Here is a 72,089-nt window from a genome sequence, read left to right on the forward strand (position 1 = left end):
CTCCAGGGGATCTTCCCAACTCAGAGATTGAACCCAGGTCTCCTGCATTACAGATGGATTCTTTACCAACTGAGCCAACTTTATATTTTGTCAAATTCAAAACCATTTGGCATAGATCAAAAGTGCCTGTGGATCTTTTGAACAGGACCAAATGTCTTATGGACATTTTGAGTAGGACCAAATGTTTGTTAATCTTTCTTACAATTAGTTATCTGTATTTTCTTTTTATTCCAAGTCTGGATTAAAGTTCTTCGAATTCTTTGTTATCTCTAAGTTACTTTATTTATACATATATATGTTATTTATACGTTTAGTCACTCAGTTGAGTCCAACTCTTTGCGACCTTGTGAACTATAGCCCACCAGGCTTCTCTGTCCTTGGGAATTCTCCAGGCAAGAATACTGGAGTGGGTTGCCATGCCCTCCTCCAAGGGATCTTCCCAACCCAGGGATCAAACCCAGGTCTCTTCCGCATTGCAGGTGAATTCTTTATCATCTAAACCACCAGGGAAGGCCTATTTATACATAGGAAGTAGTTAATAAATATTAATGAGCTTTATACTATGATGGGAGAAGGCAATGGCAACCTACTCCAGTACTCTTGCCTGGAAAATCCAATGGACAGAAGAGCCTGGTAGGCTGCAGTCCATGGGGTCGCACAGAGTCAGACACGACTGAAGCAACACAACAATACTATGATGACTCATTATTGATTTTTATCTCTGATAGTAACTAATGAATTATTATTATTACATACTTTGGTAATATATGTTTATTTATTACTTTTAGATTATTAATGTATAAACTATAAGAGTAGAAGACCATGATTAATAAACTATTCAGTAAACACTCTAAGGAAATACACAAAAATGTCATTGATACTTTATTATGCTGATACCATTCTAAGCACACAATGAAGAGAATATAATGCCTTCTTAAGAGGGTATTTTGGGTCTAATCCATCTATCTTGAAGATTTTGTTAAATATCTTCCTTACCAGTCCAACAATGCAGGCCTTAAATTTAAAAAATAAAGTACAATTATAAATTTTTAGACTTAATTTTATTTAGTCTTTAGGAATAATAAAGCATAATAAAAACATTGTAGAAGGTAGTTAAAATAATAAAACAATGTTGATCTTTCATATGCAAACTCTGAAATTCTTTGAATATTCTCTTATAAAACACTAATGTCAGTAAATAGGAAAACATTACACATAACTAAAGCAGCTGGAAAAAGAGCAAGTATTTCTTAGATCTCGGAATGAAATTGCAATGTAGACCCTTTCATTTTCTTTTCATAATCCTCTTCAAATCTTTCATACTGGGCTACAGTAAACTGATTTTTCCAGTCTGCTGAAACACCTAAAAAGAAAGATGAGGTGGTAAATTTTAAACTAATGTTAAAAATTTCTAATATCAATTTTAAGCTTAATTACTAGCTTGTATTTTTAGACCTCTAACTTTATACTGCTATATCTACTCCATAATTCTGTTCTTCACCTCCTACTCCCACTCCCAGACTCTTAGACCTTCCTAATTTTCCAAAAATCTCTGTGGGTTTTTCCAATATCTTATATAAAGAAATAACTTGTTGAATAGCTTCAGGAAATGTCACTGAGAGAAAAATCCAATGTCTCAAAATCTTTACTCTTTGATTTTAAGAGCTTGATTAATAAAGGACCAGAAAGCTTTTCAGACATTTTAAAACTATCTTTTCCAGTGTAAAATGATAAAAAGTTACTAAAGTTATTAAAAGGTTTCTATGATCAAGTAAGATTTAGAAACTACTATATTCAATGTAATTAAATCTATTTCATTATTATTGTATTGTTCTTTCAATCTTCTTGATACTAACCACATCTAAAACCTTAAAGGAAGAAATAGGAAGTAGTATTTATAATGCATATCTAATAGAAATAATGTCATTTTCATAGGGCAATTAAGAAGAAACATTTGGAAGCCCAGTTTTAGAGAAAAAATGAAGAAAACATGCCAAAACAACCATCAATCTGGCCTAGGACTTCTTAACCTTGACATTTTATTTATGTATATCTCCACTGTTGATATTTGAAGTCAGCCAGTTCTTTGCTGGGGAGGATGCGGGGGTTGTCCTGTGCATTGTGGGAGGTTTTAGCACCATCCTTAGCCTCTATACATTGGAAGCCAACAGCGAACCCCTAGTCATGATCACCAGCAATGACTTCAAATGTTGTCAAACATCCCCTGGGAGGCAAAATCATACCTGGCCAAGATCCAGATATTCCCAGCAAGGCTTATCCATTGCACAGTTCCTAACCTCCTAAAAATATCTCTAGAATGTACTGATGCATTATAATTACAATTTCCTTTAATAGTGCCTTTACAGGTTCTCGTCAAAACATCTGTTCCTCCAAAACTGTCTTAGATTATATTAATATTTACTCTCTTCTTCACTGTAAAAAGATTTTACACCTATGTCCATTGTAGTATGTTGTGTGATTCCTCCTTGCCTCATTAACTTTGGGCTTGGATTTTTTGTATGCTTTGGCCAAAGGAATTTGAATGTATGTGGTATATAGCACATCTGAACAGAAACTTTAAAGGGCCTGGCAAGTTTCCAACATCTTTCTTGATCTTTCTCTCTTTTTTGAGGGCATAGCTCACAAAAGGGCAGCTCTTTCAGTCTGGGTTTCAGAAAGAGAAGACACAAGAGGCAGAGCCCATGAGAGTCAAACAAAACTAATCAGAGTCAAAAAGAAATGAACAAAATTGCTGCAGCCACAGTTGGCCAACATACAACAATATTAAACAAAAAACAAGTCCCTAAGCTACTGAGATTCTTGGGGTTGTTTGTTTTAGCAAAAATGACTAATGCATACACAACTAACAGAATTTATCAATCTCATCATAAGGACAAAGACATACACACACATTTTGTTCATTCACTTAGTTGTGTCCAACTACAGCATTCCGGGCTTCCCTGTCCTTCACCATCTTCCAGATTTTGCTCAAATTCGTGTCTGTTGAGTTGGTGATGCCATCCAACCATACACACACACACACACACACTTCAACTCAACATATATTCAGTAAAGGAATATTTTGTGCAAAATGTTGACTACAGTTCAATACTTGAGTATGCAATGATTTATCATAATCATAGAAACAATCTCAAGGAGTTGGATTTTCTTTCATGGTAACCCACTCCAGTACTCTTTCTTGCCTTGAAAATCCCATGGACAGAGGAGCCTGGTAGGCTACAGTCCATGGGGTCACAAAGAGTCGGACACGACTAAACGACTTCACTTTCATTTTTCAGTAATTTATTCCCAGTATTATTTAAGCTAGTTACCAACTATAGCAAAAATTTTAGGGAATATGAAGAATATCTAGATAATTCAGACAAATAACAGTCATCCTTCTGATACATCATTGAATGTCAAAATCTATACTTATCAACACATAGATTCTTGAATAAACGTTTTTTACTAGGAAGCTTGTCTTACATGTTAGACTTACAATAATAATAAATATTTTTGCCATGAATTATTTCCTTTAATAATTTTTTTCATAAAACTTTCTCCCCAACATACTTAATCTCTTCCCATTTACTTTGATATTGTTCTTATCTGCCTACATACAATGTCCATAATATTACTATCAATTTGTATAGAAGCTAATATATAATGTATATAAAGCTACCTTTTCTCATGAAGGGAGACACAGAATGGTCCATACAAAATTTTGGCATAGTCGTATAATTTGCACTAGGATTTTGCTTCATCATATCAAAGGAGCTATGATAGAGGATTTTATCCACAGTTTCTTCTGGAAGGTCTTTATCTAGAAATTTTAATAACTTCTGAATTTCACACTTTGGATCCTAAAAAATATTATAAAGAAACAGGATTATTTCAGGTAGATTTAGTCATGAAGTAAGCAATGCATTTTATAAGGATCCATATATCAATGTGTCAGAGGAAATATTTTTATAGTTTTATATGGCCTTTTCAATTTCCTTTCCCAAGTGTATAATCCTATTCTTGATTATACCAGACAACCATCTGCTAAAAGGAAGAGGTAAGATTTGTTTCAAAAAATGGAAAAAAAAATAGGTCAATATTCAACTTTTAACTTTCAAAAGTAGAATTATCCTGTAGAATAATAGATGGTGATAAAACAAACTTGGGTCTCCTGCATTGTAGGTGGATTCTTTACATACTGAGCCACCAGAGAAGCCCTATGATATTATGGCAAGGTATAATTAAGATAAGATATAATTATGACAAGATGAAATTTTCAAAACCCCTTTATCTTCTTTTTATAGCATATCTAATATTAAGAATAGATTTCCACCAAGCATTTAAAGAAGAATTAATATGAATATTTCTCAAACTCTTCCGAAAAGTAGAAGCTAAGAGAATACTTCCAAACTCATTTTATGAAGCCTGCCTTACCCAGACAACAAAGCTAGACAAGTAGAGTATCAGAAATGAAAATTGCAAGTCAATATCTCTGGTGAATATCAGTGCAAAAAACATGAACAAAATACTGGCAAACTAAATTCAACAGCACATTAAAAGGATCATATGCTATAATCATACCATTTCTGTCCTTTATGGAGCCCATCTTTGCATGAAATGTTCCCTTGGTATATCTAATTTTCTTGAAGAGATCTCTAGTCTTTCCCATTCTGTTGGTTGCCTCATTTCTTTGCATTGATCGCTGAGGAAGGCTTTCTTATCTCTTCTTGCAATTCTTTGGAACTCTGCATTCAGATGCTTATATCTTTCCTTTTCTCCTTTGCTTTTCACTTCTCTTCTTTTCACAGCTATTTGTAAGGCCTCCCCAGACAGCCATTTTGCTTTTTTGCATTTCTTTTCCACAGGGATGATCTTGATCCCTGTCTCCTGTACAGTCACGAACCTCCATCCATAGTTCATCAGGCACTCTATCTATCAGATCTAGTCCCTTAAATCTATTTCTCACTTCCACTGTATAATCATAAGGGATTTGATTTAGGTTATACCTGAATGGTCTAGTGATTTTCCCTACTTTCTTCAATTTAAGTCTGAATTTGGCAATAAGGAGTTCATGATCTGAACACAGTCAGCTCCTGGGCTTGTTTTTGCTGACTGTATAGAGCTTTCCATCTTTGGCTGCAAAGAATATAATCAATCTGATTTCAGTGTTGACCATCTGGTGATTTTCATGTGTAGAGCCAACTCTTGTGTTGTTGGAAGTGGGTTAAGAAGAGGTGGCAAGAATACACAGAAGAACTGTACAAAAAAGATATGCACAACCAAGATAATCATGATGGTGTGATCACTCACCTAGAGCCAGACATCCTGGAATGTGAAGTCAAGTGGGCCTTAGAAAGCTTCACTATGAACAAAGCTAGTGGAAGTGATGGAATTCCAGTTGAGCTATTTCAAATCCTGAAAGATGATGCTGTGAAAGTGCTGCACTCAATATGCCAGCACATTTGGAAAACTCAGCAGTGGCCACAGGACTGGAAAAGGTCAGTTTTCATTCCAATCCCAAAGAAAGGCAATGTCAAAGAATGCTCAAACTACTGCACAATTGCACTCATCTCACACGCTGGTAAAGTAATGCTCAAAATTCTCCAAGCAGGCTTCAGCAATACATGAACCGTGAATTTCCAGATGTTCAAGCTGGTTTTAGAAAAGACAGAGGAACCAGAGATCAAATTGCCAACATCCGCTGGATCATGGAAAAAGTAAGAGAGTTCCAGAAAAACATCTATATCTGCTTTACTGACTATGCCAAAGCCTTTGACTGTGTGGATCACAATAAACTGTGGAAAATTTGGAAAGAGATGGGAATACCAGACCACCTGACTTGCCTCTTGAGAAACCTATATGCAGGTCAGGAAGCAACAGTTAGAACTGGACATGGAACAACAGACTGGTTCCAAATAAGAAAAGGAGTATGTCAAGGCTGTATATTGTCACCCGGCTTATTTAACTTGTATGCAGAGTACATCATGAGAGACGCTGGGCTGGAAGAAGCACAAGCTGGAATGAAGATTGCAGGGAGAAATATCAATAACCTCAGATATGCAGATGACACCACCCTTATGGCAGAAAGTGAAGAGGAACTCAAAAGCCTCTTGATGAAAGTGAAAGTGGAGAGTGAAAAAGTTGGCTTAAAGCTCAACATTCAGAAAACGAAGATCATGGCATCCGGTCCCATCACTTCATGGGAAATAGATGGGGAAACACTGGAAACAGTGTCAGACTTTATTTTTATGGGCTCCGAAATCACTGCAGATGGTGATTGCAGCCATGAAATTAAAAGATGCTTACTCCTTGGAAGGAAAGTTATGACCAACCTAGAGAGCACATTCAAAAACAGAGGCATTACTTTGCCAACAAAGGTCCATCTAGTCAAGGCTATGGTTTTTCCAGTAGTCATGTATGGATGTGAGAGTTGGACTGTGAAGAATTGATACTTTAGAACTGTGGTATTGGAGAAGATTCTTGTGAGTCCCTTGCCCAGAAAGGAGATCCAACCAGTCAATTCTAAAGGAGATCAGTCTTGGGTGTTCTTTGGAAGGAATGATGCTAAAGCTGAAAGTCCTGTTCTTGGCCACCTCATGCAAAGAGTTGACATATTGGAAAAGACTTTGATGCTGGGAGGGATTGGGGGCAGGAGGAAAAGGAGATGACAGAGGATGAGATGGCTGGATGGCATTACCTACTCAATGGATGTGCATTTGAGTGAACTCCAGGAGTTGGTGATGGACAGAGAGGCCTGGCGTGCTGCAGTTCATGGGGTCGCAAAGAGTCGGACACGACAGAGTGACTGAACTGGACTGAACTGATGCTATAATCAAGTGAGATTTATTCTGGGGATGCATAAATGTTTCAACATCTGCAAATCAATCAATGTGATACATCACATTAACAAAATCATGAATATAAATCACATGATCATCTCAATAGATGCAGAAAAAATCATTTGACAAAATTTAATACTGATTTATGATTAAGAACTCCCAACAAAGGGAATAGAGAAGGAACATACATCAGTAAAATTAAGGACACATATAAATCCAGAGCTAACATACTCAAAGGTGAAAAGCTGAAAGTTTTCTAAGGCTAGGAATAATGGTTAACCATACTCAATAATACTCTGTTATAAGTTTTAAAGTTGCAGAGAGAGTATATCTAAAAATTCTCATCACAAGAAAAGATATATATATAACTCTGTGTTGTGATGTATATCAATTAGACTTATTGTGGTGGTTATTTTATACTGTAGACAGATATTGAATCATTCTTTTGTACACCTGAAACTAATATTATATGTCAATTATATCTTGATAAAATAACGAATAGATATACCTCTCAGAGAAATCTCTTATATTAGAAAAAAGATATTCTTTCTACCTCTCACACTTATATAGATATTTTGATAGTCTGAGTATATGAGGACAGTAAAATAAAAACCTGTGCACTTTCCAGCCCAGGGAGTGGTAGGGAAGAGAAAGAGACAATAATGAAGAGGAGAGATCCATTTCATGTATTCCTTGTGACTTTCCTTCTCTATGCATCAGGACTGGACCTAGAAGAGCACGTTAGGTGTAATGAAAGAGTTGCATTCAGATCAAATAGCTTGTGCCCTGCTACCCACTGGGGAAGTGTTCTTCTTGATGCTCTAAACCAGACTGAAACAGAGAGCCATAATTTTAGTGAACTGATGAGATCAGCCAGAAAACAATCTGAGCTTTCACTTTCCTAAGACATCCATCTCAATTCATGGAAACAGAACCAGAAAGTTTCTGTGGTGGCTCTAATAGAATCTATTTCTTATAACTGCATAACTTAACATGGTAGCAATAAGATACACGCCCTAATTCTTCAAGCGGAAGAATTACTATGAAAGTTGAATCCCCAGTTGTGACTAGTCTATCATGTGAAAGGTACGTGGAAGAGTGAGGGGAAAGGGTGGAGAAGGCTTGGAATGGTAATATTTCGGGCAGATCTGATAACAGAGACACTGGAACCCTTGATTAATTTTGAGCTTTTTCTGACAGAAGATGTAGATTCTCCTCCCATATTTGAGAAGATTCAAATTCCTTGGAATAGGAAATGGCAACCCACTCCAGTATTCTTGCCTGGGACATCCCATAGATGGAGTAATCTGGCAGGCTTCAGTCCATGGGGTTGCAAAGAGCCAAACACGACTTAGCGACTAACCAACAAAAACAAAACTTCCTTAGCTCAAAGACCTTATTATGACCTAATGTGGGAACTTCTCTTTCAAGATACTGCTTATCATCTTCAATCTCTATTTGTTGCTTCTTGTCCCATAATTAGGGTAATATACCACACCATAATCCAGAGTGGCAAGTGCAAAGTGGTTTGAACAGGTTGCATGGGAAGCTGAGAATTTGACTAGCAAATCTGCCAGAGAGGATTGCCTTAGGTGGGTAAGGTAGTTTCTTTAGGGGATGTGTGTGGAATAGATTTCCCAAATAAGAGATGAATGAATCATAGTCATCCAAGGGAATTTAGGTGTGGACAGGTTCTCTGAGAGACATTCAGTTTAAGAGATGAGACATATTTCTTAAATGAATTACCTAAATAATCAGGACAGGATAAGTTTTCAATCAAATTGTAGAATGAATTCTTTTCAATGCTAATGATTAAACTGAAGAAGAAAAAATAAAAGTTATATGTTTTAGAGATTACATAATAAAAATTACATTGCTTCCCCAATATCCTTGCCATAATAGTATAGGAGACTAAAAAACCATAAATAAACATATACATAAAATAATTAGAGATGGTTGATACTATGAAAATAACAATAGCAGCAAAAGAGACTTTAGTAGACAAAAGATAAGTTATCTGATCTTGTGAACATGAAAGAGCTCTGTGGAGAGGTAATACCCGCGACATGAAGCATGAGAAGAGGTTAATCTAAAAATAGTAGGAAAAATGTTTCAAGTAAGCTCAATTTTTTGAGAAATGGAAAATGGCATCAGAAAAGATTGGAGAGACAGACAGGGACTAAATAATGTGCAAATCTATAAATTATCTTAATGTTTTATACTTTGGGGCTTCCCTGGTGGCTCATCAAGGCTAAAGAATCCACTTGCCAATGCAGGAGACACAGGTTTCATCCCTGCGTCAGGAAGATACCCTGAAGAAGGAAATGGCAATCCACTCCAGTATTCTTGCCTGGAATATTCAATGGATAGAGGTGCTTGGTGGGCTAAAGTCCGTTGGGTCATAGAGTGTTGGACAAAACTTAGTGACTAAACAACAGCAGCAGAGACAGAAGTCATTGAAAGATTATTAGAAGACAGTGGACATACTTTGATTTAGATTTTAAGAATATCATTCTCTCTGAGTGAATAACAGAAGCAAAATTAGTTCAAATATATCAAGACAGTTGGCTGAACTAGAGTAGGAGACAGTATTAGCATAAAGGAGTAGATTAAGTAAAAGATCAAGTTTCAAGGCTGAATTAATAGAACAGAAGATTAGTCATGAGGACTTGCCAGATGGCACTAGAATTAAACAAACAAACAAACAAATCACCTCCCAGAGCAAGAGACTAAGAGACATCAGTTGGACCCCTGGTTGACAAAGATCCCCTGGAGAAGGAAAATCGCAACTCACTTCATTATCCTTGCCTGGAGAGTCTCATGGACAGAGGAACTTGGTGGGTTCTGGTCCAGCTCAGTTCATTTTAGTCGCTCAGTCATGTCTGACTCTTAGAGACCCCATGGACTGCACCATGCCAGACTTCTCTGTTCATCACCAGCTCCCAGAACCTACTCAAACTCATGTCCATTGAGTTGGTGATGCCATCCAACCAACTCATTCCCTGTCGCCCCCTTCTCCTGCCTTCAATCTTTCCCAGCATCTGGGTCTTTTCCAGTGAGTCAGTTCTTTGCATCAGGTGGCCAAAGTATTGGAGTTTCAGCTTCAGTATCAGTCTTTCCAATGCATATTCAAGATTGATTTTCTTTAGGATGGACTGGTTGGATCTCCTTGCTGTGCAAGGGATGCTCAAGAGTCTCTCCAACACCACAGTTCAAAAGCATCAATTCTTTGGCACTCAGCTTTCCTTATAGTCCAACTCTCACATCCATACATGACTACTGGAAAAACTATAGCTGTGACTAGATGGAACTTTATTGGCAAAGTAATGTCTCTACTTTTTAATATGCTGTCTATATTGGTCATAGCTTTTCTTCCAAGGAGCAAGCATTTTTTAATTTCATGGCTGCAGTCACCATCTGCAGTGATTTTGGAGACCAAGAAAATAAAGTCTCTCACTATTTCCATTGTTTCTCTATTTGCCATGCAGTGATGGGACCAGATGCCATGATCTTAGTTTTCTGAATGCTGAGTTTTAAGCCAACATTTCACTCTCCTCTTTCATCAAGAGGCTCTTTAGTTCTTCTTCACTTTCTTCCATAAATGTGGTATCATCTACATATCTGAGGTTATTGATATTTCTCCCAGCAATCTTGATTAAAGCTTGTGCTTCATCCAGCCTGGCATTTCACATGACATACTCCACATATAAATTAAATAAGCAGGGTGACAAAATATAGCCTTGACGTACTCCTTTCCTGATTTGGAAACAGTCTGTTGTTCCATGTCCAGTTCAAACTGTTGCTTCTTGATCTGCACACAGATTTCTCAGGAAGCAAGTCAGGTGGTCTGGTATTCCCATCTCTTTCAGAATTTTCCACAGTTTGTTGTGATCCACACAGTCAAAGGCTTTGGCATAGTCAATAAAGCAGAATGATTTTCTGGAAACCTGTTGCTTTTTCAGTGATCCAGCAGATGTTGGCAATTTGATCTCTGGTTCCTCTGCCTTTTCTAAAACCAGCTTGAACATCTGGCAGTTCACAGTTCATGAACTGTTGAAGCCTGGCTTGGAGAATTTTGAGCATTACTTTGCTAGCATGTGAGATGAGTGTAATTGTGCAGTAGTTTAAGCATTCTTTGACATTGCCTCTCTTTGGGATTGGAATGAAAACTGACCTTTTCCAGTCCTGTGGCCACTGCTGAGTTTTCCAAATGTGCTGACATATTGAGTGCTGTGCTTTCACAGCATTATCTTTTAGCATTTGAAATAGCTCAACTGGAATTCCATCACCTCCACTAGCTTTGTTTGTGGTGATGCTTCCTAAGGCCCACTTGTCTTCACATTCCAGGATGTCTGGTTCTAGGTGAGTGATCACACCATCATGATTATCTGGATCATGAAGGTCTTTTTTGTATAGTTCTTCTGGGTATTCTTGCTACCTCTTCTTAATATCTTCTGCTTCTGTTAGGTCCCTACCATTTCTGTCCTTTATTATGCCCATCTTTGCATGAAATGTTCCCTTGGTATCTCTAATTTTCTTGAAGAGATCTCTAGTCTTTCCCATTCTATTGTTTTCCTCTATTTCTTTGCACTGATCGCTGAAGAAGGCTTTCTTATCTCTCCTTGCTATTCTTTGGAACTCTGCATTCAAATGGGTATATCTTTCCTTTTCTCCTTTGCCTTTCACTTCTTTTCCTTTCATAGCTATTTGTAAGGCCTACTCAGACAACCATTTTGCCTTTTTTCATTTCTTTTCCATGGTGATGGTTTTGATCACTGCCTCCTGTACAATGTCACGAACCTCCATCCATAGTTCTTCAGGCACTCTATTAGATCTACTCCTTTGAATCTGCTTATCACTTCCACTGTATACTCATAAGGGATTTGATTTAGGTCATACCTGAGTGGTCTAGTTCCTGAATGCTTCTAGTCTATAGGGTTGCAAAGAGTCCGAAAAGAATGAAGTGACTTAGCACACACAGATTACTCATATTTATAGATCAAAAAGAAAAGAAAGTGTGATACAAAGATGAATCTTAAGTTTCCTTAAAAATGAAGAAATAGTAGTTTGCTCTTACCTGTTTCATGTCTTCATAAGACAGATAAAGTATGCGATAATCTTTTTTCTTCTCCCACCAGCCCTTAACATGGTCATACCAAGAACCAAAAGCCACTAAATTGAGACATAAAATGATCACATAATTAAAATATTTACATGAAGTAAAGAATTGTTCAACATTATTCCCAGTCATCCTCACACATCAGTATGATTACTTATTAGTTCAGGAATGAGGGGTGGTAGGATAAGAGAAACATATCAAATAATTCCTGTTCTCACCCAACTTACAATCTTAGAAAGGATGAAATACTTCTGTTACATGATGAATTGTGTCCCCTCAAATTCTTATGTTGAAGTCCCGATCACTAGTACTTCAGACTACAACTGATTTTGGAAATAAACTGAAGAAGTAGTTATTAGGCAAAAAGGAACTAGAAATTGAAGATTTAGAAAATTCTCAGCTTATCCATATTGAAAAAGGATCTGAGAAAGCATACTCTGGAAAAAACACCAAGGATGTGATTGGCAGCATTCATCAAAGAGGTTCAGTGTGTGACTTAAAAATACAATTAGTTATCTCAGTGAAAACACTGCCAGTTTGCACTGAAGGGACAGTGGCAGGATGAAATGTGAGAAGACTGTTAGACTTCTGGGTCCCTACAGGCAAGAAATAAACCAATAGAGCCATGTGGCTGCGAACATGCTTCTTTCTTCAAGGATGACCCTAAAGGAGGTTCAGAGGTCATCAGGAAATAACAACAAACATGTACAATGAGACCATATGAAGATATAGGGAGAAGATGGTCACCTACAAGACAAGAAGAAAAGCCTCAGAAATCAACCCTGAGTACACCTTTATCTTGGACGTCTAACCTTCAGAACTGTGAGAAAATAAATGTGAGTTGTTTAAGCCATTCAGTCTGTGGCACTTTTCTACGACAGGCCTAGCAAAAAAGATACAGCTACAAATAAATAAAACTAAAATTACAAGAGCAAGATGGCAGATACTAAGTAGCACAGAAGGTAAGTGGTATTGAAGTTCATAGGAGAGTGAGAGGGAGAGAAAGACAGGGACTGAGAGGTTAGGAATGGGATGTGGAAGAAGCATAGAGTTACTACCATAGGCATGAATATGTTTCCTAAAAGAGGCTCTGTAGAAGAACAAAGACTTGAATATAAAATTTTCACTCAAGAATTTCCAGTTTATATAATAAAAATGGAGGAATGGTAGAGAAAAGGAAATCCAAAAGAAATGTACAAAATCAAAACAATACAAGGGGAGGGACAGTAAGAAAGTGCTTCTCAGTGATCACTAAGCAGTAACAAAACAGAGACTTAGGATTGATGACTCTGTAAGTCTCATATTCCCCAAAAGTCTTTAAAGGGAAGAGACTATATGTTTTATCTTTTGCTTTGTCTATCTTCTTCATACACTAGTAGAATGTCGGGCACATATTAGGTTTATAATAAATATAAAATTTGTATTTAAACCTTATATCTCCTTGTAAAAAGATTTTTCACAATGGAACTCTATCATTAAAATAAGATTTAGACTCACCCTTTCCAGTCATGAATTTATCTAGGAATTCCTCCCAGGTACCAGGATCTGGATGCATTTTTGCCATTTGGTAAAAATAATAGTAAGACACGGCTACATCTTTAGCATTCCGTGCCACATAGACCATCTGTGGGGAGATAGGGAAAATCATCATTTCATTTATATTCTTTAATCACTTATATTTTTTTGCTTACCCTGGCAGAATGTTTATTTTCCTTTTTTAAATCATAACCTAAGCTTTATATTTATATTCTGACATAGTATATTCATGACTATATATAATACAAAAACTTCTCATATCTCACTTCCCTGATTTGTCTTTAGTCTTTCAAAAGAAGAGCATCTCTTAACATATGGAAAACCAAGTATAATAAGAATTACAGTAAATATTGAATTTTAAGAAAGAACTAACCTTGCTCTTAAATTGAGAATATTTCTCTGTATAACTTGTTAAAACTAATAATGAAAGGAAAAAGCAAGTTTATAAAGCTGAAAAAGCACCTTATCTTTTATTGAAAAGAAACTATTATTTGGGTACATTTAATCAATGTACATAACGATCATTGCTGTTTATAATGATTGACATGGGAGTAAAATTTATGTATTAAGATGCCAAGTATGTTTGAAGGCAGACATTTTGAATACATTTCCTAATAAAAGTGATATTGCTATGCCTTGCTGGAAAATCCTGTGAAGTCCATTAAGCCTACTTAGCCCCTGAAAAAGCACACCTGAAAACAATGAAGCCCTAGCCACTTAATGCAGTAAATATATTTCTAAGTAAAAATGTATTTCAGGAAGAAATCTCCTTTCATCTAGACAGAATCTGAGCTTTCTTCTTCTTTTCCAACTGATGGAGAAAGGAAATGGGAACTTTTATAATCCCATACCACTGGTAGTTCTCGTATTCTGGACAGGCTTAGAAAGAAGAAAGAAGTGACATGAATGGAGAGGGATTTTTCAAAAGTTTAGAGCTTGGACTCTGTTGCTGATACAATTTTTTGAGAAAATACTAAACTTTGCAAATATTCTCAATTGATTTCTGTTTCAATACTGAGAGACCATGGTGGTGAATCAACTGCTTTCTTATCACCCCTTCTATTTCTTTAATGAAGTCTGTGAGATAGAAATGTAGATAAAAGGCTCTCAGAGATATTCCCCAATTCTCCTAATACCAAGGTATTTCTGGGAGTTTCTATGAGTTTTTACTTCAAGATTTAAGATGATAAACTATATCCTTACTTCCTTATCACATTTGTTTTAATTAGATTTTGAATGAAAAACAAAGGTAGACACAAACACACATACAAAGACATTTTGGATAACATAAGTATAATCAATCAATTTTTCAAAAGAAAAACTACAGCTGAAAAACAACAGCTGTTTTGCTCATTCTATTAAAGATGTAGTGATAAAGACATGCTCTAAACACATTTCTCAGATCTACAGGTCTGGTGACTGTCTAGCTTTCCAGATTCATTTTCCAACCACATTAAACCATTTGTGGAATCTGCCTCATGCCTTGCTGTTTCACATGTTAGGCTATGTACATATAGTTTTCTTTTTCTAAACTGACCTCGTTAATCTGAAAATCTCCTACTTTTTCTTTAAGATGTTGATGAAAATTTTCCTTCTTTTATGAGACTTCTTTCAGGACTTCCCTTGTAGTCCAGTGGTTAGGACCCTGTGCTTCCACGGCAGGGGGCATGGGGTTCTATCCCTGGTTTGGGAACTAAGTTGCTGCAAGTTGTGCAGCATAGCCAGAGAGAGAGAGAGACTACTTTGCCCCAAAGAATCTTTACTTCATGTACTGGCACTTACCTTGCTGATATGTAATTATTTTTTCATGTTTATATCTATCTATCTATTTATATATAGATATATATATATATATTATCTATCTATGATATCTAAATCTAAAGCTATGTAAAGTTGCTTGGAATAATTAATCATTAGGGAAATATAAAGTAAAACCACAATGAGATGCCACCAGTTTGCCACCATTTACCAGTATGGCTAAAAGTAAGTATTTTTAGCTATATTTTGGATTGATGAGGACATGGAGAACTTAGACTCATATACTACTGATCAAAGTGTACACTAGTGCATATGCTTGGAAAAGAAATTGGAAAATTTTTTTCTAAAGCTGGACAAATGCATACTTTAAGATGCAGTACTATCCCAAGATATGTAACTAAGAGAAATGTATACATATATGTGCTATTTTATATTTGCATAAGAATGTGCACTGCAGAACTATTTTTATTACTGACAATAAACAACAACACAACTGTCCATCAATTATACCATGAATAAGTAATTTGTGGAATATTCATGTGTACATATTAGAATGCCTAACATCAGTGGTTCTCAAATGTTAATATGAACCAAATATGCTTGGAGGTCTTATTAAAACTCAGATTGCTAGACCCTAAGCCCATAATTTCTGATTCAGTAGGTTGGATTTGGGCCTGAGAATTTGCATCTCTAGTGAGCTACTTTTGCTCATGATACCACAATTTATGATGTAAACAGGTCTATATTAAGGGAACCAAGACAAAAGCAAAATAACAAGTATGGTAAGAATTGATCCCACAGATATTACATTAAATGGAATAAGCTAAAGGTGAAACTCCAGTATTTTGGCCACCTCATTCGAAGAGTTGACTCATTGGAAAAGACTCTGATGCTGTGAGAGATTGAGGGCAGGAGGAGAAGGGGACGACAGAGGATGAGATGGCTGAGTGGCATCACTGACTCGATGAACATGAGTCTGAGTGAACTCCGGGAGTTGATGGACAGGGAGGCCTGGAGTGCTGCAATTCATGGGGTCGCAAAGAAGTTGGACACGACTGAGCGACTGAACTGACTGAACTGAAACATTCAAGAGAATAACTTTACAAGAAAAACAGGCAAATCACTTTATCATGAAAACATTCACAAATAATGATTATCTCTGCAAATGGGGATGGGTTCCTGTCTGGAAATGCACAGGAATAGAGCTTTATCTGGCTCTATTCCTCATTTAATTCCTTGGTCAATTTCTTGTTCTGGGGTCTAATTTCATGGGTATGCTCACTTTATGAAAACTCGTCAATCCATATCCTTAGCATTTATGTACTTTCCACTATAAACATTACATGAATTAAAATACTTATTAAAAAGGTAGCTTGAAACAAATCCATTGTTATTGTTACAACAAGTCCATTGTTGTAAGTCATGTCCAACCCCATAGATTGTAGCCCCCTAGGCTCTTTTGTCCACTGGATTTCCCAGGCAAGAATACTGGAGTGAGTTGCCAGTTCCTTCACCAGGGGATCTTCCTGACCCAGGGATTGAACCAGTGTCTCATATTGGCAGGCAGATTCTTTACCATTGAGCAACCAGTGAAATCCATAATATAGTAGTTAGCTAAACCTGCAACGTAATATTTTGCTGTTGTTTAGTCACTAAGTTATGTCCAGTTCTTTTGCCACCCCTATGGATTGCAGCCCACTAGGCTCCTCTCTCCATGGGATTTCCCCTGCCAAAATACTGGAGTGGGTTGCCATTTCCTCCTCAAGGGAATTTTCTCAACCCAGGGATCCAACCTCCCTTTTCTACTTGGCAGGTGGATTCTTTACCACTGAGCCATCAGGGAAATGTTATAAATTATAATATGCTGTATGTTATAAATTATATATAAGTTCATATTGGTAAATTAAAATTATACTGAGTTAATGAAGGAGTTCTGGATTATCTAAATATCCATTGTTTAAAAGCAATGAGTGAAGGGATTTAGACAAGAAGGCATTTTAGAAACAAGAAAGCCTGAGTGATTCTCAGTGTTTGGGCACTGAGAATAATCCTTTATCTATAGCACTTGTGTCCAGTGGTATTATTTTGATCCTTGGGATATATGGACAAAATTATTATTTTTTCAATGATTTATCCAGGGATTGCAATTTCCCGTCTTAATTTCTGCATAATTAGTCAAAGTAATCACAACATAAAGTTTGCTGTTTAAAAATTTGCTACCTTGCAGTTATTTTTCCAAAATGAAGAAGGGAGAAGTTGGACAGGTAGGTGTTTTTTCACTAATCTAGGAGACTGCATGTCATTCAAGTCCTCAACACCTGCAAGCGTAAAAGTTAAACTACATTTTAAATATGGAATCATAAGGTTAATTAAAATATAACCTAAGACTTTGTAAACATTAATTCCACTATGTGACTTGAAATGGATATATGACTGCATATCCTCATATACTTCTGAGATCCACAATAAAGTAAAAACAGATAAATTCTGGTGAGCTAGGATTTTTTATTTGTAAATAATGGGGCTTATTATCTTTATAAGTGTCTATAAATCCTCAGATAAAAGGCTTGCTGAGGCAGTAAGTCAAGTGCTAGTTGTCCAAGTTTTTCCTTCATTTATCTTCCTCTTTTATTTATTTACAGTATGGGAAAATTTAACTACAGGACTTCAAAATCTCTTTCCAGCTTTTTTATATTCAAATCTTAAAATCAAATTAAGCCATGAGATCCATGACTAATTTTAAATATTTTAATAATACAAAACCACATATTCCCATCATCATTTTATTTGAGTCTGTGAACATCAGCTACATAATAGTAGACACGATTCTATAATGAATCAAACACCGAATTTTCTACATATAATGATCACACATTATTTAAATGTTGAAAGCTTTAATATACTCATTAAAATGTCCTCATATGTAGATATTATCTTTGGGAAGATAATAAGTTGACTATAATAAGGGTATTGGCATAGCCAAATTCTTACTCTTTTATTGTAGACACTTATGATTCAACTGTGCAAGCTCTATTTGTATCATTTTCCATCACAACACTTTCAAACACCACAAAAATAGGGATTTAATCCTATACAGAAAAGGAACATTAAGAGATATAACCATTTGTAAGTCTTGGAATTATTAATTCCATGAATGGCACTCGTTTGTATATTGCATCTCTTTTACATTTCTCCTCATCCCCATTGTTATAGATCAAATCCAATATTTCACTAATCCAGGTTGTTCCTGAGGAAAAAAGAATCAAAGAAACTCAAAACTTCTGTGTTAAAATGTTTGGCAAAACTAATACAATTATGTAAAGTTTAAAAATAAAATAAAATTAGAAAAAAAAAAGTAAATTAAAAAAAAGAAGTAAATACAAGACAATATCTCTAAGCCTGGAGACAGAAAAAAAATGTATATGAGAGGGTTAATAGAGGTAGAGAAGCACTGTAATATATTAAAAAAAAAAAAGTGTTCTTCATTTGCGTTTTGTTTTCCTAGGAGATAGGAAATATCAGTATCTCTTTTCTTAGGCGATATCAGTATCTATCTTGAACATATACATATGTATTGTGTACATATGTATGTATGTGTATCTATATGTCTAAAATCTGATTAAAATAACCATAAGAGTAAGGCAGGCAAAGGACGTAAGCATGACTTTTTAAGAAGACAGAATTTAAATAGCAATAGCATACCCTCCTGGGTGAAATGGATGAGGGAATTAGTCACATTTAGTGAATCTGACCAGAAGCTTGTATATTTCCTATTTAACTAAAAAGATTATTAGTTTGGGGGACAAAAGAGCACTTCAGGTAAAAATGTTCAACATTTGGTGGAATGGTGAACAAGGGAAACAAGACATTGTAAATGCATCCATAGAGACTCACGCGTCATTCATCAACAAAAGACAATGGATTCTGAATGAGCAGGGCAGACCAAGTCACTCTGATCTTCTGAGATTGTGCCTCACTGGTCTTTTGAGAAATGGACCTAAGTGTATGAGAATATAGTCTACCCAATTGTCTACGGCACTCAATGATCAGGGTGTTGAGGCACTGCTAAACAAACAAACAAAACAAACATCGTAGTACCTCGGAGAAAAATACTTTATTAATTGTTTCTATCCTCTTCCTCTTTACCCAGTGTGTAATGATAGTCTCTAAATTGCATAATCGTAGATCAAAACTAAATATACAAATTAAATAACTGATCTGTGCACACAGCATTTCTGAAGAATGATCTGTCTGTAGATGCAATTTTGAGTACTTTAGACTTCCTTACTATTCAGTCCTTTCTTGTGGACAACTCTTCCTCTTCCTTGTCCCTACATCATGAGCATGGGTCTCTCTCCTCTATCCTTCTACATAGACAATTATAGTACTAAGAAAAAGATGAGTCAAATCATTATCACCCTTGAACATTTTGTTGCTTGGTCTGATTTCGGCTTGGGCTTCCCTCATGTGGTAAAGAATCTGCCTGATATTTCAGGAAATGCAGATTTGATCCTTCTATCAGGAAGATACCCTGGAGAAGGAAGTGGCAACTCACTGCAGTATTCTTTCCTGGGAAATCCCATGGACAGAGATGCCTGGTGGCCTACGCTCCACGGGGTCGCAAAGATTCAGACACAACTTAGTGACTAAATGACAGCAAATGGTTTTGGCTTAAGCAATGATTCATGAGGGGGAGAAAAAGAGACCTAAATGCCAAAGTACAATACAGAACATTTTATTTCCTATTAGTGGGTGGTTCAAATGGTGGCCAATGAAATCTGATTGAAAAAGATGCCAACTTATGGTTTGAACTGTAAATGTTTACTTTCCACAATATTTGAAAAAAATAGCATATGGTTTAGCTCATTAATGAGTTCATTAACTTGAAACTTTTTATAAAAAAATCAACAGGGCACCAAATATTAGTAATTTTAAGATGTAATCTCAATAGATTGTAAAGGAAATGAACTAAAAAGAAAATAACAGGAATAAAGAGTGTAGGATTAATTTATATGAAGCCATTTAGCTCTTACTATGCCAGAAAAAGTTCACCTTCAAGGATTCCTTTCATAGATGAACTGTTTGAATAATGGTAGCTTCCAAAAATTGTCTTTAGTATGCTCCCAAATATCATTTGTTATTGTTGTTTGTTGCTAAGTCATGCCCAACTCTTTGTGATGGACTGTAGCCCACCAGGCTCCATGGACTGTAGCCTGCCAGGTTCCTCTCTCCGTGGGATTTCCCAGGCAAGAATATTGGAGTGGGTTGCCATTTCCTTCTCCAGGAGATCTTCCAGACCCAGGGATTGAATCTGCATGTCCTTCATTGACAGGTGGATTTTTTTTTTAATCACTGAGCCACCAGGGAAGCCCCCTTAACACCATATACAAAAATAAATTTAAAATGGATTGAAGACCTAAATGTAAGGCTGGATACTTTAAAACTCTTAAAGGAAAACATAATTAAAACACTCTCAGACATAAATTGGAGAAGGCAATGGCACCCCACTCCAGTACTCTTGCCTGGAAAATCCCATGGATGGAGGAGCCTGGTGGGATCCAGTCCATGGGGTCACTAAGAGTCAGGCACAACTGAGCGACTTCACTTTCACTTTCCACTTTCAGGCATTGGAGAAGGAAATGGCAACCCACTCCAGTATTCTTGCCTGGAGAATCCCAGGGAGAGAGGAGCCTAGTGGGCTGCCGTCTATGGGGTCGCACAGAGCCGGACACGACTGAAGCGACTTAGCAGCAGCAGACATAAATTGCAGCAAGATCATTTTTGATACACCTCCTTGAGTAGTGGAAATAAAAACAAAAATTAACAAATGGTTAGGTTATTGTTTTTGTTTTTGTTTTTGTTTTTGAGCTGCATGAGTTTTTGCATATTTTGGAGATTAATCCCTTGTTGGTTGTTTCTTTTGTAAATACTGTATTTTCTCTCACTGTGAAGGCTATCTTTTCATTTTGTTTATATTTTCCTTTGCTGTGCAAATGCTTTTCAGTTTAATTAGGTTCCATTTGTTTATTTTTGTTTTTATTTTCATTATCCTAGGAGATGACTCAGAAAAGATCCTGCTAAAATTTATGTCTGAGAGTATTCTGCCTATTTACCTTAAAGAATTTTATAGTATCCAGCCTCACCTTTAGATCTTTGATCCATTTTGAGTTTATGTTTTTGTGTGGTGTTAAGAAGTATTCTAATTTCTTTGTTTACATGTAGTTTTTCAGTTTTCCCAGAACCATTTATTGAAAAGACTATCTTTTCTCCATTGTATACTCTTGCTTCCTTTGTCATAGATTAGGTGACCATAGGTGTGTTGATGTGTCTCTGGGCTTTCTATCCTATTCCATTGATTTATATTTCTGCAGTATATATATTTGTCCAATATATCCAGAGAAAATTATAATCTGAACAGATACATGCAGCTAATGTTCATTGCAGCACTATGTTTACAATAGCCAGGACATAAAAGCAACCTACATGTCCATCAACAGAAGAACGGATAAAGAAGATATAACACATATATACAATGGACTACTATTCCACTGAGCTATGTAGCACATATATGTGTGCATGCTAAGTTGCTTTAGTCGTGTCCAACTCTGCGATTCTACTGTGTGTAGCCTGCCAGGCTCTTCTGTCCATGGGATTCTCCAGGCAAGAATACTGGAATGGATTGCCATGCCCTCCTCCAGGGGATCTTCCTGACCAGGGATCAAACCCACAGCTTTTATGTCTCCTGCATTGGCAGGCAGGTTCTTTACCACTAGCACCACCTGGGGAGGACTAGTGGTCTAATACAATGGACTATTCCTACTGTAGTATATATATACAACAACCTACATGTCTATCAACTGAGAAATGGATAAAGAAGGTGCAGTACATATACACAATGGACTATGGGCTAACCATTAAAAACAATGAAATAATTCAATTTACAGCAACATGGATAGACCTAGAGATTGACATACTGAGTTAAGTAAGTCAGACAAAGACAGACACCATATGTTATCACTTATATATGGAATCTAAACAACAACAACAACAAAAACAGTAAAAGTGAGCCTATTTACAAAACAGAAACAGGATCACAGATGTAGAAAGCAAACTTATGGTTACTAGGGGGAAAAGGGGGAGCGAGGGATAAATTGATATATGCACAGTATTATATATTTATATATATATATATATATTATATAGAAGAGTGATACCTAATAAAGATCTACCATATAGCACAGGGAACTCAACTCAATACTCTGTAATGATCTATAGGGAAGAAGAATCTAAAAAAAAGAGTGAATATATGTATAATTGATTCACTGTGCTATATACCCAAAACTAACACATTGTAAATCAACTGCACTCCAATAAAAATTAAAAATAAAACAAAACAAAGGTTGACTTAATGTTTTGCTGCTTGTGAATATATCAAAAAAAGCAGAAACAAAAGAACACATATGTTATCAGTGACTATATTTCCTTTCCTAAGCTTATACTTCAACAAAGAAATGTAAAGTAGATTTGGTCCTAAACAATTTGAGCTTGGTGTACAGCTCTTTTCTATAATAGTGACAAGAGAAAGGAAAAGCAAGCTTTTGCTAAAAGAAACATATTTTTCATGTCTATGAAGGTCTGCATAATACATTTGTTTACTTCCTAGTAGGAACCCTATATTCTCATGCAATGTTTGTAATTTTGGCACATTAGAATCCCCCAAGCTTTGCAGGGCTTTCCTCCTAGGACCTGTAACATATAGCTTTGAGGTAGTTTTAATATTTATAATCTAAAAAAAAAGATCGGTAGTCAGTATACTTATTAAAATTTTATTTTCCTCAATTCTTTTAAGAAATGAAGCAGGAATATAAAGGAAAATTGACTTTAGAGAGTTCTGTAGTCAGGACAGTTGGTTGATTATGAGTGCAAGTAAATTAACTGGATAAAAGGCAAGAGAGAGCCTCATCTCTCTGATACCTTTCTATATATCTAACACTGGATAAAGTGGAAAGCTATCATAAAAAGATCTGAAGGAATACACATTTTTTAATTGAAGTATGGTTGATTTAAAATATTGTGTTAGTTTCATGTGTACAACAAAGTGATTCAGTCATATATGTTTTTGAGAAATACAAGATATTGATTCTTTTAAAAAAGTTATTTGCTTACATTATTTTTAGCCATCTTGGGTCTTTGTTGGGGCCACTCTTTGTTGTGGTGCATGGGCTTCTCACCACAGTGGCTTCTCTTGTTGCAGAGCACAGGCCCTGGGTGTGTGTGCTTCAGCAGTTGCAGAATGCAGGCTCAAGAGTTGCAGCATATAGGCTCTAGAGTGCGGGCTCAGTAATTGTGGATCATGAGCTTAGTGGCTCCATTACACATGTAATCTTTCAGAACCAGGGATGCAACTCATGTCCCCTGCATTGGCAAGGAGATTCTTAACCACTGAACCACTAGGGAAGTTAAAAAATTATTGATTTTTATTGTTATATTAAACTCTCCTTTCTGAAATTGTGTACTAAAGTGAGAAGGTATTTTGCTTAGAGCAAAATACTTCTAAATTCAGTTCAGTTCAGTCTCTCAGCCATGTCCGACTCTTTGTGACTTCATGGACTGCAGCATGCCAGGCTTCCCTGTCCTTCACCTTCTCCCAGAGTTTGCTCAAACTCATGGCCATCAGGGCAGTGATGCCATCCAACCATCTCATCCTTTGTCGTCACCTTCTCCTCTCATCTTCAATCTTTCCCATCATCAGGGTCCTTTCCAATGAGTTAGATCTTTGCATCAGGTGGCCAAAGTATTGGAGTTTCAGCTACAGGATCAGTCCTTCCAATGAATATTCAGGACTGATCCCCTTTAGGATGGACTGGTTGGATCTCCTTGCAGTCCAAGGGACTCTCAAGAGTCTTCTCCAACACCACAGTTCAAAAGCATCAATTCTTTGGTGCTCAGCTTTCTTTATAGTCCAACTCTCACATCCATACATGACTACTGGAAAAACCATAGCTGTGACTAGATGGACCTTTGTTGGCAAAGTTATGTCTCTGCTTTTTAATATACTGTCTAGTTTGGTCATAGCATTTCTTCCAAGGAGCAAGTGTCTTTTAGTTTCATGGCTGCAGTCACCATCTGTAATGATTTTGGAGCCCAAAAGAGTAAAGTCACTGTTTCCATTATTTCCCCATCTATTTGCTATGAAGTGATGGGACCAGATGCCATGATCTTAGTTTTCTGAATGTTGAGCTTTAAGCCAACTTTTTCACTCTCCTCTTTCACTTTCATCAAGAGGTTCTTTAGTTCTCCTTCACTATCTGCCTTAAAGGTGGTGTTATCTGTGTATCTGAGGTTATTGATATTTCTCCCGGCAATCTTGATTCCAGCTTGTGCTTCATTCAGCCCGGCATTTCTCATGAGGTATTCTGTATATAATTAAATAAGCAGGGTGACAATATACAGCCTTGGTGTACTCCTTTCCCGATTTGAAACCAGTCTATTGTTCCATGTCCAGTTCTTATTGGACTGCTGCAAGGTCAGGGGCACTAAGTGCATCAGTGCGTGCAAGGGACCTTTTGTAGGAGGTTGCCATTATCTTCATTACCTCCACCCTAGTTTGGTCTCAGGTCAAAATACTTCTAAACATATTCACAAAATAAATACGTTTGAAATAGCAAAACACTGTTTTACAAAATATGTTTGAATATTAAAATAAGCAAAATATTTAAACATTAACTTGTATAGAAAGTTTATGTGTGCATATGTATTCTAATGTTCTTAAATTCTTTATCTGTGTAGTTTGTTTTTGCTTGACTTTAAAAAGAAATTCCAATAGCATTAATTTCCGCTCGGATATAGCCTCCACTCAGTTGCAGACCTTTCAAAATAAGAAGTGACTTTGTATAACTTAAAACTGTCCCACAGCTGCTCCAGATATCCCCTTGTCAAGTGATCTGTCGATCATTGGGCTTACACAGGTGGATCAATAGCCAATCAGCTAGTACAAATAAATGAAAAGATCTTACCAGATTTGGGATAGGTGGTGATCAGAAGGTCATCTGGTCGATTTTCAAATGACTCCACCTGGGACCACTCCTCAACAATGCTCCAAAAAAGAGGGATGCCCTGAACATCCACCAACTCCCTCCTGAATATATCCAGCTTGCTGTCCATTTTTGAAAGACTAGATTTTAAGCAAAGAGGAGCAGGTCTTTGTTTTAACCACATCAATCAAATTAAGAAACAAGTTAATATTGTATTAAATAAAGTGATATTTCAGTACTCTAGATCAAGTAGCCTAGTCACAAGACTCTGCATTATGAATCAGTGGCATAAGAAGGTATTATAAAAACTAAAGAGGTATCACACAATTCATTTACATGTTTATGTTAAATAATAAAGCTGCTGCTACTGCTGCTAAGTCACTTCAGTCGTGTCCGACTCTGTGCGACCCCATAGACAGCAGCCCATCAGGCTCCCCTGTCCCTGGGATTTTCCAGGCAAGAACACTGGAGTGGGTTGCCATTTCCTTCTCCAATGCATGAAAGTGAAAAAGTGAAAGTGAAATTGCTCAGTCGTGTCTGACTCTTAGCGACCCCATGGACTGCAGCCTACCAGGCTCCTCCATCCATGGGATTTTCCAGGCAAGAGTGCTGAAGTGGGGTGCCATTATAATAAAGCTACTGAACTTTAAAGTCAGGAGAACGTGTCTTAACCACAGTGCTCCACCAATGCATTGCATGGTCAAGTAATTTACAATGGAAGAGCCAAGAATATACAGTAGGGAAAGGAGAATCTTTTTATGAAATAATGTTGGGAAAACTGAACAACTACAGGCAAAAGAATGAAATGGTACCATTATCTTACACCATACACAAAACTTAACTCAAGATGGATTGAAGACTCTAATGTAAGACCTAAAACCATAAACCTCATAGAAGAAAACATAGACTGGAAGCTCTTGAAATGATTTTCTGGATTTGAAACTAGAAATAAAGGTAACAGAAGAAGAAAAAGAAAAAAAAAAAAAAAAGTGGGACTCCATCTGAAACTGAAAAGCTTCTGCACAGCAAAGGAAGCCAGTAACAAAATTAATATGCAACCTGGAAAATAATTTCAAATTATTTATCTAATAAGTGGCTAATATCCAAAATACATAGAACTCATACAACTCAATAGCAAAAAAAGACAATATGATTTAAAAGTGAGCAGGGTATCTAAAGAAATATTTTTCTAAAGATATTACATACATACCAACAGTTACATGAAAAGATGCTCAAAATCACTCTCAAGGAAATGCAAATCAAAACCACAATGAGATATAACCTCATACTTGTCAGGATGATTGTGATCAAAGAAACAACAGAGTGTTGGGGAAAATGCGGAGAAAAAGCAACACTTGCACACCTTAGTGGAAATGTAAATTGGTGCAATAATATGGCAAGCAGTATGGAGAGTCATCAAAAAAAAAAAAATTGAACTACCATATGACTCCAATTCTGAGTATTCTAATCAAAGAAAATGAAAACAGTAGTTTAAAAAGATATATACAGCCCCATGTTCACTGCAGAATTATTTACAACAGCCAAGACATGGAAATAACCTAAGTGTCCATCAAGGGATAAACGAAAAAAAAAACCATGATATTTGTATGTATATCTATTTATCTAATGGAATATTATTTAACTATTAAAAAGGTTGAAATCTTTTCTTCAGCAATAACATGAATGGACCTTGAGGGCATTATGCTAAGTGAAACAAGTTAGACAAAGACAAGTACCATATGATCTTACATGTGTAATCCAAAAATGATAGTATTTTTTTTTTAATGAGCTCATAGATAGAACAGATTGGTCATTGTCAAAGGTGGAAGGGATTGGGCAAAATTGAGTTAAGAGATAGATGGGCCCCTGGGCTGGACAGCTGGTGTTTATCAAGTGAAGTAAAATTGAAGCTTTGTTTTCACCCAGACACTAAGGGACAAGGTGTCCATTCCTGAGGTCAAGGAAGACTTCCCTGTCTGCACATGCATAGGAAGGAAGGCTTCTTGGACATCAAAAAGGGAGGAGATTCCATCCCATAATAAGTGTGGACATGCACCCATCGGCCTCTGTGGTGGGATCCATCTTAGCAAAAAGGCACACACATCTTTGGGAGGGTCTAAGGACCAGTCAGGTGTGAAAAAAGTAACAAAACTATTGGCCAAATGAAAACAAAGACTAGAAGTTCTGTCCTATATCAACAATTTAAATCACCATTTTTACTGTGCTCCTCATTCAGGATGCCTGCACTCCTCTAAGGGGTGTGTATCCTGCTTCTGACAGAAATAAACTTTCTCTGTGTGCTCTTCCATACATTATACTGTGTCTCTAATAGTAAACTTTGTACCTGTTTTGCAGTTTTTGCCTCCTTGAAACGTTTTTTGCTTTCAAATGGGGTAAGTATCAGGGAACTTTGCCTCTAGCCTCTAACTCCTGGTGGGCTGCCAGCTAGATTCAATCCCTGGACAGGGAAATAAGATCCTGCTTCAAGACTACTGTCCCTCTGAAAACAAAACGAGTGAGTGAGGGTCAAATGGTACAGATTTCTAGTTGTAACATGAATAAGTTAGGGAGATATAATTTACAACCTAGAAACTATAGTTGAAGGGGCTTGCCATGTGGCTCAGTGGTAAAGAATCTGCCTGCCAGTACAAGGAAATGCAGGAGACACTGGTTCAATCCCTGGATCTGGAAGATCCACCTGGAGGAGGAAATGGCAACCCACCCCAGTATTCTTGCCTGGAAATCCCATGGACAGAAGATCCTGTTGGGCTACGGTCCATGGGGATCACAAAGAGTTGGACATGCCTGAGCACACATGCACAAACTATAGTTAATAATACTACATTGCATACTTGAAAGTTGTTAAGAGAGTAGATCCTAAAAGTTCTCATCACAAGAAAAAATATTTGGTAACTATACATGGTGATGAATGTTAACTGGATTTATTGTGTAGATTATTTTTCAATACATGCAAATATTGAATCATTATGTTGTATACCTGAAACTGGGGCCTCCCAGGTGGCACTAGTGGTAAAGAATCCACTTGCCAATGCAGGAGATATAAGAGATGCAGGTTCGATCCCTGGGTCGGAAAGATCCCCTAGAGGAGGTCATGGCAACCAACTCTAGTATTCTTGCCTGGAGAATCCCATGGACAGAGGAACCCAGTGGGATACAATCCACAGGAGAGGAATCCAGTGGGATACAATCCACAGGGTTGCAAAGAGTTAGACACTCTTGAAGCAACTTAGCAGGCATGCATGCATACCTGAAACCACTATAATGTTATATGTCAATTATATCTCAATAAAAAAGAAAACAGTATCATCTAATTCCTCAAATTAAACAAATTTACTTTGATTTGTGAAAGATTGTGGTTCAAACTATTTAACAAATATTTTCTAGTTAAAATCCAATTTATTTTACAGCACAAGAATTTCATAAAGAGATGCCATTTTATCTTAAGTAACTTAGCCTCAGAACACACAGGAAACTGACACATTTGTGTGGCAGTGCTCAGACACTTTTATTTTCCCCAAATCCCTCATCCTTTCCTCCTGCTCAAAATAAGATCTTGGGATGGGAGGAATAGTCAGATAGAAAAAATATTTTTTTTAATATGTAATAAATTAAACCCATGATCTGATTCCTTTTCCTATATACTAACTTCTCAAAATAGCTAATGTTTGCTCCACTACCTAATATTTCTCATACCTTATAGCCTCTATTTTCACATTTCTATTATACTGTGCCTCAGGTTTCCAGTTGCCCTAATTTATTTCTTCCCAGTTACCCACAGCTTCCCTTCCACAAGAAATAGTTTATAGGCTGGTACTAAAACGCAGGCTCTTTACTCCAAGTTTCCAAATTATTTTTTGTTTTTCTCTTATGTATTAAAAACTATCAAAATGAGAAATGTTTCAGGGTATTGCTATGAAATACGTAATTAACACTTTTTAAATCAATATGTAAAGGCTGAGCGAGACATTGACTTGCTTTTCAATCCTCCACCTGCCCTATTAAATTGTCTTGTTTTGCAATTCATCCTATGCGTTTCAGGCTCTTTGTGCTCTGTAATATAATCACATATGAAATATATCTATGCTAGTAGAGGATTTCTAGAGGAGATAATATGATCTTCCTGGGGAAGTTTCTGGAAATGCCATCAATTTGTATTCAGTCCATTAATGTTTACCAGATTCTTACTATATGTGAGTCACTTAATATAAAAAGATTTATTCTCAACCACGCAGCTTTTGCAAAGGTCAGTCTTTTCAGCAGATGAAATAGTAAGAGCCTTCCCAGCCATATTATCCACTGTGTCAAAACATGTCAGAGAAAAACCAAAAAAATGCACAGCAAGTCCTTGACTAGCTACCAGGATTTTTATTTTATATTTTCTAGAACCATGTATTGTTATTATTGTTACTTTTTTTGTCACCAAGCTCATACATACTGACATAAAGGACAATGTTGTGAAAGTAAAATAAATTTTAAAATTCTTATTGAATATTAATATTTAATATCCAGCAGACACTGTCAATTGCAAACTGGCACTGGCAAGAATGCCCAAATAGCAATCAGTGCTCATAAACGGTCCTCAATATCAGATGCACATCAGAACCAATTAGCAAGAATGCCCACTGGCACTCACAAATAGGAAGGTCGCCAATGTGCACATCGGTGGACTTATCCAGTATTGGAGTTCATCAGCTTGTTGCAAATATGTTTCCACTACACCCAGAAAAAGCTTAAGTTGCCAGCAAGTGCCAAGCAGGGGAGAAATAGGGAAGACCCTCAAAACAAATGGTTTTGGCAGCTGCTAGGAACATCTACCTGGACAAGGCAGTGGCACCCCACTCCAGTACTCTTGCCTGGAATATCCCATGGATGGAGGAGCCTGGTAGGCTGCAGTCCATGGGGTCGCTAAGAGTCAGACATGACTGAGTGACTTCACTTTCACTTTTCACTTCCATGCACTGGAGAAGGAAATGGCAACCCACTCCAGTGTTCTTGCCTGGAGAATCCCAGGGACAGGGGAGCCTGGTGGGCTGCCGTCTATGGGGTCGCACAAAGTCGGACACGACTGAAGTGCCTTAGCAGCAGGAACATCTCCCAAATCCCCTACTTAGGGCTAGCTAGCCACTAGCAGCAGGTTAATATACTGTCACAACCACAGCTCCCCCTTGAAAACCGCAGGACAGCCAGGTGCCAGGAAAGCACAGGAGACAGCCCCTCATTGGGCGCCAAAATCTGTTACCAAAAACGGTGTGGGGTGTGTTCCAGTTGCTTACTGCTGTAAAGTCAATAAACAGGCCGGGTTGATGAAAGCAAAGTTTACTTTATTTAAGATGCTGGTAAGTGGGAGGGAGGTGGTGGACATCTATCAGAATTCCAACTCTCCCCAGCAAGCAGAGGGTGAGAGCTTTTCTAGACAGAAGAGGGGAGGCTACATGTAGAAATACAGTCAACTCTGATGTTCATTTTTAAATTGATCATTGGTGATCTGCCCAGCGTCATCATGATTATTTTAGGTACAGTTTATCTTCAGTTCCAAGGTCCATTTGCTCCCATCTATCTGAGGGCCAATTCTCAGCACTGTGGCAGCTTATGTCCTGGGTACAGTCTGGTCATCATGTAGTTCTCCACCTGTTGCTTTAGTATCTATAAGACAGCTCACACGATATGGCCCAAAATATTGTCTATATCTCTTAAGAAAGAACTAACAGTCCTTGACTATGTTTAATACTGTGCTAAGTTGCTTCAGTTGTCTCCAACTCTGTGCAACACTATGGACTATAGCCCTCTAGCCTCTTCTGTCCATGGGGTTTCCCGGGCAAGAACACTGGAGAGAGTTGCCATGTCCTCCTCCAGGGGATCTTTCTGACCCAGGAATAGAACATACCTTTCCCATGTCTTCTGCATTAGCAGGTGGATTCTTTAGCACTGAATTACCTTGAAAGTGTTTAATGGCTACACTATTATTATTTAGTCTCCTTTGACTGTTTTTCTTTTTTCCCCCACATTTCTCATTTTTCTTATCAAACTTTCTTTTTGACAAAATTTTTCCATAGACAAAAGGCAGGAAGAGGACAAGGTGTGGGGGCAAGGATCATGGGGTCCTGCTCTGTTTCAGTAATGTCTGTATGCCTGGAATGTAGAAAGTGAGGAGTGTATGAATACTTTCCCAAATTAGGGTGAGTTCAGTTCAGTCACTAAGTCATGTCCGACTCTGCGACCCCATGAATTGCAGCACACCAGGCCTCCCTGTCCATCACCAACTCCCAGAGTTCACTCAAACTCATGTGCATCAAGTCGGTGATGCCATCCAGCCATCTCATCCTCTGTCGTTCCTTTCGCCTCCTGCCCCCAATCCCTCCCAGCATCAGGGTCCTTTCCAATGAGTCAACTCTTTGCATGAGGTGGCCAAAGTATTGGAGTTTCAGCCTCAGCATCAGTCCTTCCAATGAACACCCAGGACTGGTCTCCTTTAGAATGGACTGGTTGGATCTCCTTGCAGTCCAAGGGACTCTCAAGAGTCTTCTCCAACACCACAGTTTAAAAGCATCAATTCTTTGGTGCTCAGCCTTCTTCACAGTCCAATTCTCACATCCATACATGACCACTGAAAAAAACCATAGCCTTGACTAGACGGACCTTTGTTGGCAAAGTAATATTTCTGTTTTTTAATATGCTATCTAGGTTGGTCATAACTTTCCTTCCAAGGAGTAAGCGTCTTTTAATTTCATGGCTGAAATCACCATCTGCAGTGATTTTGGAGCCCCCAAATATAAAGTCTGACACTGTTTCCACTGTTTCCCCATCTATTTGCCGTGAAGTGATGGGACCGGATGCCATGATCTTAGTTTTCTGAATGTCTAGCTTTAAGCCAACTTTTTCACTCTCCTCTTTAACCTTCATCAAGAGGCTTTTTAGTTCCTCTTCACTTTCTGCCATAAGGGTGGTGTCATCTGCATATCTGAGGTTATTGATCTTTCTCCTGGCAATCTTGATTCCAGCTTGTGCTTCTTCCAGCCCAGCATTTCTCATGATGTACTCTGCATATAAATTAAATAAACAGGGTGACATATATAGCCTTGATGTGCTCCTTTTCCTATTTGGAATCAGTCTGTTGTTCCATGTTCAGTTCTAACTGTTGCTTCCAGACCTGCATATAGGTTTCTCAAGAGGCAGGTCAGGTGGTCTGGTATTCCCATCTCTTTCAGAATTTTCCACAGTTTATTGTGATCCACACAGTCAAAGGTTTTGGCATAGTCAACAAAGCAGAGGTAGATGTTTTTCTGGAACTCTCTTGCTTTTTTGATGATCCATCAGATGTTGGCAATTTGATCTCTGGTTCCTCTGCCTTTTCTAAAACCAGCTTGAACATATGGAAGTTCATGGTTCACATATTGCTGAAGCAGAAGCTAGAAATTTCAGGTCATTTCTGGGTGATTAATGTGTCCAGGATATACCAGGTTTCTGGTTAGAATTTACCAGAATAGGTATGTCCACTAACCTGCCACAGTGCCTAGTTTTAAAAGCAGTTTTGTCCTCATGTAAGAGCTTGGTGGTAAAACTGATTCTGCAATGTTTCTGAACATTATTGAAAAAGGATTATATAATTGCAATAGATATTAGTTATCTTTTTTTAACCAAGAATTTGAGGATTTTTAAAGACCACAAAGTTGCAATACCAGTAGATAATGATAAGTTAATTTTTGTGTTTGGCATATCTCAAAAGCAAATTTATGACTGTGTTGGCCTATGATATAATTGTACTGTGAAAGTGAAGTCACTCAGTCGAGTCCAACTGTTTGCGACCCCGTGGACTATAGCCTACCAAGCTCCTCTGTCCATGGGATTCTCCAAGCAAGAACAGTGGAGTGGGTTGCCATTTTCTTCTCCAGGGGATCTTCCCGACCCAAGGATCGAACCCGGGTCTCCCACATTGGAGGCAGACGCTTTAACCTCTGAGCCACCAGGGAAGCCCCATAGTACTGCAGTATTTTCTGTTGGTCTTGGCTAAGTTTCCTGAATTCCTAACTGTGAAAAAAAAAAGCATAAGAAATGTGAAGTTTAAAATGTGCACCCTGGAGGAGGAAATGGCAATTCACTCCAATATTCTTGCCTGATAATCCCATGGACAGAGGAGCCTGGTAGGCTACAGTCCATGGGGTCACAAAGAGTCAGACATGATTGAGCACATACACACACACTGAACATCAAATACTATTTCCAGGCACTGGTGATAGAGGAAGGGCTAGCCAGGGAGGTGCAGTGCATTCACAACACCTTTATCTCTTTCTGAGCATCAAGACTATCTTTCAGTCTCTCTAGCCAGTTAGATAGAGAGCATGGACCTGAGTTCTAGTTGATGGGCTGTGGGTAATGTAAAACCATGCCTCTACCCTCCAGTCTTCTGTTCTACTGCCTTGGAGCCCTGGGAGCATACGTGTTCAAACACTCAGGTACAAGTGTTTGAGATATCTTCCTCAGACAGTGACAGTGAAAAATAAGTATTTATTGTGTTAAACCATAGATAGTTTGGTATTTGATTTTTTTTTTTTTTTTTTTTGCAGTATAGCCAAGCATACCACGGATAGTATAGAACAATTTCTCATCTCTGTTTATTCTGTTTTCAAAAATACCCAAAATATTTCTACCTATTTAGAACAGAGGTATTGTTTTTCTTTGAAATCCCATGGTTGGCTCCCTTATGTTATTTTGCACATTTTTTCTATGGTTTTAACAACCACCTGTAAACCGATGCCTCTAGAAGATAATATTTACCATTATTTTTTTAGGTTTCTGTTCTGAGCTCCTGGCCTAGGCATCCAACTGCTACCACCTGTCTTCCCCCAGCATTTCTCAGTCAAGTCTAAATTCAATAACAGCAAATTTAACTCAATAACCTCACTCTCCAGCAAACCAGTTCTTATCCTGCTGCTGCTGCTGCTGCTAAGTCGCTACTAAGGTGCCATTGCCTTCTCTGAGTTCTTATCCTAGAATCCCTATATACCTCATATTTTGATAACACCACGTTCACCTCACCACCTAAGTCTGAAATCTGGGTGCCATGTTAGATTTGACCTTCTCCTTGACTCTTCCAAAGGAGAAAGCAATGGCACCCCACTCCAGTACTGCTGCCCAGAAAATCCCATGTATAGAGGAGCCTGGTAGGCTGCAGTCCATGGAGTCACTAAGAGTCAGACACGATTGAGCGACTTCACTTTCACTTTCCACTTTCAGGCATTGGAGAAGGAAATGGCAACCCACTCCAGTATTCTTGCCTGGAGAATCCCGGGGACGGAGGAGCCTGGTGGGCTGCAGTCCATGGGGTTGCACAGAGTCGGACACGACTGAAGCGACGTAGCAGCAGCAGCAGACTCTTCCAAAACCATTTGGCTCACAGATCTTTTTATCTTTCTTTTTATTTTATTTTATTTTACTTTACAATATTGTATTGGTTTTGCCATACATCAACATGATCTTTCAAATATCCCCAGTAAAGGGGCTTCCCCCGTGGCTCACTGGTAAAAAGTCTGCCTGCCAATGCAGGAGACATGAGTTTGATCCCTGGCTGGGGAAGATTCCCCGGAAAAGTAAATGGCAACCCATGACAGTATTTTTGCCTGGAAAACTCCATGAACAGAGGAGCCTGATGTGTTACTGAGTCAACGGGCTTGCAAAAGAGTTGGAATAACTGAGCAACTAAACAACAACAAATCCCTGAGAAAAGCACCTTCTCTTCATGAACTAACTCAGCTGTTAAGACTGTAAAGTCTCTAATTCAAATTTATGTGCCAGGTCTGTTGTTTATTATCAGGAGGACTCTGGACAAATCACAAATTTAAGTTCAATTCATCAATTTAAAACAGCAGTGGTAACTTATTTACTTTATAAAGCTATTGTGATGGGAAAATAAGATGACAGATATAACACGAATGCTCATAAAACATGGTATATATTTGATAAATGGTAGCCGTTGTTAGGGCTTCCTTGGTAGCTTGAGTGGTGAACAATCTGCTGCAAGGCAGGATACCCAGTTCAATTCCTGGGTCAGGAAGAATAGGCTACCCACTCCAGTATTCTTGGGCAGGAGACCTGGGTTCGATCCCTGGGTTGGGAAGATCTCGTGGAGGAAGGCATGGCAACCTACTTCAGTATTCTTGCCTGGAGAATTCTTGGATAGTGTAGCCTAGTGGGGTGCAGTCCATGGGGGTTGTAAAGAGTTGGACAAAGACTGAACACAGCACAGCCATTGTTAATACTGTCATTATTATTATCTCCCTTCTCCTGAGTCTTACTTTTTGGCCCTTATCATCATCCATAATGTACTAAGGCAATAGTCTTAGAATTAGTCTCCTTATCTCTAAATTCAGTTCCTCCCTTTCACCTGCTAACCATCATGATCTCTGTAACACCTAATCAAAACCCCATGTTGAAAGGAGAAAGTTTAGAGAATTTAGCAATGGTTTTTACACTTAAACTTCTCTGACCCTCCCTATTAAAAAAAAAAAAAAAGATCCATATCCTTCTATCTAGCTGCTGCATTTGTATGATTCTGTCTTTGAGCTGATACTCTTCTCTTAAAATCACTGCAGACGGTGATTGCAGCCATTAAATTAAAAGATTATTCCTTGGAAGGAAAGTTATGACCAACCTAGATAGCATATTCAAAAGCAAAGACATTGCTTTGCCAACAAAGGTCCATCTCATCAAGGCTATGGTTTTTCCAGTAGTCGTGTATGGATATGAGAGTTGGACTATAAAGAAAGCTGAGCACAGAAAAATTGATGCTTTGGAACTGTGGTGTTGGAGAAAACTCTTGATAGTCCCTTGGACTGAAAGGAGATCCAACCAGTCCATCCTAAAGAAGATTAGTCCTGGGTGTTCATTGGAAGGACTGATGTTGAAGCTGAAACTCCAATACTTTGGCCACCTGATGCCAAGAGCTGACTCATTGGAATAGACCCTGATGCTGGGAAAGATTGAGGGCAGGAGGAGAAGGGGACAACAGAGGATAAGATGGTTGGATGGCATCATCTACTCAATGGACATGAATTTGGGTGAACTCTGGGAGTTGGTGATGGACAGGGAGGCCTGGGGTGCTATAGTTCATGGGGTTACAGAGTTGGACAGGACTGAGTGACTGAACTAAACTGATCCAGACAACTCTTATTTTTTTCTTAAATACTTGTACAAGTTTCACATCCTCTGAAAAGCTCTCTTGGTGACCTAAAGACAAAATTAGTCACTTTTTCTTCTCCATTTCCATATATTGAATATACTGATATTATTTTATATATTTTAATATTTTGTTATTGTCTGTTTACAGGGTCTACTTCCCTAATCTGGAGAAGGAAATGGCAACCCACTCCAGTATCCTTGCCCAGAGAATCCCATGGACAGAGAAGCCTGGTGGGCTACAGTCCATGGGGTCACAAAGAGTCAGACACGACTGAGTGACTTCACTTTCACTTTCACTTCCCTAATCAGAACTTAGGTTCTTGTCCCTAGATTGGAATATATATTTGACTTTGTAATTCCAAGGCCTTTGCTGTAATGAGATGAATAAATGTAATTGCATTTGTCATGATTGTGCTCTATCACTCATTCGGGCCTGACTCTTTGTGATACCATGGACTGTAGCCCACCAGGCTCTGTAGCCCCCAGGCTCCTTGTCCATGGAGTTTTCCAAGCAAGAATACTGGAGCAAGTTGCCATTTCCCACTCCAGGGCATCTGCTTGATCCAGGAATCTTCTCCTGTACCTCTTGCATTGGCAGGGGGATTCTCTACTACTTGAGATATCTACTTGAGACATCTGGGAAGTCCTAATAAATGTATCCTGAAATGAAATGAAACTACTCCAATATTCTAGGTGGAATAATCAAGAATTTAATTATTTTATCTTACAGCTATAATTTTGATCATCAAGTTAGTACTTTGGGATATACTGGGAAGTGGCAGTAGGTCATAGACCCAATCAACAAGGAGTTTGCATTCTAATTAATTATTCAAAATACATGCACATTCATACACATATGCATATAAACACACAACTCTGCTTTCAGTGCATGTATTATGTTATTTAATCATTTTTTTAAATCTTCTAATTTAAGTTCTATTACCCCTATTTTACCCAGGGGAAAATCCACATAGAGAAAGCTTCAGTAACTTGTCCAAGTAACATCACAGTATGTGGCAGGACTGGGTTTGAACCCACATAGTCTGATGACAGAGCCAGCAATCTTAATTACTATTCTATACTACCTTTTAAATATAAACACTGAAGAAATAAATGTTAATACAGTGACATAAGAGAAGTGTGAAATTGCGGTAAGGTGGTTGGTAGACCTATACTACAAGTTGTAGATTTTGACCATGAGGCTTAGCTAATTAGAGATACAAGAAATATTTAAAGTAGAAAAAATAGAAAATCAGCATTATTTTTTGCTCAATATCACATACAATAAAGTGCTTCATAAACACATGGAAAAGATTACTAAAGAACATAGGGAATGACTTTTAGAACAACTGAATTACACTAATGATTTCTTTTAATAATGTTTGTTTTCATTCAATATTCATATATATTTAACTGCTTATGTAAAATTTCATTTGGAACCATTTCTTAAGGGAGATATTATGCATTTTTCACCTTGTTTCATGTATGAGAATTGTACAATGAAATGTTTTAATTTAATTTATACACAAGTTTTGGTAACTTTTGGAATATTTGTGTTTTTGCCAATATCTGGTTATTATGGATCATACATAGAAGGTAAACTAATAATATCAGTGTCTTTTAATATTTCCTGAATTGAATTTAAATTTTGCATGTGTTCAATGTTCTAAAGTAGCATTATGACTCCTAAAAATACTGAAAGTATTCATCGAAGAAAGGTAATCAAATTTAACTTACCTTTAAACTCCTGAAAGCTGTAAATGAGTATCCTGAAGTTACAAGTCAGAGCCACAAAATCATTAAAAGAATGATACTTTTGAGTGGTGTATAATTTACTCTGTTTAAAAGAAATTGAGTTGGTGAAAGCTCACAAAATGTTGGGAAAAAAATGGCTGTTTTCCCTAGACATCTTTTGTTTACTTCTTTGAAAAATGTCCCTTGAAATGTAACTATCTCTGGAGGTTAATTATATGACCTAGAAATAATATAGTATCCTTCGCATTGATAAAAGCCAATGTTAGACCACATTAACCTGAACAAAACAATTCACTCTCAAGCCCATTACAGAATTAAAATAATGAAATATTGTACCAAAGGATATGATGTACCAAAAGATATTAAGGATATGCCTTAATCATAGAAAAATGAATATTAAACATGATAAATGAATACATTGTTCTTTTAAAAGTGATACTTTGATATTTAGCAGAACTTGACCTTAAAATGACACATTTTATTAGCTCTTTTATAAATAGATGAAAGCTAAAATACTTTAATGTTAGGAAAACTATTTGTGGGGCTCTTCAAAGCACAGCCTTGGGAAGCTGAAGAAAGGCATTTAGCACACTTCTCCCATGAACCAGCTGTATGACCCTGAGCTGCTTACCTCATATTTAGTTTTCATATGATCATTGGTAGCTTATCTCTGCAATAAATAATTCCATTATATGACTTTCCACTGTTTTTTGCTCTTTGTTTGCTGTATACCTAGAAATGAGGCTGTGTTCCTTTCCCACACTCTGTCTTATAAATAACCTTAGTCTATATTACAATTGGGTTTCCTTGGTGGCTCAGATGGTAAAGAATCTGCCCACACATTCTGGATCAAGAAGATTATCTGGAGAAGGGAATGGCTACCCACTTCAGTATTCTTGCCTGGAGAATTCCATGGACAGAGGAGCCTGGAGGGCTACAGTCCATGGGGTTGCAAAGCGTCAGACATGACTGAGCGTCTTTCACTCACTTATACTACAAGTATTGAATTTAATTAGCTAAAACAACATGGAACAACATCACAGCATGGCTATGAATAAGATTAATATTTATTGAACATTTACAGGCATTGTAATTTCTGTAACATACATTTGCACTTGAACTTGATAATAATAGCTTTGAAATTCATATAATCATAACAAATTTCTAGAGTTTATGCAGCTTGCCCAACTACACAAAATTTTAAATGTTGAAATCAAGTTTCAAATGTTGGGAAATAACACACTATTGATGGAAGCATTTACCTTTGTACTGGAAAGGCCACTGTTATAAAAATTTTTTAATTTACCACCTATGTAGCTTTGGGAAAGTAAATTTGTTTTTGTTTTTTTGAGCATAAAAAGTCTTCATTTTAATAGATAGTATCCAATTCATAAAACCATTGTCACTGTGTCATTTTCATTGTCATAATGTCATAAATGAAGTAATTTAACATGTATAAAGATGAAGCATGCTGTCTGGCACATAAAAATTACTCAAAATAGTTAACTATTACCAGGATTATTATCATATTGCTGCCACTCACACCATCATAATCTCAAAGTTCATGCTCTTTATTAACATCAACACTGTCTCAAATCAGCAGAAAAATACATACTCCTTACCCTAAAGAACAATTCATGCTGCTGTTAGTTCCACACAAAAAGAGATAGTAGATCTAAGTTTTACATTTGACCTCTGCTTCATAGTCAGTCTTGAACAAGTTATTAACCCTATAAGTGCTTGGCAACTTTAGCTTTTGACTGGAGATAATTTAACTTCATCTTATACAGATGTTCTAAAGTTAAATAATATGTTATATTTTATATCTTTTTTATATCTTCTTTTATATATACAGTAATTAACTGTATATAGTCAGGAAGTGCCATTTGCCATTAGCCACTTTTTTATTTTCAGGGACTTTTAACATAAGAATTTTATGGTAAAGAGTTAACAATACTCTTCATCTGGGATCCCTGGGGCCTAATAAAATCCAGGAAACAGCTTTCCAGTGCCATAGCAATGAAGGAATTAATGAGTTCATCATCTCAGCTCTTGAAAGCATAAACAACTCCACATTATAAGGTCTTGCTGGCCAGCCTAAACAAAATATATATTAGAAATAAGATAACAAGCATGAACTTTCACTAAAAATATAACTGCATATAGGTGCATTTGTATATGTGTGTTTTTTTTAAAAGCTTTATTTTGTTTTGTTCTTTAATGACTTGGTTTTCCTTTCACCCTCATGCTGTGTGATTTTACCTGAAGTTTTAAATAGGGAATTGAGAAATAGACAATATCCTGCATTTTCAAGGCCAAAGTGATCCAAGTTTGGCTGAATGAGACCCAGAGAAAATTTAGCTGGGCAATGGCAGGTCACTCATTGCCAAACCTTTCCCAAAGAATAAGTTTCTCTTCTCTCAGAAAGATTAATGTTATCTTTTTCCTCTCTAAAATCTCTCAGGATGTAGTGATATTACATGAATTGAGATGAGATATGTACTCTATAAAGCTTAATAAAGAAGTCCTTAAATTCTTCAAAGAAGTTGATGACTACTTGTTTTAACTCACTTAAGTATCTTAGATTGTAACATTTTTAGATTCTTCCTGGCTACCAGTCCTTCGTTGCCTGGCTATGGGTCCATGAGAGTATTGAAACAGAGCAGGACCCTATGGTCCTTGTTCCTCCACGTCCTCTATCTGCCTTTTGTCTGTGGAAGACTTTAGCCAAAGAACAAGCTTAATCAGAGAAGTGAGAAAATGTAGAAACTACATTAAATGTAGAAACTGAGGAAAATAATCCAATCAGACTAAATAATAATAGTTTAGACATTAAGCATAGCCAAGAACTTTTAATTACTCCTCAATAACTATAGATAATATTCTGAACCATATCCTGTAAGCTGTTTTGCAGACACAGAAGCCCCCATCACATGGAGGAAGATGATTATATAATGACCAAACTGAAACCATGACATAAGCTGATCCACTTAACATAATTTTGAGAACTTGCTTCATAGAAATGGGAACAAACTCTGAAACTAAAGGTTAACTATACTTAAAATAACCAAGATGAAGCTGATCAGACTGCTACATTAATTATCAAGATGACTGTAAGAGCTGACTGTGTTGTTCTGTTCCCTCCTCCATCTGTACAAACCTGAAGTGAAGTCGCTCAGTTGTGTCTGACTCTTTGTGACCCCATGGACTGTAGCCTACCAGGCTCCTCTGTCCATAGGATTTTCCAGGCAAGAGTACACTGGAATGGGTTGCCATTTAAACTCCCCTTTAAAACCTCCTGCCCCCTGAGTAGCAACCAGGAGTTGATTCTCAGACAGAGGTCCACCTTCTCCCCCTGTTGCTGGCCTCCAGACTAAAGCAACATTTTCTGCCCTACACTTGTCTCTGGAGTATTGCCTTTAAAGAAACAAGAAGTAGTCCCCTGGTTTGGTAACAGTATTCTAAACAATTTTAAAGGCTTTTGAAAACTACTTTCTATCACCTTTTGAAATCACTTTCAAAGTCTCTTTCATGACTATTTGCATCATGTTTCAGACCACAGAGGAAGTTGCTTTAGATGCCATGAATAAAGTTATGAATTTGCTAACATTCCAAGAAGAACAAAGAATCAAATTGATATTGAAGAATATTCTCTTAATGTTCTGGGCCATCATGAAATACTAAGTGAGTCATATGACCCAAAATGAACTGGCTTTTTTTTTTCAATCACGTGAAAACTTCCTTAGTATATCTGGAAATCTAGATAACATATGATAGTATACAGCTTCAACAAATTAACCTCATTTTAAGTTGGGTATGTGATAATATTAAAGTCCATTATAGTTTTGTGCACATTGATAGCTAATAAATCTATATGTCATTAAAAATAACACAATTTTGAAACATTTTCAGAACATTGGCCTATAAATTTAAAATATATAAACTTTCCTGTATCTGAGAGAAATGCTTAAATTAGAGAAACAGTAATAGTGAAACATTTATCCATTGGGAGGAAAAAAAAAAAAACTATTGACTGGTCACAGGCATTAACCTAAATAGATGAACCTGACTTAATAGAATTTTATTTAATTTAAAATATATTAAACAGAAATACAGATCACTGAAACAGTATAGAAAGCTCAGAGATAAACCTAGACACCTATGGTCACCTAATCTATGACTAAGGAGGCAAGAATACACAATGGAGAAAAGACAGATACTTCAATAAGTGGTGCTGAAAAAACTGGAAGGCTCTATGTAAACAAATGAATTAGAACATGCTCTAACACCAAACACAAAAATAAACTCAAAATGGATAAATACTGGACCCTATAAAACTCAATAAGAGAATATAGGAAGAACATTCTTCAACATAAATTGCTGCAGGATTTTTTTTTGACCCATCTCTTAAAATAAAGAAAATAAAAATAAACAAATAAGACCTAATTAAACTTAAAAGTTTTTTGCACAGACAAGGGAACCATAAGGAGAGAAAAGAGACAACCATCAATATTAGGGAAAACCTTTGCAAATGAAGCAGCTGACATGGGATTAATCTCTAAAGTATAGAAATAGCTTAATCAGTGTAATATCAGAAAAACAAACAACCCGATAAAAAAATGGGTATTCTCCAAAGAAGACACTCAGAAGGCCAAGAATCACATGGAAATATGCTGAGCATCATTAACTGTTAGAAAAATGCAAATCAAAACTACAGTGAGGTATCACCTCAAGCCAGTCAGAACGGCCATCACCAAAAAAATTTGCAAACAATAAATGCTGGAGAGGATGTAGAGAAAAAAAGGAACCCTCTGACACTGTTGCTGGGAATGTACATTGATACAGACATTATGGAGAACTTAATGGAGGTTTTTGAAAAAAAACTAAAGTTAAAACTATGACATAGTGATCCTACTACTGTGTGTATACTCTGAGAAAATTATCATTCAAAAAGACACATCCACCCCAATGTTCACTGCAGCACTATTTATGAAAGACAGGACTTGGGAGCAACCTAAAACTTCATCAATAGATGACTGAATAAAGAATATGTTGCACATATATACAAGGTAATATTTGTTGTTGTTGTTGTTGTTCAGTCACCCAGTAGCGTCTGACAGTTGGCAACCCCATGGACTGCAGCATGCCAGGCCTCTCTGTTCTTCATTATCTTCTGGAGTTTGCCCAAGTTCATGTTCATTGCATCAGTGATTCCATACAGCCATCTCATCCTCTGATGTCCTCTTCTTCTTCTGCCCTCAATCTTTCCCAACATCAGGGACTTTAGCCTATGAGTCATGTGTTATTATCAGATGACCAACATACTGGAGCTTCAGCTTCAGTGAATATTCAGGGTTGATCTCCCTTAAGATTGACTGATTTGATCTCCTTGCAGTTCAGGGGACTTTTAGGAGTCTTCTCCAGCAGCACAGTATGAAGGCATCAATTCTTTAGCATTCTGCCTTCTTTAAGGTCCAACTTTCACAACTGTACATGACCACTGGAAACACCATAGTCTTGACTATACAGACCTTTGTCAGCAGAGTAATGTCTCTGCTTTTCAACATGCTGTCTAGGTTTGTCATCATTTTCTTGCCAAGAAGCAATCGTCTTCTGATTTCATGGCTGCAGTCACCATATGCAGTGACTTTGGAAATCAAGAAGAGGAAATCTTACTGCTTTCACCTTTCCCCTTCTATTTGCCATGCAGTAATAGGACCAGATGCCTAAATCCTAGTTTTTAAAATAGTCTTAGTCAGCTCTTTCATTCTCCTCCTTCACCTTCATCAAGATGCTCTTTAGTTCCTCTTTGCTTTCTGCCTTTAGAATGGTATCATCTGCATATGTGCGGTTGTTGATGTTTCTCCTGCCTATCTTGATTCCAGCTTGTAATTTCCAGCCTGGCATTTCTCATGATGTGCTCAGCATATAGGTTAAACAAACAGGGTGACAGCAGACAGCTCTGTCATATTCCTTTCTTGAGCTTGAACCAATCAGCTGTTCCCTACATGGCTCTTACTGTTGCTTCTTGACCCGCATACAGGTTTCTCAGGAGACAGGTAAGATACTCTGGTATTCCCATCTGTCTAAGAGCTTTCCACAGTTTGTCATGATCCACACATTTAAAGGCTTTAGTATAATCAATGAAACATAGATAGATGTTTTTTTTTCTGAAATTCCTTTGCTTTCTCTATAATCCAGTGAATGTTGGCAATTTGACCTCTAGTTCCTCTTTCTTTTCTAAACCCAGCTTGGACATCTGGAAGTTCTTGGTTTGCATAATGTTGAAGCTTAGCATAAAAGATTTTAAGCATGACCTTACTAGCATGGGAGATGAGTGCAACTGTCAGTGGTTAAAATATTCTTTAGTACTACCCTTCTTGGGGATTGGGAGGACAATTTCCAGTCCTGTGGCCACTGCTGGGTCTTTCAGACTTACTGACATAATGAATGTAAAACGTTGATGGCATCCTCCTTTAGAAATGTGAATAGTGCTGTTGGAATTTCATTGCATCCATTGGCTATTAACAGCAGTGTTTCTTAAGGCCCACTTGACTTAGCACTCCAGAATGGCTGGCTCTGGGTGACTACCACACCATTATAGTAATCTGGTTCTTTAAGATCTTTTTTACACAGTTCTTCTATGTATTTTTTCCATCTCTTCTTGGTCTCTTCAGTGTCTACTAGGTCTCTACCATTCGTATCCTTTACTGTGCCCATCTTAGGTCCATTTAGTCAAAGCAATGGTTTTTCCTATAGTCGTGTATGGATGTGAGAGTCAAACTATAAAGAAAGCTGAGCACTGAAAAATTGATGCCTTATTTTCACAGCATAATTTCTTTTCTTATTGTCACATGAGACATCTGCTTAACCAATCCAAGAATTGTTTTTTTAATTGAAGTGTATTTGATTCACAATATTGTGTTAGTTACAGGTGTACAGGAAAGTAATTTAATTAAATACACATATTTTTTCAGATTTTTCCATTTTAGATTATTACAAGATATTGAATATAGTTCCCTGTGCTGTAGAGTAAATCCTTGTCACTTATCTAATTTATGTTTTGTAGCTTTTATCTATTAGCCTTATCTTGAAATTGCACTCTTTCTCAGGTGGGACTTGAAACCAGCCAAAATTTATATTGGCACTTGAACTCATGATCCCTGAATTAGAAGAGGACTCATACTCATTGTCTTTTAATTGAAACTACTCACATAGTGTCAGAACTTGCTGAAACTCAGGTTCTTTTGTTTCACCACAGTGGTGGTGGGGGGGGGCAAACAGCAAGAAGCAAAGTGGCAGGCAAAGAGTGAATTTATTAGCATCCAGGACACTTGTGAGACAAACTAGCCAGCAGATGAGAAAGCTCTGCCCCTAGGTCTGAGAGTATGCTATTTTTATAAACAAATGAGGAGAGGAGACCATCTCCTTTCTTACTTTTATACAGACACCCAGGCTTACATCATTAACTTCTCATTTGACCCTATATTAAATGAGACTGTCATGGCACTATTTATAATGTATATTAGCAGAAGGGTGGTAATATATACTGAAATATGACAATTCATCTCAGGTTTCAGTGTAATGTCCCCTTTCACCTATATTCCTATCTTGTCTACAATCAGAAATGCTATTCTTCAAGGACTATTAATTCCCTGACTTCATGTAACAAGATTCAGACTCTTGTCTATTTTTTTGTGTTTTAACTAACAGGATTTGTGGTTTGAGTGTTTCTGGTGCTTGATTGCACCTGGTCTTCCTTCAAGGTAGACTATATTGCTGCTAGGTTGAAAGTGAAAGTGTTAGTCACTCAGTCATGTCTGACTCTGAGATTCCATGGATGATAGCCTTCCAGTCTCCTCTGTCCATGGGATTCTCCACACTAGAATACTGGAGTGGGTTGCCATTTCCTTCTCCAGAGGATCTTCTTGACCCAGGAAGATCGAACCCACCTCTCCTGCTTTGGCAGGCAAATTTTTTTACCATCTGAGCCATTAGGAAGGCTGTTGCCAGGTTATGGATTCTTTTCTTGAGTGATCATTAGCTACACAACAGTCTTGCCAATGCCCTTAAAATGCCCTTTGTCTTTAATCCACCGGTGGGATTTCTAAACTGACTAATTATCCTACTCTATTCCTATTAATTGGAGAAGGCAATGGCACCCCACTCCAGTACTCTTGCCTGGAATATCCCATGGATGGAGGAGCCTGGTAGGCTGCAGTCCATGGGGTCGCTAAGAGTCGGATACGACTGAGCGACTTCACTTTCACTTTTCACTTTCATGCATTGGAGAAGGAAATGGCAACCCACTCCAGTATTCTTGCCTGGAGAATCCCAGGGACAGGGGAGCCTGGTGGGCTGCCTTCTATGGGGTCGCACAGAGTCGGACATGACTGAAGTGACTTAGCAGCATTCCTATTAATAGGCTTCTCTTGTGGGTCAGATGGTAAAGAATTTCTATTAATACTCTTAATTTATCCTTCCTCCCTTTCCCTGTCTCCTTTGGTATAGATTACACTCCATTTAAAGTTATTACAAAACAATGGCTATATTTTCCAGAACTGTGCAATGTGTAATGAGAACAAACTAGTGGTTAAGTCAGGATAGGGAGAAGGGGAAGGGCAAGAGAGAATTGTGGGTTTAAGATACAAACTTCTAGTATGAAATAGACAAGCAAGAAGAATGATTTATAACATGCTTCCCTTGTGACTCAGCTGGTAAAGAATCAGCCTGCAGTGCAGGAGACCTGGATTCGATCCCTGGATTGGGAAGATCCCCTGGAAAAGGGAAAGGCTACCCACTCCAGTATTCTGGCCTGGAGAATTCCATGGACTGTATAGTCCATGTTGTCACAAAGAGTCGGACACAACTGAATCACTTTCACTTTCACTTTTTTTTTTTTTTTCAGATAAATATATTTTCACCATGGCCCAAGAGTCACAAATGATTCTGACATTTTGGGCTAAACAGTGAGAGACTCAGAGGCCTTAATGCAAGTGCTGTGTGATAAATGCAGCATTTTCTTATTAAGAAAATGAATGAGCACGTTTCAGGGATGGCAAGGGGTTATGAATAAAACTAGATAGTTCTTGAACTCTTGATAATTCAGTTATTCCTGTCAAATATCAAATAGATGCCAATAGTTCTGATTACAAATGACTATAAAGAGGTGAAAGTGAAGTCACTCAGTCATGTCTGACTCTTTGCAACCCCATGGATTAAAGCTTACCAGGCTCCTCCATCCATGAGATTCTCAGGCAAGAATACTGGAGTGGGTTGCCATTTCCTTCTCCAGGGGATCTTCCCAACCCAGGGATTGAACCTGGGTCTCTCGAATTGCAGGCAGATGCTTTACCATCTGAGCCAGAAGGGAAGTTCCCACCAGGGAAGCTCAGCTACAAAAAGGTAGCTGATATTAATCTTGGTAAATATTAATTGACCTTCACTTTGTCAACAAAGGCCCATCTAGTCAAAGCTATGGTTTTTCCAGTAGTCATATATGGATGTGAGAGTTGGACTATAAAGAAAGCTGAGCGCCTAGGAATTGATGCTTTTGAACTGTGGTGTTGGAGAAGACTCTTGAGAGTCCCTTGGACTGCAGGAGATCCAACCGGTCCATCCTACAGGAATATCAGTCCTGAATATTCATTGGAAGAACTGATGCTGAAGTTGAAACTCCAATATTTTGGCCACCTAATGCGAAGAGCTGACTCATTTGAAAAAACCCTGATGGTGGGAAAGATTGAAGGCAGGAGGAGAAGGGGACGACAGATAATGAGATGGTTGGATGGCATCACTGACTCAATGGACACGAGTTTGAGTAACTCTGGGAGTTGGTGATGGACAGGGAGGCCTGGCGTGCTGCAGTCCATGGGGTCACAAAGAATCAGACACAATGTAATGACTAAACTGAACTTGTCTATGAAAGGAATATATGCTTTCCTGCCCAGTAAGTTTGGATTTGTATATGATATCTTTGGCCAATTAACTGTAAGTAGAAGTGATAACTTTATATTTTTGGGCTCCAAAATCATGGCAGATGGTGATTGCAGCCATGACATTAAAAGACACTTACTCCTTGGAAAGAAAGTTATGACCAAACTAGACAGCATATTGAAAAGCAGAGACATTACTTTGTCAACAAAGATCCGTCTAGTCAAGGCTATGGTTTTTCCAGTGGTCATGTATGAATGCGAGAGTTGGACTATGAAGAAAGCTGAGAGCCAAAGAATTGATGCTTTTGAACTGTGGTGTTGAAGAAGACTCTTGAGAGTCCCTTGGACTGCAAGGAGATACAACCAGTCCATTCTAAAGGAGATCACTCTTGGGTATTCTTTGGAAGGACTGATGCTAAAGCTGAAACTCCAGTACTTTGGCCACCTCATGCGAAGAGTTGACTCACTGGAAAAGACCCTGCTGCTGGGAGGGATTGGGGGCAGAAGGAGAAGGGGACGACAGAGGATGAGATGGCTGGATGGCATCACCAACTCGATGAACGTGAATTAGAGTGAACACTGGGAGTTGGTGATGGACAGGGAGGCCTGGCGTGCTGCGATTCATGGGGGTCACAAAGAGTCGGACACGACTGAGCGACTGAACTGAACTGAACTGAGAAGTTGTAACACACCAGTGACACTGTAAGAGCCACTGTATTTTACAATGGTGCTTTTATTCTTTACTGTGTCTAACTTGAGAATGAACATGTACCCCAAAGGGACAGATTTGTCAGCTTGGGTCTCAGAATAAAAAAAACAAATGTCAGAGTCTCAGCCTGTTTAAAACCTGGAGAAGTGTGGCAGTCCAAAAGTAACATGAACAAGGACTGCTGCTGCTGCTAAGTCGCTTCAGTCGTGTCCGACTCTGTGCGACCCCATAGAGGGCAGCCCACCAGGCTCCCCCATCCCTGGGATTCTCCAGGCAAGAACACTGGAGTGGATTGCCATTTCCTTCTCCAATGCATGAAAGTGAAAAGTGAAAGTGAAGTCAAAAGCTCAGTCGTATCCGACTCCTAGCAACCCCATGGACTGCAGCCCACCAGGCCCCTCCGTCCATGGGATTTTCCAGGCAAGAGTACTGAAGTGGGGTGCCATAGCCCTCCATTATTGTTAAGTAATGAAAGATTTCAAATTGCTTGGTTTGTTTAGTAAAGCTTGCTAATGTAATTGCTTCTTATAGACCTTTTCCTAAAATCGTTGCTAAGTTAAAGACCAGCTTGAAATTTTTCCTATGCATAGTTGTTCTAAAATATGTACAATAAATATTTCCCTTTATGGATAACTTTGGTCTTAATATTTAGAGATTTGGACAAAAGTACTTGATAATTCCCTGGTGGTTCAGTCAGTAAAGAATCTGCCTGCAATGCAGGATATCTGGCTTCAGTCCCTGGATCAGGAAGATCCCCTGGAGAAGGAAATGGTAACCCACTCCAGTATTCTTGCCTGGGAAATCCCATGGACAGAGGAGCCTGGTGGGCTACAGTCCATGGGGTCACAAGAATTGGACATGACTGAGCGAGTAAACCACCACTTGATAATTCAGTTGAAATTAACATTCAATGGTTTCACGAGTTGAAAGAAATGAAAAAAAATAACATTTTCATTAGTAAGAATAAGGGATTTATTTTTTAAACTCTTGCTAATAATAGAGATATACATATGTACTTAGGTAGATATTTATTCATTCATTTATCTAATATTCATGATTATATACTGTACACAAGTGTAAGTTCTATGGACTTTGTATTATTCTATGAATAAAACCAAGTCCCTGCCTTCATGGAGTTTGATTGTATTTGGATTGCAATTGTATTTGTATTGTCCAACTCCTTGCACCCCTTTGGACAAAGCCCACCAGGCTCCTCTTTCCATAGGATTTTTCAGGAAAGAATTCTGGAGAAGATTCTCATTCCCTTCTCCAGAGGATCTTTTCCTGACCCAGAGATCAAACCCCATCTCCTGTGGTTTCCTAATGGAAGGCAGATTCTTTATTTGCTGATCCTTTGGGGAAGCCCAGTGTTGAATTAAATAAGCAGTCATGAGTTCATATTGACATGAATGAATAAATGAGGGGGAAATTACTTTCTTATAATGTAGTGCCATTCAACAAGCTAAGAATGATAGAAATAGAAACTATTGACAGAATTTGCAATTAATTTAGTGGTGAAGGATTAAGGCTAAATGATCAGTGGATGCTAAATGCAAAAGAATGAATTATTAATACCACAAAGTGCTAATCAGTTGCAAAGGCAGAAAAGGTGATGTTATGTTAGAGAAACAGGGCAGACACCAATTTTAAAAAATGATCAAGTTTGATAGCAACAGTGTGGAAGAGGCTGGGCATTACATGCCTTCTGGCGTGATATGCTGAGAGATCCACAATTTTTCTGTATGTCCTGAGTGTTGAGATGGGCAAGATTGGGAGATATTAAAAGTCTATACTCTAAAACGGCAAAGGTCATGAAACACAGAAATATGCATAGCAACTGTTGAGACTGAAGGAAATCTCCAAGTCTGACAATAAAATGGAGCATTTTAACCCAGATTGGATCTAGGACAAGAAGGTAAGAACTAAAAACCCTGTGATGAAAAATTTTGGATGTATGTGAACGTACCATATAAATTGAATAAGAGCACTGTGTCATATTGATTTCCTATTTGGATAGTTGTGGTTATACAAGAAAGTGCCCTTATTTTTAAGAAATAGACACAGGCATATTGAAGGATGATTATGTCTACAACTTGATCTCAGATGGTTCAGAAAAAAAATAATGATAATTAATGAGTATGCGGTACTTTGGCCACCTCATGCAAAGAGTTGACTCATTAGAAAAGACTCTGATGCTGGGAGGGATTGGGGGCAAGAGGAGAAGGGGACGACAGAGGATGAGATGGCTGGATGGCATCACTTACTCGATGGACGTGAGTCTGAGTGAACTCCGGGAGTTGGTGCTGGACAGGGAGGCCTGGCGTGCTGCGATTCATGGGGTCGCAAAGAGTCGGACACAACTGAGCGACTGATCTGATCTGATCTGAATGAGTATGCATGTGTGTGTATGTATTAATGTGTGTTTTTGTTCAGTTGCTAAGTCATGTCCAACTCTTTGCAACCCATGGACTGCAGTATTCCAGGCTTCCCTGTCCTTTGACTACCTCCTGGAGTTGGCTCAAACTCATGTCCATTGAGTTAGTGATGCCAATCCAACCATTTCAACTCTGTCCTCCCCTTCTCCTCCTGCCCTCAAGCTTTCCCAGCATCAGGGGCATTTCCAGTGAGTCAGCTCTTCACATCAGGTATCCAAAGTATTGGAGCTTCAGCTTCAGCATCAGTCCTTCCAATGAATATTCAGGGCTTATTCCTATAGTATTTGATCTCCTTACAGTCCAAGGGACTCTCAAGAGTCTTCTCCAACACCACAGTTCAAAACCATCAATTCTTTGGCGCTCAGCCTTCTTTATGGTTTAACTCTAACATCTGTACATGACTACTGGAAAAAGCATAGCTTTGACTATCTGGACTTTTGTTGGCAAAGTGATGTCTCTCCTTTTTAATATGCTGTCTAGGTTTATCATAGCTTTCCTTCCTAGGAGTAAGTTTCTTTTAATTTCATGGCTGAAGTCACCATCTGCAGTGATTTTGGAGCCCAAGAAAAGAAAATGTCACTGTTTCCACTTTTTCCCCTTTTATTTGCCATGATACACACACACCTGTGTGTAAGTATGCATTAACGATTGTTCCCTCCAGAAACTGAGATTCTAATTGCCACCCCAACCCAACAAATTCTTAAAAAGTTTCAAGATTCTTCAATTTTTGTATAATTTATATAAATGTTACACTAAATATGGCTTTGATTCTGAAAAATCAAAATTATTAAACAAGGGGTAGGAAACTCCTAGTCTTTTCTGCAAATAAGAAAACATATATCAATTGACTATGATGTTGTATTCTACTGGAGACCCATAGTGATTTTTTCATAATTTTGTGTGTCTTCTGATTCAGAGAAAGGACGCATTGACTGTTAAAATAAAAACACTATAGGAAAAAGATGATCAATACAATATAGAAAAATAGGAGATGTAAGTTAAAACAACATTGTTTAAATAAAAAACAATTTTTTTTTGCTTTTGCTTTTGTTTTATTTTACTGGTATATGTCACATTCATTAAAACTTTACAGATCTTACTTTCATTACATTGTGTATAGGATAGAAGGAACCCTAAAGCATAACGATTTTAAATTAGCTAAAGATATTCAAATGTAAATTGTACTCATTGGAATTATTTATAGACATCTGGAAATCAGTTCTGAAAATGCTGAAAATTTACACTAAACTAAGGTAAATTCCAAGTTAAGTCATTTTGCATTAATGAAAGATAATATCAGCCAAGAAATAATACATCTAGTTATACACTCATGTTTATTCTTTTCAGTTCTATTTGTCAAGGTTTTCAAATTCCACGTACAGTTATTAATATGTATTTAAAGGTATATGTATATACCAAATATACTAATAAATGGGAAAAAAGTAGACACAAAGTTAAATAATTTGGAATGTCTGGTTATTTTTACTGAGGCTCTAACAACTTGAACAACTTGTGTGTACCTACATCATTCTCATAGGTTATAGCTCTGTGTAATATTTATAATTAAAGAAGAAAGGAAAGAAAATATTAAAGAGATAATCACAGGAAAAAAATCTCTCTTACTCTTTCATACTAAGATCTCAATAATCATGTGAACCTGATCATGATCTTTTGTATAATTCATTATCTACTAGCTTAAAATGAAGAAGGTGAGGAAGGGTGAAAGAACAATTTAATCTCCGATGTTAAGAAAACCCTTCCTAGATCTTAGTTCGGAACTTCAGGGTAGACCCCTTCATTTGCTGCTCATAGTGCATGTCAAATTTCTCATTCAGGGCTACTGTAAAGTGATTCTTCCAGTCTCCTACATCTCCTATAACAGAAAAGAAAAGAAAGCAGTGAACACTATGTCTTCCAGTCAGAATAGAGAAATTTTCTAATATCTATCACTTTCATTAACACCTAATCAAATTTTACTTTGCAACCCTTAATTATAAGTATATACCATAAATACTATATATTTAAGAATGCAAACAAGGATTTGTCCTGATTGTTTAAAAATAATAAAACAAATAAACATACAAAAAAAACCCAGCACATTTATTTCTCTGACCTTCCTTTCTTATGCTACTTAATTTTCTTCTCCAATTTCCTTTGAAATATTTGTGATCCATGTTTTACCTCTCCTGTGGTATTAAATATCATCTTCATGTTGAGAACATTAAAATCCAGAATAATGTCTTCATACCCAAGTGCCTACCTGATGTGGTCACCTGTATTTCATAGAAACATCTCAAATTCACCCAGCTAAAAAATAAATTCATTTTCTTCCCCACCAGACTGTATTTTCTTTGAGTCATTTTCCATAACCTGGTTAATTGAATGCAGATATCCATTGCATAAGCTTGGCTGTTGTCTTTAGGCCAGAATATCTAATTCTTTATTTATATCCAGACTTTCTTCATAGCCATTGCCTCCTCCCCATTTTTACTGCCACCAACAGTTAGAGAAACTCCTCAATATTTACCACCTGTGCTGTTACAAAAGTCTAGAAGGTTCTTCTTTGCTTTTCATCACATCCAACTCTCCTCTGAAAGGAAGAAGTCTCTAGTACTTTAATCAGTAGTTCACTTGTCTTCTTAATCCAAGAAGCTCTAAACGTTCCCAGTGAAATAATCCAAAAAGCGTAAGATAGAAAATGTGTCTTGAAAATCAGATTCTGTCGGAGGACTCAATAGTATGAAACATTTTACAAGCATGAAAATTATTTTTAGTTTATTGTTTTATGTTTAAAATATATGAAGACATTCTGGGGAAAGAAACTGAGATAATATAAGTAACCTAAATTTAGTCTGCATGTTATTCTTTTTTCAGGGGTGCCCTGTTTTAACCCAGTTGCAAGTTTGTTAATACAATTGTTTAAAAAATCCTTAACCCTATCATTGACAATTTGGTTCCAAGAGGAAGATCATTCTTTTATTTTATTTTATTATTTTTTTCTTCCAGGAGGAAGATATTCCAAGTAACACTGGATGTCCCAATACTTTGCATATCCTATCAGTTCAGTTCAGTTCAGTCACTCAGTCATGTCTGACTCTTTGAGATCCCATGAATTGCAGCGCGCCAGGCCTCCCTGTCCACTTCCATCTCCTGGAGTTCACTCAAACTCATGTCCATCGAGTCGGTGATGCAATCCAGCCATCTCATCCTCTGTCATCCCCTTCTCCTCCTGCCCCCAATCCCTCTCAGCATCAGAGTCTTTTCCAATGAGTCAACTCTTCGCATGAGGTGGCCAAAGTACTGGAGTTTCAGCCAAAGTACTGGAGTTTCAGCTTTTAGCATCGTTCCATCCAAAGAACACTCAGGACTGATCTCCTTTAGAATGGACTGGTTGGATTTCCTTGCAGTCCAAGGGACTCTCAAGAGTCTTCTCCAACACCACAGTTCAAAAGCATCAATTCTTCGGCACTCAGCCTTCTTCACAGTCCAACTCTCACATCCATACATGACCACAGGAAAAACCATAGCCTTGACTAGATGGACCTTTGTTGGTAAAGTAATGTCTCTGCTTTTTAATATGCTGTCTAGGTTGGTCATAACTTTCCTTCCAAGGAATTTCATGGCTGGAATCACCATCTGCAGTGATTTTGGAGCCCAAAGAAATAAAGTCTGACACTGTTTCCCCATCTATTTCCCATGAAGTGATGGGACTGGATGCCATGATATTCGTTTTCTGAATATTGAGCTTTAAAGCCAACTTTTTCACTCTCCTCTTTCACTTTCATCAAGAGGCTTTTTAGTTCCTCTTCACTTTCTTCCATAAGGGTGGTGTCATCTGCATATCTGAGGTTATTGATATTTCTCCCGGCAATCTTCATTCCAGCTTGTGGTAGTTTGAGAATTCTTTGGCATTGCCCTTCTTTGGGATTGGAATGAAAACTGACCTTGTCCAGTCCTGTGGCCACTGCTGTTTTCCAAATTCGCTGGCATATTGAATGCAGCACTTTCACAGCATCATATTTCAGGATTTGAAAGAGCTCCACTGGAATTCCATCACCTCCACTAGCTTTGTTCATAGTGATGCTTTCTAAGGCCCACTTGACTTCACATTCCAGGATGTCTGGCTCTAGGTCAGTGATCACACCATTGTGATTATCTTGGTCATGAAGCTCTTTTTTGTACAGTTCTTCTGTGTATTCTTGCCACCTCTTCTTAATATCTTCTGCTTCTGTTAGGTCCATATCCTATATGCCTATGTATTTATGAACTGACTGTGTCTCATCAAGAACATGCCTCCTCTCAGTAGATGTCACCTCATTGTATTTTGATATTTTTACCAAGTTGAGCAGTATTTTCTGCTTAGTGCTTTGAAACTTTAGTGCTCTTTTAGCATCTTTGTAGAAGTATAATTAATACACAGAAAACTGTACATATTCAATGTGTACCATTTGATGTTTGGACATTTGACATTTAGTCTTGAAAAACGTCTGCCACTTAGCTAGGGAAGAGCTGACTAACTGTTCTAAGGTTGTTTCCTCATCTCAAAATGAGATAATAGAAGTTTTTTCCTAACTCTTGTATTAGAATTTTTAAAAAAATAGAATTTACAATTTGTATAACATAAGCGTGTAGCACCAAGGCATAAAGACTTAACAAATAATAGTTAGTAGGGTGTGGTATCGGAGAAGGTGATGGCACCCCACTCCAGTACTCTTGCCTGGAAAATCCCATGGACAGAGGAGCCTGGAAGGCTGCAGTCCATGGGGTCGGGAAGAGTCGGACATGACTGAGGGACTTCCCTTTCACTTTTCACTTTCATGCTTTGGAGAAGGGAATAGAAACCCACTCTAGTGTTCTTGCCTGGAAAATCCCAGGGACAGGGGAGCCTGGTGGGCTGCTGTCTATGGGGTCACACAGAGTCGGACACGACTGAAGTGACTTAGTAGTAGTAGTAGTAGTAGTAGTAGGGTGTGGTATTAGTGCTAGTACTGAGGCTGGGGTGACTATTTGTGGTTCTTAATATAATTTGTTGTATGTACCAAATAATCAACATGTAATAGTAATTTATTAGTAGTAGTACTAGTATTTTATGTTTCTGCAAAACCAGTCAATTACAAATAGTAAATTTCTAATAGTAATTTCTTAGTAGTAGTATTAATATTTTATACTTCTGCAGAACTGATCACTCAAATATGGAAACAGCTCTGAAGAAAACAAGTGGGGTCCACAGGCATGAATAGACTTTAATAGATGTTTGCTTGTACCTGTTTAAACTTAGGCCTTCCTGTAGCAATGGAGGCAAATAACATGAGCATCTCACCTTTTCTCATGAAGGGAGATACTTTTTGGTTCATGACTTCATCCGGCAATGTTGTATAATTGGTAGATGGATTGTTCTTCATCTCCTGGAATGAAGTGTGTTTTATAATCTTGTCCACAAGCTCATCTGATGCCTTCCTTCCCAGAAATTCTAACAATTTCATCACCTCTTTCCTGATATTCTAAAAAGAAAAACATATTTTGTTTTTGGAAAAAAAGGACACAATAAGAAAACCATTCTTCCCCTCTCCTCCCCACACTGATATTGGAAAGTAGGTTTCTAATGAGCAGTTTACCTGTCAAACTTCAGCTTAAGTATCACCTTCTTTGGGATTATTTCCTTGACTATTCCAATTTAAGTTAGATAACTCTATTTTTGCTCCATAAATTCCATATAAATCTATTGTATCATATATGTATTCTCACGCATTTTTTATTTACTTGTTTCCATAAAAAAGATAGTATCTCTACATATATGGTAAATGTCTTTTACTCTTACTTGATGTATTGCAGAAACAAGAGAAAACATTTACTCTTTTGCTCCTCATTTATGCAAATACAGAAGAAACATAAACCTGGCCATTATTGATCAAAATAAGGAGTAAATGGATAGAGCCGATTTGGGAGGGTGAAAGGGATGGATTAACTAATAAATTTTGTTCAAATGCCTTTTAAATTTACTGTCTTCAATATTCTAGCTATAGAACACAAATTTAAGTAACATAATAGCAAACTACAAATCATGGTTGCTTCTCATTCAAATCTGTTCTGCATTAAATTCTATAAAGAAATAATTCTGCTTCTAAAATAATATCCATAATTTTATTTTAAATATGTCCTCATCAAAACAACTCTAGAATTACTGTGAAATGAATTTCAATAATTGCTCAAAGATGTGAACAAGACATGGATATCAATTGCTTTCTTGGTGCTAATAAAGAATGAGAGAAGAGGGCTTCCCTGGTGGCTCAGTGGTAAAGAATCCATCTGCGAAAGCAGGAGACAGGGGTTCAATCTCTGATCCAGAAGATCCCACTTGCCGTGGAGCAACTAAACCCATGCGGCACAGCTATCAAGTATGTGCCCTAGAGCCCGGGAACTGCACCTACTGAGCCTACATGCCCTAGAGCCTCAACAAGAGAAACCACTGCTATGAGAAGCCTGGCCACCTCAATGTAGTGTAGCCCCTGGTCGCCACAACTAGAGAAAAGCCTGAGCAGCAGTGAAGACCCAGCACAGCCAAAAAATAAATAAATAAGTATATATATATATATATATATATATAAATAAAATAATTTAGAGAAGATATTTGTTATCCCTTAATAAAAAGATCTAGTATTTTGTCTTTCATTTATAAATTATTTGATATGTGTACATATATACTTTAAAGAATAAATATGAATGCAGCACCCTTACCTACTACCCAATGCATGTAAGAAAACATTCACAATTGGCTAAGGTCTTCCATTTGCAAGTTCCCAACTTCATTTTTTTCACTCTCCATTCCAATTTTCACAAACAACAACAACAAACAAACTTGCTGTCCTGAAATTGACCTACTCAATCCTGTGCCTTTACTCTGCAGATTTGAAACTCATGTATGTATCCCTAGACAAAATATAGCTTGATTTTACTCAACTGATAAGCACATTTGAAATATATTCCTTTTCACTACAATATAATATTTAATTGTAGAATAATAGTACATACAATGCATTTATTCCTGAGTACATGTGTATTGGGGTTGTTTTTATGGTCGTGTGGAATGCTGTTATGGAGGTTGCTGTGCATATAAACTAATATACACATCAGCCCTGGGATTTCTTTGGAAGGAATGATGCTAAAGCTGAAACTCCAGTATTTCGGTCACCTCATGTGAAGAGTTGACTCATTGGAAAAGACTCTGATGCTGGGAGGGATTGGGGGCAAGAGGAGAAGGGGACGACAGAGGATGAGATGGCTGGATGGCATCACTGACTTGATGGACGTGAGTCTGGGTGAACTCCGGGAGTTGGTGATGGACAGGGAGGCCTGGCGTGCTGCGATTCATGGGGTCGCAAAGAGTCGGTTCATGGGGTCACAAAGGGGTCGCAAAGAGTTGGTTCATGGGGTTGCAAAGGAGTCGCGAAGAGTCAGTGTCTTTGCGACCCCATAAATCGCAGCACGCCAAGCCTCCCTGCCGGGAGCCGGCATATTGCATATTGAGTGCATATTGCATATTGCATATTGAGTGCAGCACTTTCCACAGCATCATCTTTCAGGATCTGGAATAGCTCAACTAGAATTCTATCACTGCCGGGAGCCAGCGTGAGGAACTTCGCCCATGGCAAAGGTCATGAGGAAGGAGGCTCGGCATACGCAAAGGCAGGATAGAGCCTCAGGAGTCCCCCTGAAATTCTCAAGCATCTACCCCCAAAACCAGAGTCTGCCTACTTTCTGCTTTGTGCTTTCACCTACACCTCTGACTTTACCGGGGGCTGTCCCCCACTACCTCTCTCTGAAAAAAGAGTTAGCTTACAGCTCCAGTTAATAATTCCTGGGTGTGACAGTGTTTCAACCTACAAACTCCTTTGGAAATCCTCTAGCCTGCCTGAATAGGTTTTTCCGGCCACATGTGATTGTTCAGAGCCTCCCAACTGTGAGAGGCGGGAGATGTTCTAAACTGTCTAAACACAGATTCCTTTGAGTAGTTAAAAGATTGATTAGAAATTGTATTGGTGAAGGGTTTTTCACTTATTGGGCCAATGTTTGCTGCTAAGTCTCCATACCCCTTACCTATTGTGTCCTTGGCAGTACATTGATTGATATAATGGGTGTATAGAAATGTAAGTAGTAGCCTCAATGTTTGTAAACTTGGACCCTTGAGTTAATTCTTTTCTTGATTGAGCCCACCTCACCTTTGCCCTATAGGAATGCAGCTTTGTCCAATGCTTTTTGGAGGCTGGAGCCTGGTTTTAGAATAATCACCTTTAGAGAAAAATAAGTTTCTTAAAATGTTAACAGGCCTCCTGGCCAGAAGATGATGTAAATCACCTGAACTTTTGCATATGGTAAGTTTGAAAGCCTGGCTTCGATTAGGACCAGGAACTGCTGTCCTTGCATGACTCCACCCCTTCCCCCATTATCCTCTATGCATAACTTAAGGTATAAAAACTACTTTGGAAAATAAAGTGTGGGCCTTGTTCACCAAAACTTGGTCTCCCCATGTTGTTCTTTCTCTTACCTTCTGGCTGAATTATTCAGCCTCTTTTTTCACTGAATTTCCTCACTGAGCTATCCTCATTCTATTACTCTTTATATCTTTGATAAATATTTAAATAAATAGGTCGCCTATGCCATCTCTCCTTCGAATACCCTGGATCAGCTGGGGCTGCACCCCGGCACCTCCCTGTCCATCACCAACTCCCGGAGTTCACCCAGACTCACGTCCATCGAGTCAGTGATGCCATCCAGCCATCTCATCCTCTGTCGTCCCCTTCTCCTCCTGCCCCCAATCCCTCCCAGCATCAGAGTCTTTTCCAATGAGTCAACTCTTCGCATGAGGTGGCCAAAGTACTGGAGTTTCAGCTTTAGCATCATTCCTTCCAAAGAAATCCCAGGGCTGATCTCCTTCAGAATGGACTGGTTGGATCACCTGGGTTCAATCCCTGGGTTGTGTTGGGAAGATCCCTCGAAAGTGAGTATGGCAACCCACTCCAATATTCTTGCCTGGAGAATCCCCATGGAGAGAGGAGCCTGGCGGTCTACAGTCCATGGGGTTGCAATGAGTCAGATATGACTAAGCAACTAAGCACAGCCCAGTCAGACTACAGCTCATTGTTGTGACTCTGCTGGGTGTGAAATAACACCTCATAGACATTTTTATTTTGAATTACCCTGATTATTAATGAAGCTAGAAAAATAAAACTAGATTTTTAAGACATTGTGATGTCATCATACTTTTGTATTTTGCTATTCTGGCGTTCTGTTTACTCTCTTCTGGAAGTTTGACTTGATACATGTAAGATGTTATTACTCTATCCTACATATCCATTACTCTTTCTAAAGTATTCTATTTATCTCACTGAGGTACATCCTGTGGACCTTCCTCAGCATCATCTACCACATTACTAATTCACTATGTAGCCATGCCTTATCTGTTATTTAAGCCATCTTTTTGCTTTTCAAATTTTAATTTTTAGAAGTTATTTTAGAAATTCTGGTTTGCTGCTCTTTTCTCCCCCAAATCTGCTTTGTCAATTTTAGTAACCTCTTGTTTCTTTGTAAGATTTTAAATTTCTTCTTTTATTTTTTTAAATACGTGAAGTATAGCTATTTTATGGTCTTTTTTTTTTTAATAATTCCATTATCTATGGATTTAGAAACCAGTTAACTCTTCTTGCCCATTGTGATTCCTTTTGTGCATCTGCATCTGTGTGTGTGTGTGTGTGTGTGTGTTGTGTGTGGCTGTTGCTTTGATTTAAGAACTCAAACTCTTTCCACTTTTATGTTTAGTAATTTTTTTGAAACTTGAGTTTAAATGTGTTCATTTACAGAAGGTTTTTATTCACTAGCTTCAATCTATAGTGGAGTATCTGGATTATTGTAACTTTTGGAGTTGGCTGCATTATTTATTTGAAGGCAAAATTTTGTATCTACATTATTATCAAATGCTAACATTTTGATAATTATAAAGTTGCCATATCTTTTGAGTTTCTCACCTCCTTCATGTCTTCATAGAAAAGAAATAGCACTTGCGGATTCTTGCTCTTTTCCCACCAAGATTTTGTATGTTCAAACCAGGAACCATAAGGAACTAAGATCAGAGATAAAAACAATGTGAGCTCGGGGCTGGTGCATTGGGACGACCCAGAGGGATGGTACAGGGAGGGAGGAGGGAGGGGGCTTCAGGATAGGGAACACATGTATACCTCCGGTGGATTCATGTTGATGTATGGCAAAACTAATACAATATTGTAAAGTAATTAACCCTCAATTAAAATAAATAAGTTTATATTAAAAAAAAAACAATGTGAGGACATAGCATCAACTCTACACTCAGACTCAGCTTGAAAATGAGGCTTCAGAGAAAAAAAATATAAATAAATGATCATGGAATGAAAACCAGAGATCAGCTGCCCATCTGAGGCAAATTTCTCTGCAGGAAGTATGTTGAAAAATCTACATACAGAAATATAATCTCAACTTTCATTATTATGACATAGTTTATGACTCAGAGGAAAAGTGATGGAAGTCTTTCCATTTGATTTAGAACTTATGAGAGTATTTTTGAAAGTGGTGTGTGTGTCTGTGTGTGTGTGTTGTTAATGAAAGGAGGTGAGTAGTAGAGCTATCAGTATTTTTATGATTAGAATGCAGTCCAGATCTCAAATTTACCATTTAAAAAGTAGCTTTGGTAACTGAATAATTTATAATTATAATAATTATATAATTTCATTACACTGTTTCAGTTTAAACGGTAAGGGATGCTTTCTTAGGGATCCTTAGTTTCATTCTCACTTTAAAAAGTTAGAAGATTTTGGACGTGATATGATATGACCAAATATGGATTCCTCTTTTCTCTCCCTCATCTTTTCTCACATGTATCCAAGTGTTTCACCCAGTAAAAAGCTGACAAGTTAATATAATGATGTGTGAGTCAAGGTATTCTGCTTTGCATTAAGTTATTGGATATTTCTTTTGTTCTTTGACCCTACTGACAATTATTTATTTATTTATAGTTAACCTAAAATAATATCAAAGGTGTGAACATAGTGATTCAATATTTGAATACATTACACACCAAAAGTTAGTATAAAATAATGACTATATTCCCTGTATTGTTCATTACTTCCCTGTGATGTATTTATTTTATAGCTAGCAGTTTGGACTCTTAATCCCCTTCATCATTCTGCCCCTCCCCTATCCTTCTCCATTATGGTAACTGCTAATCTTTTCTCTGTATCTGTGGGTAGGTCTTCTGTTTTGTCCCATTTGTTTCTTTGCAGAAAAGTCATAAATGACTTTTATAGTGATCTTATTCATCTATTTTGCAGAGGTACAGCATTATCTTTATCTGTTTTACAATGCATGTTTTGATGATCTTGAGGCATGTAATTTATTTGTGCTTTAGCATAAAGTTTTCCAAAGGTAGCAGCAAACATAAAGCACATATATCACACTTTTATTGAGTCAATATTAATTTTGGATGATATAAATGACATTATTATCCTTTTCCTTACACTTATTATTAAGGAGTCAGAATGGCCTTCTTTAGTTAATACTAGATACTAAACACTTTCTTTCTTGAACCTGAATACTCTGTTGCTTTAGTCTGGAGTTAAATAAAAAGACAAAATTTCTCAGAACTTTTGCTCAAGTTAACTCTTGTACTATTCTAAGAAATCTAGTTGAATTATTCAGACTGTACAGAGGGTAGAATGAGTAAGAATTTTGTAGATATTCAGACTTCTTTGTGAATTCTGGCCTCATTTAGTATCTGAAATTTTTCTTAAATATAAATGAACAAGTTCTGTCCTCTATCTTTTTCCTTCTTGTTCAATGAAGTTATAATAACGCACTGTGAAGTACTTCTGTAATAAAAAGACATGAGAGAGAATCGGACACACACATATACATCTATATACCTACTTGTAGGCACTGTACTCGAATGTCCAGATTCTGAATTTTGCCATTCTCATCTGGAAAAATTATGCTTGTTCTAAGTTCAAGGGCTTCTAGAACTTCTGTGTTTTAATCAAGGACCAGGAAGGATAACAGACCAGAACAGAAAGCAAAAATTATCCCTAAAGATTCATTTGTCTTGTATCATTTACCTTGAAAGAATTCAGAAAAGGAAAGAAACTCTTCATACCTTCTCCATCCATGAATTTCTCCACAAAATCTTGAAAAGAGTCAGGATCTGGAATAGCAGTCACCATTAAAATGAAAAAATAATAAGAAACAACCACATCCTTGGCATTCCGGGAAAGATAGATGATCTAAGGAAGATGAAATTAGTTATTAAATCACCTGCTATTTTTCAAATATAGTCACATCAAGATTTAAAAAGAAAAAGTTTATGTTTTTAACTGTAAACATAACATATATTTGCTTTAGAAAATTTATGAAATATTAAAATTATAAAAAAGGAAATTCCTTCAATAAACTGAAATGACAACGTCTTTTGTATTGCTGTTCAATGTTAGTTTTCACTTTTCATTTTTATGCCATTTTCACATGTTTAATTTTAGAGCCTCAAATTCCACTGATATAAATTGGGTGAGGCAGATTATTATCTCCAAATTATAAGTGAAGAAACTAAACTAAATATGAGTCAGAATACATGGTTGAGAATTAATCAATGAGACTAAGCAATTTGATAAATCATTCAGTCAAAAAGTCTTCTGGCCTTTATTCTACACAACTATCCTGCATAACAATTTTAAAAAGGTCCTGCTATTTTCTTATAGTCTTGAAGAAAAGCTAATTTTTATGGGATGCTTAGACCCCTAATACTCCATGCTTCCCTGGTGGCTCAGTGGTAAAGAACCTGCCTGCCAATGCAGGAGTCAGGGGTTGGATCCTTGGGTCAGGAAGATCCCCTGGAGTAAGGAAATGGCAACCCACTCCAGGATGCTTGCCTGAGAAACCTCATGGACAGAGGAGCCTGGCAGGCTACAGTCCGTGGGGTCGCAGAAGAATCAGACATGAACCAGCGACTAAACAACAACTCTGCATTGCAGGAAAAGACCTGCACCAGTAAATTCTCTCTATGGTCTTCCACTTCCTCCTTCAGGCACCTGAGCCACACCATGGTCTATGGCAGCTCTTGATTCTCCACTCTTTAGTGGATTTGATAAGGCTCACTAATCTGTCTTACTCAAGTTTCTACACTTTCAAACAATTTTAAAGAAATCTGTTTGAATATTCTAAGAAGTATGGTTTTCATTTTTAAGGCCCCACTATAAAAAGCTCCAAATACTACAGAAAGTCAACTTTCTTTCTCAACAAAGCTATCATTGGCCGTATGAAACTTTTCCACATTTATTTAAAATTTTCTCTAGCCTTTTTGCTTATGAGCTGAATGGAATTCTTTGCCACTATATATATATATATATATATATGATATATATATATATATATATCCACAAATTTGCTTTATCATTTTTATTCCTTTTTTTTTGTTCATATTGTTTCTCTGTCTTGAATATTCTCTGCATCTCAAAATACAATCTATATTAAAGTTTTGCTCCAGGTCATCCACGAAGTTTTTTTTTTTTTCCTAATGTACTCTTTTTTTATTGAGTTATAGTTGATGTACAATATTATATAAGTTTTAAGTGTACAACATTGTGATTAATAATTTTTAAAGGTTACCTCCACTTATAGTTTTTATAAAATATTGACTATATTCCTTGTGTTGTACGATATATCCTTGTAGCTTATTTATTTTATACATAGTAGTTTTTACCTCTTAGTTCCCTATTCTTCAAGGTGGGGGAAGGCGGAATGTAAAAGCAACCCCTCTTTCCTTAAACTTCCAGTGGTTTATCTTCTCTGCATTTTGGAAGATTTGATTCTATACACTAACTTTTCACTGTGCATGCTCTTCCTGCCTTTGAGGAAAATCTAAGTCTTTCCCCTCAGCTCTCTCAAGTCAAAGTTTCTAGTTTGCCCACAATTCACTTGGGATATAATCTGTCTTAAAAATCCTACACTTGAAAAAACCCTGTAATAATTCATTCTTCTCCTAACTGAAGCCATTTTTAAACTTATGGTCACTCCCTTGCTTAACTGAAGATTTGAACATCAGACTCATAATATTACTCTCTATTCCAAAGCTTTTCATCATGCTGTGTAATTTTAGTGTTTGTATACATGATCCATCAGATTCTTTAGGTTCTTGGGGTCTTTGATCATTACCTCTATTTTACTTCAGTTAGCAACATTTACAGCCAATTCTTGAAACTAGTCCAGTACCTTAAAGGTTCTGAAGACTTGTCCTTGAGCACCATTTCTTCCAAGACAGTTCTGTTTCTTTATCCTTTCTCTCTTATCAAGGATATATCTCTTCTGCAACAACTCCAAAGCCTCAAGTTTACTGACTTCAATTGCTTCTTTTAGCTTTTAGCTTGTTCCTTTTTTTCACTCTCTTTTTTTTTAACCACTTAAAGTTTTTAGTTCAAAACTCCAAACACACTTTTACCAATAGTTTCAATCCACCTGTCTTCTTGTCCACCAGTGAATCACCCCAGAAGTACTCAAGTTGTGATTCATCCAATGGTCTCCTACTCTTTGATAATCCCTGAGATAATAAGTAGGCTTTTGAAGACTGTAGCTATTGTAAAGGTACAGTATCTTTTCATGTCCAAGTAAAGGGATAACACCAAGACTTCATTCCATTCTTCAAAGAAAAAAAGTAACTTGGCCAAATATCTTGAAAAAATAGTAGTCACACATTTCCCAGAAGATACATATAAATAGTATTTATTAAAGAGAGAACTCTTATGTATGACTTCAGAAGGATGTATGTGATCATTCTAGGATTGCTTATGATAAAAGCAAACAAACAAAAAAACACTGAAATCTTCAAAAGTTTGCACTACGTAGCTCCAAAAAATGTCATCTATACCATGTTATATCATAGTACAAAATAGAAATACTTCATGACTCTGATAGATCCCTTTTTGGTCAATAATGACTACATATAGTACTTTAATATCTCATATGTTTAGTATGGATCATAGTGTGTCCTAATAAAGCTAGTAAAGTCTTGAGGAACAACATCAGTGGTCTAAAACAATGTTTGGCCTGTACTTTAGGATTCCTTGTTATTATTCTTTCTAAACAGCAAAACTGATCATCTCAATCAGCAGCTTAATACGGCTGTAACTCCTCATTATCATCAAAGTAGAGCCCAAACTTCATAAGTTGGCCTCCATATCTGTTGCAAACAAACCCAGCTCATCTCCCATCCCTCATCCAACCAATACAGGCACTCAGTCTTCCAGTTAAATTGAACTGGTTTCACATCCCACCTTGGGTTACCTCAGAGATTATATAGACTAATTCTTATGCATCCTTCACATATCAGATGAGATGTTACTTGCTTTAAGGTTCCTTCTCTGCCCTCAATATCTAGGCCAGAACTCTTCCTTTGCTTGATCTATATCACCTTCTGTAGTGTCTGTTATTTATCCCTTTCCCCTGTGACCCATGTATCCATAAAGACAAAGATTACATGTGTATTTGTTATATTGCTGGCTCATGATAGGCACTCACTAAATAATTATTCTATCATTTTTGTCTGGTTTATCCTTGCCTAGCTCATTTGCATGCCTCACAAGGCCAAGCACAATAGTTTGCAAAAAGAGTACATTGACTACAATTACTAATAATAACAAATAAAAGTAGCCATTGTAAATTGTTTATAACATGCTAGGTACTATGTTAAGCACTTCACAAGCATTAATTTAGCTAATCCTTATAACAACTCTATGTGAAATGCAATTATTATCCCTCTTTAAAGATGAGGAAACTTCAGCTTCCTGAAAGCTCAGAGAGTTTATCTGTTTTTCTGAGAATCAGCTCTGGAGTTAGAATTGAAGTCTAGACCTTCTAACTATATTATGATCCACATTTTTAAAATGTCTATAGATTCAGTGAAGAAATAAATAAACAAGTGTATATAAGACGCAGGATATTACCTAACTTTATTCATTGTAACATTCTTTGAGTTGGGTGAAGTTCTAAGAACACTTGACTCTGTTACCTTACAGTTCTTTTCCCAAAATGAGACTGGAAGAAGCTTCACAGGCAGGTGAGACTTCACTATTCTAGGAGATGCCATCTCATTTAATTGTTTCACTCCTAATTTAAAAAAAAAAAGTTGGACAACTTCAAAAATTACAAATATTTGTATGGATTTTTACAGATTTTAAAAATAGAAATATCTATACATTCTATATTATGTTCCTAATAATGATATGTATTCACTATGACAGAAGTTTAGATAGATAAAATCATACAGAAAAAAAAATAGATTAAATAAATTTTCATCACTTTGAAAAAAATCATTATTAACATTTTGGTAAGCATCCTTCCATACAACTATACCAATATGCCCAGACTTATAGCCATATAAATACCAGACACACAGATGAAATTTTTTAATATTTTATAATTGCATTTTTCTTCATATTTTGTACCAACACTTCAGTGACAACAAACATATGATATCATAATATATTTAATGACTTCATGTCACTTTTATCTTCTGTTGATTAACATTTATATTGTCTCTAATTTTTTACAATAATAAAAGAATCTGTGATGAACATCTTTTTGCACATCCTTAAAAATTTATGGATATGTCCCTAGTGTTTAAAGTATCACTGCATATATCCCAAGGAGAGATATAATTCTCATATATTTCTAGGCTCTGATGAAAGCATGTCAGAGCTTTCCTCACTCACTCAATTCCAGGAATATGCTATACTATAAACTGTCAAGATTTAAATTTACATACCTCCCTATGTAGACAACATAATACTAATTGCCATTTAATACTATTGCCAAAAAATGCTATTTTGCATACAGTCTTTCTTGTACCATTTACACCCACACATTAAAATATATGTGTATAGCTTTTAAAATTAACTTATGTATTACCATTCATCACGTGTTCAGTGCTACATTCCAGGTAAGGAACTCTATTAAAAATGACGTCTTCTTTGCACTTTTCCACATCACCGTTATTATAAATCATGCATATAATTTCACTAAGCCATGTTGTACCTGAAAAAATTAAACACACCTGAGTCTCCCATTGACAATGCATAATGATAATGCAGGGATCAATGTATTTATAGTTGGATAAAGTAAGATGCTACCAATGAAATAGCATTTGAAAGTTGTCAGAATCGCCACAGGACACAAAAACTATTTCCCCTAATATTTACTCTTATACATAGCATCAAAAATAAGGATGAACATAGTTGTAATAAAATACACCTATGATGGAAATTTGACTTTGTCAAAAATGAATTGTGATATTGTACAAGCTGATAACTTATTTGAATCTAAATTTTCACATCTAAAAAGTAAGCACGCTTTCAACCACAGTGTTTCTCAATAGCTTTTATGCCTCAGGTTGAGTCCTAGTACAGAGAATATAGAAAAGAAAAAGTCTGGTCCTTGTCCTGTGATATTCAAGGGCCCTCAGAAGAGTCAGAAACAGTGCTCAATAATTACACTTCATTTTTCTTAAGTGGCTGTAATATAGATGGGCACAGGGATTTAAAGAACTGTAAAGGAGGACTTGATGTGCTTCTGCTGTTGCCATGATGTTTCCACAAGAAAGAAATGACTTTAAGAGAACATGGTAATTGAGCTTAGCCTTAACAAATTATTGGCATAAATTCACTAATTGTGTAAGATAGGAGAGAGCTCTATCAGACAGAAGAACTCTCTCTCCTTTTTTTAAAATCAAAAGCCAGATATTTACAAATAGTAAAGTGGTGAGGAAATGAATTGGATGTAGATTGCTTCTGTTGTGACTCTTCTGCGACCCCATGGACTGTAGTCTGCTAGGCTCCTCTGTCCAAGGGATTCTCCAGGCAAGAATACTGGAGTGTGTTGCCATTTCCATCTCCATGGATCTACATCCATGGATGTAGATTATAAAACCTAAATCAGAGGCTACTTGAAGGGATGAATGGAGATGAGGATGCAGTGTCAAGCAGACACCAAGCCTACAAAGCCTTGTAATTCATACTAGAGTTCAGGTCATTTCTAAAGGATTTTAAAGGTCACTGCCATACATCAAGAAAGAAAGCAAGGTTATAAGGGTCATGTTTTGGAAGACTTCCTCTAGTGGCAGAGTAAATACAATAACGGAGTAAAGCGTCATAAGAAAGTGACAACAAAACTAGAAGCTGACTCTGAGGCATATCTATGAGACTAAACAGGCAAAACAGATTGATTGATTGAATACGGAAGATGAAGAAGTTAAGAGAAACTGATTCTGAAACAGCTCTCATATGTCCTCAACAGGTGACTGGTTTTGTGCTGACATTGATCCAGACAGGAAAGAGAATGGAAGACCACTTTAGAGTCAGAATAGCCTAAGGTATATTTAACGTTTGACATATTTAAGTACTAATTGGAGCAACCAGATAGAGAAGAAGTCTGGATTGGACTTTCTAATTTCTAAATTTCTAAGATTGTAAGATATGACAAACAAGGTAAGTTCAGGAAAATATATAATAGATATTCAGAGATGGACTTTAGAAAGAGGAACTGATTAACTAAAAAGTGCTAATTTTTTTAAAAATCCATGAAAATTACTTATACTTTGTCTATACAGCAATGACAACAATGACATAAAGACAGGTAATTTTAAATTTTACTAATGGTTCTGTAGTCATCCATCTATATTATGTGAATTTCTTATATGGCAAAATACCCATTTATCAGTGTGCTGCTTAAATTATATGTACAGATTGTAGTTTTAGAATAGAGCTATCAGTTCAGTTCAGTTCAGTTGCTCAGTTGTGTCCAATTCTTTGCAACCCCGTGAATCGCAACACACCAGGCCTCCCTGTCCATCACAAACTCCCAGAGTCGGTGATGCCATACAGCCATCTCATCCTCCATCGTCCCCTTCTCTTCCTGCTCCCAATCCCTCCAAGTATCAGGATCTTTTCCGGATGAGTCAACTCTTCACATGAGGTGGCCAAACTATTGGAGTTTCAGCTTTACATCAGTCCTTCCAATGAACACCCAGGACTGATCTCCTTTAGGATGGACTGGTTGGTCCTCCTTGCTGTCCAAGGGACTGTCAAGAGTCTTCTCCAACACCACAGTTCAAAAGCATCAATTCTTTGGTGCTCAGCTTTCTTCACAGTCCAATTCTCACATCCATACATGACTACTGGAAAAACCATAGCCTTGACTAGATGGACCTATGTTGGCAAAGTAATGTCTCTGTTTTTTAATATGCTATCTAGGTTGGTCATAACTTTCCTTCCAAGGAGTAAGTGTCTTTTAATTTCATGGCTGCAATCACCATCTGCAGTGATTTTGGAGCCCAAAAAGATAAAGTCTGACACTGTTTCCACTGTTTCCTCATCTATTTCCCATGAAGTGATGGGACAAGATGCCATGATCTCAGTTTTCTGAATGTTGAGCTTTAAGCCAACTTTTTCACTCTCCACTTTCACTTTCATCAAGAGGCTTTTTAGTTCCTCTTCATTCTGCCATAAGGGTGGTGTCACCTGCATATCTGAGGTTATTGATATTTCTCCCGGCAATCTTGATTCCAGCTTGTGCTTCTTCCAGCCCAGCATTTCTCATGAGGTTCGTGACATTGTACAGGAGACAGGAATCAAGATCATCTCCATGGAAAAGAAATACAAAAAAGCAAAATGGCTGCCTGAGGAGGCCTTACAAATAGCTGTGAAAAGAAGAGAAGCGAAAAACAAAGGAGAAAAGGAAAGATCTAAGCATCTGAATGCAGAGTTCCAAAGAGGAGCAAGGAGAGATAAGAAAGCCTTCCTCAGTGATCAATGCAAAGAAATAGAGGAAAACAACAGAATGGGAAAGACTAGAGATCTCTTCAAGAAAATGAGAGATACCAAGGGAACATTTCATGCAAAGATAGGCTCGATAAAGGACAAAAATGGTATGGAACTAACAGAAGCAGATGCTATCAAAAAGAGGTAGCAAGAATACACAGAAGAACTGTATAAAGCACAGCTTCATGACCCAGATAATTACGATGGTGTGATCACTCACCTAGAGCCAGACATCCTGGAATGTGAAGTCAAGTGGGCCTTAGCATCACTATGAACAAAGCTAGTGTAGGTGATGGAATTGCAGTTGAGCTATTTCAAATCCTGAAAGATGATGCTGTGAAAGTGCTGCACTCAATATGCCAGCACATTTGGAAAACTCAGCAGTGGCCACAGGACTGGAAAAGGTCAGTTTTCATTCCAATCCCAAAGAAAGGCAATGCCAAAGAATGCTCAAACTACTGCACAATTGCACTCATCTCACATGCTAGTAAAGTAATGCTCAAAATTTTCCAAGCCAGGCTACAGCAATACGTGAACCGTGAACTTCCAGATGTTCAAGATGGTTTTAGAAAAGGCAGAGGAACCAGAGATCAAATTGCCAACATCCGCTGGATCATCGATAAAGCAAGAGAGTTCCAGAAAAACATCTGTTTCTGCTTTATTGACTATGCCAAAGCCTTTGACTATGTGGATCACAATAAACTTGGGAAAATTCTGAAAGAGATGGGAATACCAGACCACCTGACCTGCCTCTTGAGAAACCTGTATGCAGGTCAGGAAGCAACAGTTAGAACTGGACATGGAGCAACAGACTGGTTCCAAATAGGAAAAGGAGTACGTCAAGGCTGTATATTGTCACCCTGCTTATTTAACTTATACCAAGAGAATAGAGTTAT

General features: G+C 37.4%; 2 protein-coding genes across 2 annotated transcripts in view; both read right to left on the reverse strand.

The window, feature by feature from the left end:
* Positions 1-1,250: 1,250 nt before the first annotated feature.
* On the reverse strand, positions 1,251-25,419 carry LOC102280803 (sulfotransferase 1 family member D1). The gene is made up of 7 exons (XM_005902040.2): positions 25,272-25,419; positions 18,377-18,502; positions 17,476-17,573; positions 13,459-13,585; positions 11,920-12,014; positions 3,683-3,863; positions 1,251-1,363 (listed from the first exon to the last, which is right to left on the reverse strand). Exons 1-7 carry the CDS (start codon positions 25,417-25,419, stop codon positions 1,251-1,253), a joined length of 888 nt encoding a protein of 295 aa, XP_005902102.2.
* Positions 25,420-52,382: 26,963 nt separating this feature from the next.
* Positions 52,383-72,089, reverse strand: part of LOC102280512 (sulfotransferase 1E1) — a 23,809-nt gene continuing 4,102 nt past the window's right edge. The window contains exons 3-8 of the mRNA XM_014480226.2: positions 68,288-68,413; positions 67,389-67,486; positions 63,489-63,615; positions 61,336-61,430; positions 56,637-56,817; positions 52,383-53,189 (exon numbers count right to left, since the gene is read on the reverse strand). Coding sequence (XP_014335712.1) covers positions 53,077-53,189; positions 56,637-56,817; positions 61,336-61,430; positions 63,489-63,615; positions 67,389-67,486; positions 68,288-68,413 — 740 coding nt within the window. The 3' untranslated portion in view covers positions 52,383-53,076. The remainder of the gene's footprint in view (positions 53,190-56,636; positions 56,818-61,335; positions 61,431-63,488; positions 63,616-67,388; positions 67,487-68,287; positions 68,414-72,089) is intronic.

This window comes from Bos mutus, chromosome 6, assembly GCF_027580195.1.
Source record: "Bos mutus isolate GX-2022 chromosome 6, NWIPB_WYAK_1.1, whole genome shotgun sequence".
Classification (NCBI taxonomy): domain Eukaryota; kingdom Metazoa; phylum Chordata; class Mammalia; order Artiodactyla; family Bovidae; genus Bos; species Bos mutus.

Bases quoted from the DNA above. Each gene is read 5' to 3' on its own strand.
- LOC102280803 (XM_005902040.2), bottom strand. From the start codon at position 25,419: ATGGACAGCAAGCTGGATATATTCAGGAGGGAGTTGGTGGATGTTCAG. The intron at 12,015-13,458 runs GTGAGTCTAAAT...GTCTCAATTTAG, and splicing joins TAAATTCATGACTGGAAAGG to TGGCTTTTGGTTCTTGGTAT. The intron at 1,364-3,682 runs GTAGCTTTATAT...CTTTCTTTTTAG, and splicing joins GTCTCCCTTCATGAGAAAAG to GTGTTTCAGCAGACTGGAAA.